This window comes from Phoca vitulina, unplaced genomic scaffold, assembly GCF_004348235.1.
Source record: "Phoca vitulina isolate PV1807 unplaced genomic scaffold, GSC_HSeal_1.0 scaffold12, whole genome shotgun sequence".
Taxonomy (NCBI): Eukaryota; Metazoa; Chordata; class Mammalia; order Carnivora; family Phocidae; genus Phoca; species Phoca vitulina.
Genome location: NW_022589715.1, coordinates 35,380,051 through 35,452,139, shown reverse-complemented (window position 1 = coordinate 35,452,139; position 72,089 = coordinate 35,380,051).

Genomic DNA, 72,089 nt, shown 5'->3' with positions numbered 1-72,089 from the left:
GGAGAGAGCCCTACAGCTATCTTTACAACTACCCAACAAGCTCTTGGAAATTAGCTTTTTCTGTGATTTAATAACACCATTTACAGGAAACAAAACTTAACTTTTTTTAATACCCACTGAGAGAATGAAGGCAGAGGGATAAGGCAGTAGCCAGTGAACAATTCATTATCTTTGTGAAAACAAACATGTAAATAATCCTTTACTTAATTTCATGGATGTGGAGTGGGTAGGGGAGAAAGTAAATCCTTTTCAGATACTATGCTGGTGGCTATAAACACCCTCTCACCCTAGCCTGTGGTCCCACTGACATGCTGGTGCTAAAGTGAAAATATTCTACCAATTCTAATAGACTGAAAATAAAAATAAACAGCTTAATTACATGGTGGGTGTTTGTGAATGGCTTTCTGAATTTTAAAGTGCTCATCATATGTCTCTATTATTTCCACACTCCACAAGACTTCCTCGTTTGAAGTACTCAATGAAGTGAGATGGATGCAACAAATAGCCAGGAAGCATCATGTTTCCAAACCTAGTATTTCTGTTCATTTCATCATTGAGGAGGGCAGTGAAATGGTAAGCATTGTGGCAACCTTGCTGCCCATATTTCTACTTGAATATCATGCCTCGCTCAAAACTTTTATTTCAAATCAGGAGAATAAGAAACACTGGTTGAGAAATATTTGATGAGTCTTCTTTGGTCAAGTGAGATGTGGATTTCTAGATTTGAGGATATGTTGTAAACTTTGAGAAGACTAAACCAAATTTATCAAACTTGGTGGTGTCTCAATCAAAGGAAAGCCTACATAAAAGCATGAAAATACTGTGTCATATTACTAAAGAAAAATCATTTTGAAAACTCCCTTTCCCTAAAAGCCAATTAGTAGACTGGGTGATCCAATCAGGCAACCCCTTTTTTCAACTTTTTTGATGTTGAAACTATGGACAAAGGAGAGAATGAGAAAGAAGAGAGATATACATAAAATTAGAGACATAGAGGAAGAGAAGGAGGAGAAGGTGAAAGAGAAAAGAGGGAGCAAATGATGAAAGGGAAGAAAGGAATAAAAGATGGAAGGAAGAAAGCAATGGAGGAAGGAAAGAAGAAATGAAGTACAAAATTTTTACAACTAAAGAAATATGATTTTCAAAAGCTTTCAGGAGCTTATGGATATATCTGAATAAGCTGATAACTGGAATTTGGAATTCCTCTTTGGAAACTCAATTTATTTCTCATAAAAGAAATGCATTAGATGCAGTTTTTTTGTTTGTTTGTTTTGTTTTTTAAAGATTTTATTTATTTATTTGACAGAGAGACAGCGAGAGCAGGAACACAAGCAGGGGGAGTGGGAGAGGGAGAAGCAGGCTCCCCGCTGAGCAGGGAGCCCGATGTGGGACTCGATCCCAGGACTCTGGGATCATGACCTGAGCCGAAGGCAGACGCTTAACGACTGAGCCACCCAGGCGCCCCAGTTTTTTTTTTTTTTACATTAGATGCAGTTTTATAATGTTTTATAATAACAAAAATGTGTTATCTACCATATTCATCGATCTTACTTGTGAATTACATTTTTTTTCCTAAAAGTCAATCTAGGCTGGTCTTTTGAAGGGAGGTGATATAAATATGTGGGAGATATACAAAATGAAATTTTTGCCATGTGTGCTGAAAAGAAAAACAGTGGGTCTACTGAGTGAGAAGAGCAAGGCTAATGCACAGAGACAGAGACATGTGGGTGAGGGGACAGGCTCTCCTGAATTTCTGACAATTTTCCACTTCCTGTTTCCTGAAGTCTCTTGAGTTCTAAGAGACACTTTTGTAGGTTCTTATTTTATCTCTGGTGCAGAAGGTTTAATTAATCATATTTCTCAGTTCGTGGCACTCTCTTATAGGTTGACGCAAGGCTCCTTCTTGTTTTACGAATGCGCATGTCTATGTATGTCTGTAAGAATGTAGGTGAAATACGTATTCATTTTTATTCTCATACACCATTCCCATTTTTCCTACTCTCGTAACAACCACTCCAATATAATTAACATATATGCTTGAAATTGAATTTAACATTGAAAGTATATATGGTATTTTGTGTGTGTGTATTTTTTTATTCCATGTGTGACATTGTGCTATAGCCTCAATTTTACTTACAATTTTCCTCCATCTCTGTGCTTTAGAGATCCATCCATGTTCCTGTGTATCTGTCCACATAGTTTTTTCTAATTGCTGCATAAAATTCCACAGTGTGAATCTACTACATTTTGCATATCTACCTCCTTGATATATAACTAGTGTTCCATTTTACACTACGATACATAAGTCTAGAGTAAACATCACAGAACATGTCCCAGTATGGAATTTCACTGAATTGTATTGCTGGATCATAGGCATGTGAATTCTCTGTATCTGTCCCATGTATCTCTGGGACATTACAACAGTTTCACCACCATCAAGAATACAAGAGGCCTTTTTATCTCCAACTCCACTAATACTTGGCATTATACAGCTCTAACTTTTGTTAATCTCATGGGTATTAAAAGATATCTCTTTCTTATTTTGACTTTTAATTATCTAATTATTCATGAATTTGAACATTTTATCCTTTAGTTGCTACCATTCACTTTTACCCTTCTGAAAATTGTGTGTTCATATTCATTCCTTTTTTCACAGTTGGGTGATTTCTTTCTTTTTTATCATCAATTTGCCTAAGTCCTTTAAATAGTCAAAATATTTGTTCCATTTTGCAGTGTCTTCCTTATCTTTAAACTATTACTACACTCTGTGGTATATTTTATTGAGCAGATATTTATATTTTGGAGCAACCACATTTAGTTGTTCTATAGAACAACTTTTAAGAAATACACTATTTTCCTTATTTAAATGCTATTTCAGAAGACAGGATAAAAGAGAAATCCAAACAACTCACTCATAGAATTAAAACAACCTTAATTTAAATAATCAAATAAGATCATTACAAAAAATATACTCCACTTGACTTGTACACATAGGTGAGAAATTACAAAATACTAAACACTAATCAATTTAATACTAATAAATTACTAATAGTGGGTTAACTTTGTCTACTAGTGATTAAAAATAAAGCTATTAATGGCGTATTAAAAGAATTCAAGGATAGTTCAATATCATCTATAATTCAATTACACCTATAGAAGGAGAAATATCACAGTATTTTAAATAACAAAATTCAACAGGAAACACGTATTTAAAGGAAAAGATTTAAGTGGATTCACTTTAAGGTTAGGGAAAAAAAAGTATTTCCATTATCTATTGTATAATATAGTACTGTGGGGTCATTAGCAACTCCATGGGCAATAAAAGAACTATGAGGTGTAAGATTAGGAGAAAAGCCAAAACTTCATTATTCTTCCTAGAGTATTAAACAAAATAAGGCAGATTATTAAAACTAAAGAGAAAATTCAACCAGATTGCCCAACAGAAGATAATTTCCCCCAAAACTAATACTGTTCCTTGACTATATAAAAATCAATGAGACAAATTTGAGAAATAATAAGATTCCATGGACAATGGAAAAGAAAAAACAACCTAAACCTATTAATTATCTGGATATTAAATTGGCAAAGAATACATCAGAACTCTTTGGAGAGAATTTTAAAAGTACATTTAATGACATAAAAGAACCAATTTAAGTATAGCCCATCATCATTGGTGAAATGGCCTAACTTTGTAAGTTATTAATTCTGGTCAAATTATTCTATAATTTCAAAACAGTCCTTATCAAAGTATCAGCTGGATTTTTAAAAAGAAACTTGACAAATATTATAAAATTAAATGTAAAAGTGAATAACTTTGAAAAAGAAAAGTCAAAACTGGGGACTTGCCCCCTAGATATTAGGACTTTAAAGCCATTGCAATAAAACTAGTTCTATAGTTCTAAATGGGCAAATATAATTACAGAACAGGCTAGAGGGACAGGTCAGGGTCGGGTGTCCCCAGGCTTCCTTGGCTTCCGAGGAAGGCCCCTAGATGCCTGCAAAATTAGAAGCCTGACCCTCAGGCAGCAGCTTTTAAAGTAGGCAAAGAAGCCTCTTTCAGGAAAGACTGGGAGATGGGCATTTCTCTCTGTCTTCTGTGCTGAGCCCTGGCAGGGATAGCTGGTTAGGAACTGTTTCTTTATTTGGGTTGCTAAGTTTTATATATCATTGTCAAAAGAGACAAAGTTTTCTTTTTCTTTTCTGCAGGCTCCAGAATGGCATCTTTTTATTTGGAGACAATGAGTCAAGTTTCTTGGGAAATGATTTAATTTTAAGGCAGCTAGTTCCATACACAGAGAATTATGGACTGTGGAACTGAAAGGGATTCTTGAGTTGACCACTCTGGATAGTTAACCGAGGTGGGGAAGGAACACTGCTTAGTTTGGAGGGCCTAGACGCAGAGCCTATGTAATCACTCAGTGTTTTTATCTTTTGAGGTATAGTTGTTTGCTCCTATATTGCCTTGAAAATCTCCAGTGGCAAAAAGTTTATGTATTCCAACTTGCAGGTGGCAATTTTATTGTGAAACTCCAGATACACATAATTTTCCTCTATGTTTACTGAAAGCTTCCTTCCTCCTTTCTGTCACTTATTCACTGATTCAAAAATTTTCTGTCAGTAACTGTATATTTACTACCCACTTAAAGCCATTGTTTCATATTCTGCCTTCCAGAACAGCAAAAATGAAGCTCTCCTAATATTGTGTAGAACTTAAAATACTGGCATGATTTTGGATTTCAATTCTTTCAACCATGACTTGGTGTTCAGACTTTCTCCATCTTGGTTTTCTTCCTCTGGATTAAGTGTCCCCATTAAAATATGGCACCCAGAATGGAACAAAATATGCCGGATGTGGCCTGAGCTACAGAGTGTAGGAAAACGATTACTGGTTGTAATTTAGAGAAAGGGCTTCTACTAATGCAACCTACGAATGGGACTTTTTAAAGGCATCTGCCTTAGACTGATGGGTCTTATTAAAGTTGTGGTCAGCTAAATCCTCCAGATCTTTTGCACATGAATTTCTGCCAAACCAAGTTTCTCCATCCTGTACTTACACAATTAATATTTGAACTTTTATACAGGACATTGCATTTATTGCTATTAAATTTCATCTTATTGGAATTTGCTCAGAATTCCAGCCTGTCAGAACATTTTTGAATGTTGATTGTTGTATTTATTATCCTTTCCAACTTTGTGCCTTTCGGATTTCATAAATTTCCTTTCCACATTGTCATAAAAATCAATGGTACACAGGCCTAATGAGGCTGGACCAGAGAGGGAATGAGTGGCTGTCCACTGGCAAATGGAGACTAAAATAAATTATTTGGGGCTGATTGTTGAATTCAGTTAACCCACTTTTACTCAGTTTGAATTTCATCCTGACATTAATTTTAGAGGAAATACTTCTGGATATTTTATTTAAATCAAGTTGTTTCTGCAGATTTATTATGGTTGGCTAACTTTATAGTATTATTGGAGAAAAAAAGAAGTTCATTCATTCATTAGCGCCTACTATGTACCAGGCAACGTTGTATGCTAGAGAAGTACCGTATGCTGTTATAAGGAATTTTAATTTTAATTGTAATGACAAACCATTAGAGAGTTTATTAGGCATAGTAAAATGATCTGAGTTCAGGTTTAAAAGATCACTTTGATACGAGGTATAGAACAGATTATAGAAGGGCAGGAATGTGAGCAGGGAGACCAGTTAAGGAGACTAGCTGAAGAAACACCTATTTCTGCGACAGAAGACCTAGCTTCCACTCTGAGCTCTGCCACTGATGACAAAAGTTGGGGAGAGATGTTTCAGCCAAAAATAGGGGTTCCCTTATCTGTGAAATAAAGGAGTAAGGTGCTTCATGAAATAACCTCTACAACACTTACCAGCTCTAATATCCCGCATATCTGCAGTTTAATCATCACTAGTTGATTTGTTTTCTGTCAACCCCAGAAGGTTTCAGGCTCTATGACAATGTCACCTTTCCTCGGTTTCTGAGATCCCTAAGCCTCCCTCATTTCAAGTTGAGACTTCCTCTGTTGTATGTGATGCTTCAAAAGTTGTGAGGGTTGGATCTTTGGAACAACATCTGCTAATTCTGTATGTGGGCCCATAATGTGGAACTTACTTCAAGTAGCTATTTATGTACCATAAACAATCCCTTACTTGGATGACAATCTTCATCTTACATCATTTAACTGTTTTTTCTCTGAAGACCTTCCTCCTTGTTTGGCAGGCCATAGCAAACTAAGAGCTGAATAGTTCTGCCTTTTTGTTATTGACTGTAAAGTTGGATGTTGTTATATGTGTATGTCATCATAGATGCATTGGCCGCTGCCATAACTATCATTGGAGTTACACATGGCACACACCAAATGGATATATTTCGGCAAGAAGCAGTTAAAGAGACCTTCTTGCTGCATAGGCTTACCATAGACCAGGAGTAGTCTCTCCATCTTCAGGAAGAAGTTCATCTTCTGCTGGGTTGTATCATCATCACCTGCATCAGCAGCAACATATTGTCCCTGAAATACATTAAATGTGTAGTATATGTCTGCTACTGAGCTAAAAGATTTATGTGCATTATCTCATTTTATAGGGCAATTTATTCAGACATCCACTCATTCATTTGATTACTATTTATGGTACACCTCCGATGTACCAGATATTGAGCGAGCACTAGGATGTGGGGGTAATCCAAGCAGCTGATTTCCTGCTTCATATCATGTGTAGCCTAGAGGGAAAAGATAAGCACTAAACAGATGATCATAATGAAATAGATATTATTTTTCGGAAAAATGAAAGGTGTATGGGTGCTCATAAGAGATGGGCCCACTAGATAACTCCACCTTTTGCTATTTTCTGAATATACCAAGCACTCTTCTGCTTGAGGATTATTGATTTCCTGCTTCCATTATCTAAGGCTCTCTTCTAGAAATCCATATGGCTTACTCCCACATTTTATTCATTCAAGTTACAACTTATTATATTGGTGGATCCTTTTCCTGCCATTCTACTTAATGATGCAACTTCTCTCCTCATGATTTTCTATCCCTTTACCCACCTGATCTTTCTTCACAGAATTCATCAACACCTGAAAGAATATGTATGTCTTCCTTCAACCTATTCCTCTAATAAGTAACTTGCATGAGACCTGAGACTTTGTTTTATTCACTGCCACTTCCGGAGTGCAAGAACAATAACTGGCATGGACTAGGTTCTTGCTCAATAAATATCAGTTAAATGGTCAACTCATTGAATGAATAAATGACTGGATGAATGCTATATGAGAGCCGAGGCAAAAGCTTCAAATTCGTCATGGTGTGCCATAGATCAGGGCCTTGTGTTTTGCCTGACACTGAATAAAAGAGAGACAAGCATCTCTGGCTTAGAGAATGATCATTTCACATTTGTTGGAGGATGGTTGTGTTAGTCTAAAATTCCTGCACAGAAAGAAGAAATAATCTTGAGCAATTCTGTAAAAGAGACAACTTAGAGGTACAGTATTTGTTACAGACAAGTGTTGAGTTGATGAATGGATGTGTACATTTATGAGTGAATGAATGCCTGTCTTGGTTTGTTCCCTTATATAAGATTATGTGCAATGTTTCCATTTCCCTGTGTCCTGCAAACCTCTTAATGCCTTCTTGGCCCAGTCTGTTCCTCTTCTCTTTTTCTTAGTCCTCTTTCTACATATATCTGGCCCAGATTCTGTCCTCCAGTGTTAACGGTAGAGGACTATAAAAAGAAGGCAAGATCCAAAGTCAAATAGCAACAAGGGTCACAGAAACCAAAGAAAATGAGCTGAATAAGAAGCAGTATGTGGCCTATGGGAAGCAGCACTGGGGGGGAGGGGAAGGAGCCAAGAGCTGTCTCTTTTCCTAGGCACAAGCTGGCTAGAAAGCAAACCAACTTGGGGAGATACTACCTTTAGAGGTGGAAAGGACAGAAGAAGAAGGGATGCAATTGATGAGGAAAAGCAGGTCCTCAAATGGGAAGGCACACCTGGCTTTAGGAAATCAGGAGACACAGAGTTCAAAAGGGCCCTAGTAAGTAAAGTTTGCAGGGAGACCAACAGACCACCAAGGATTGTTTTTAAATGTCCCAGCAAGGAGGAGGAAGAGAAGGCAAAGGACTGGAGTTGGGCTGGGGAGTGGGGGGTGGATGGGTGGGGGAGGTGGTTTGGGGAATTGAGAGCATCCCAGAAGAAAGAGCAGAGCCTGTGTGAGTTCACAGCCACTCCTCCATTGGAACAGACCCGGTTTTTTCCCTTTGCATAACAAGAATCTCCACTTATCATTCCCTTTTCCACAGGAGGCAAGGTGAGATGCCTTGGCAGCAGTGATGTTCTTAGGCATCACCAAACAACTGGCTAAAAAAAAACTCAAACTCATTTGTGGGCCTCAGGAAATGAAAAAAAAAAAAAAAAAGACCTTTTTTTTTTTTTTTTTTATGAAAATCTCCCTGGAGTTCAGCTATTCCAGTATTTATATGTGGAGAGGGCTTCAACTCGCAGCTTCACTGACCTAAGCCGAAGCAAAGGGATAGTGGGAAATTATACTGAAGGATTGTTTTTAAATGTAAATTTACAAATGGGTCTGTCTGGAGAGTCAGCAGAGTTAAGATGTCTTGGCAGGTAAATATCAACATGAGGCCTTCTAAGTCCATTCCTTGTTTCTTCCTTTAAGAAATAAGAGATAATGTTCAGTGAATCACCAGATGGAGAATTTGTTCAGGCAAAATGGCTTTGCAAGTTCCCTTGTAAATCGCCTCTGGCTTCTCAAAAACAGTAGCAAATGTGCCGAAGACTGAATTAGCTAGAACAGAAGTTTCACTTTTTCACTACAAGAATTATCTGGGCCTGAGCAAAAACCTGGACTCCCAGAGTTGGAAGGGATGTGAAAAGACTGTGAACCAGGCCTCTGGTTTTAGTCAGGAAGGCTTAGAAAGTTTATGAAACAGGGTGAGGTCCCCTTCAGACTTGAGAGAAATCCATTCCCTTCATAACCTTAAATCTATAGGAATTTGCTACCCATAAGATGTGGATACTGAGGGAGCGACAGTGACCTCTACCTGATACATATTGCGAAGCCCTTGTAGAGGTTGCCAAATGGCCTGGGGTTGTTGGAAGAAGACAGCCATTTTAAAGCTGACGGCAAGAGATGAGATTCTTCTAGAAAGCCTGAGGTTGGAACTTTGTCTTGCTTTCCACACCTTTCAAATCTTCCAGAAGATTCAATCAAAGAGCCTTCACCTGAATTAAGCAAAAGACACTGTTTACACTGAGAGATAGAAACCACCATATAGCTTTGAGGCCTGCATCTTGAGCATATTTAGCATTCTGAAGTGTTTTTAAGAAATAAATGCCTTTCTAGAACATTATCTTAGAGGTACCCCCCACCACACCTCCCAGGACTCCATAGGGCTTTCCTCTCATAAGACTCCATAAATGGGGGTTCTGCTAAGTGAGACTGCTGAGGAGAAGACTTCCACCTTCACTCCTCCTGAAGCAGAACGAGGAATTGAGGAAGTCGTGGGTCAGGGTGGGAAAAATAGCAGTTGCTATTTTTGAGCCGCACCTTTCAACAGCTTAGGTTAAAATCGGGGCATTGAGTCAAAATCATAGAGTCACCTACCCAAAATTTACTGGGCTTTACATGTGTTTCTTTCCTTGAAACTAAAGCTTGCACTTGGGGTGGGGTGGGGGGAAGCCTGAGGGGATTATGGACTGTGTGCAATTTAAATTCTTTTGCATTTAGTGACTTTTTCTGGTTAGGGAAGGATTCAGGTATTTGGATAATTTCATAAACCATTGACTTTTTAAAGAGAAATATGAAGAAACATATACCTATTGAGTTAGAAGCTGGGCATAACTGTGAGATAGATATTAGTCCCTTTTACCAAAATGTGGTTTATGAGGCTTTTAATAGAGATTAAATTGGTGGAAACCAGGTTTTACCTTATTATGGATTTGACAGTTTCTACATTTATCTCCCCAACGTAATACTGAACTGTTGGAGCCAAAGCAGAGTCTTTAACTCTGCATAGATCATCTAGTTCCATTTTACAAATAAGAAATGACAAATTTCTGTATACAAATCAAGACAATTTGTAGGTGATTAGCTATTTCTTTCTATACAAACTCCTCCTGCTGTTTCTGTTTCTGTTAATGGCCCTAAGAACCCTGGTGTGTAACTTGGGGTCACTTTGATGTCTATACCCATTCCCATCCTGGGATGTTCTTCACTTGCCAAAATTCTACCCATTCAATTAATATTATTGAGTTATCGTCACTGTTAAAAACTCTTTATAGACAGTGATACATACCATGAAGAAAAACAAAGCAGACTAAGGGGAAGCAGAATGCCAGGTTTGGAGGGATGCAAATTTTAGAACAGTAGTCAGGAAGACCTGTCTGTCTGGGGAGGTGAGACGAATGAAAATTTAAAAAAACAAAGTGGGCAGAAGCCGATGCATTCATGAATAGCAAGGGGTCTGGTGGCTGGAGGGAAGTGAGGGGAAGAGTGGAGGGTGACAAGGTCAGAGAGGCAGGCAGGGGCCACACATGTGGGGCTGGATTTTATTTTAGTGTGAGAGCAGTGGATGGCTGTGACAATGACAGTGATGAGGGTGACAAAGTGCCACTCCTCATGGAGCTTCCCCTCCAGTGGGAAAAGAAAGAAGATGAACGAGTACACCAGATGTGAGCTGGTTCCTGCTTTAAAAGATAGCACTGAACTGACATTTACGAAGTCATGAATTCGTAGGGCTCCAAACTGCTAAGTTTACCCCAGTCTGCAGAGGGACATTATCCACCCTGAACTTTCCTCTACTTGAGGGTAATATGTCAGCTTTTCATCGCTCCACAACATGGATTTAATGCTCAGGATGGTATACATATTTTCTAACCTATCTTTGGGTAGAAAATAAGATTTGATGTCTTCAGGGCCCTCATTAAATCATTATATAAAACAGATTCTAAGAAGACTCCCTTTTCCCAAAAGAAATGCTTTGTGTATGTTTGCTTTTCAATACTGGTTCTTAAGATTGATGAAGTTATGACTTCAGCTACCCAATGGGAAATCTTGATGATAGCCTATCTAAAACATTAGAGGAATGTGTGTGTGCGCATGCGTGCACTCTGTCTGCCATTATCTACGTGAATTCTATGTGAAGGATATTGAAGGAGGTATGAGAAGAAATGAGCTGGGGCTGCTGTTTCTGAACTTCATTTTCTTTCGTCCTCTCTCTCTTGGTTCACTTAATATAATTAAGACAAAGGTGTGGATGAAGTAGCCCCTCTTTCTCTGTCTCACGTGCCATGAACCCCCCAGTGGTGACCATGGAAGTCAGCGGCCTCTTGTTCTCCCACACTGGATCCCTCAGACTGCTTACAGAAGAGAGGATGGCACTAGCCTTCTGGGTAATTTCTAATATCAGTCTGGAACCTTCCACATGCTTTGACCCTGTTTCCTTCTATCCGGATAAAGAGGTGAAAATCGGTGCCTCTCGAAATAAAAGCAGATTTATGTTCCCATTACTCTCCACACCACAGAGAAGGAATTGGGTCAGACCACTTGGCCTGAAGCTGCTACTTCTGTATGAAAGCTTCAAAGGACTACCCTGAGCGCCCATGGCTCCCCACGGGCCTTGTAGCAGCGCTGATGTTTACAGACAGAAAATGGCAGGACCCTCGTACAGAGGCGGGAGGATGGAGCCGGGGAGGACGGGCAATGGGTGGAGACAATTCTGCAAAGGAACCAACCCTTTTACCTATGGCCTTTTTCCCCCTGTACCGGTCCACTGCTTACTTTCCATTCAGTTACACTCCTATTCAGCTGGGAGGAACCAAAGAACCAAGAGGCTTCTTTAAACAAAGGAACCCAGAAGGGTGGGGCCTGGGCAGGTTGTCATAAAGGCCATCGTTCAAAAGAGAAGTGATGAGTAACAAATGCTAGCACCTTGCTTCAGTGTGAAAACGCTTACGTGGCTTTTTAAAAATTTATTTTTGGGGGTTGTTGGAAGGGGAAGTTGAATGAGGAAGAGGAGGAGGAAGGCAAGTCCCCACTTTATCCAAAGCCCGGGGGATTAGAGGTCCCGAGCAATGCCAATTCTGTTCAGTTCACCTGAATGTGGGCTAAATAATAAAATCACATTATACAATGCAGAAGTCAAGCCAGAGCAATGAATACAGAACAAAGGTACTTTGGAATATGCCATCCTAATATTCCTGTCTGCACAATTTAGTGTTCTTAAATGTGTTTTATGTTTAATGAAAGAAACAATGACTTTCAGTGGAGGGAAAAAATAGATCTTTAAAGATAATCAAGGCCTTAACTACCTACCTTAGGTAGCTGAGAAAAAGCTACCATACTCTTTATTTTTTAACACTCCAGATATGTAATTTAATGCAGGTCTAATGACAGTCTCAAACATGGGGCTTTAATCGAAATTGTTCAAGCTTAGTACTGTGACAGGAACTCACAAGCCCCCAACAGTGCTGTCCATTTTCTCAGGTTCTGTAAGAAAAAAGGAAAGAAGAAAAAAACCTCTTGAACTTATGTTGCTATTGATGTGTAATATACAATAAAAAAACAGTTAAATTTCAATTACCCACAGGTAATTATAATTTTATTGTTTGACTGTACTACAGGGATTTTTGTAATTCCCAAGACTAATAATTTTCTATAATTTTACAGGTTGTCAAATAAACTATTAAAGATTATCTTTGAAAAGGCGTCTGCAATTGTAAGGACATATCATACTGTTCATGTACTGTATTAGTAATTAGAGATCCCTGGATAGTGAAATATCTGTGCTGGGAGCTCACCACCAGTAGTGCATTTCCTCATGGCTGCCTCTAATCTCCCACGAAAGCTTTCAAACTTCTCAGGTATTCTCTTCACTGCTGTAGGACGCGTGTTCAAATTTTATTAATATTCCCCCCCGCAATTCCAAGCGGTTTGTCAAGATAAATCTCTACCACCTGGTTGGAAGAAGTTAAAACCAGAAGGATGGGCCCCACCTATTGTTGGTGGAAAAAAATCTCAGGACCAAATGCAAATTAAGAGGCAACGGATTGGAAGGCTGGAAGGATTGGTTGAGGGTGTGTGTGTTTGTGTGTGTGTGTGTGTGTGTGTGTGTGTGTGCTGGGTAGAACAGAAAGGTTTGGGGGCAAAGATAGTTATATAGTTATTTCTACCAATAACTATTAGAATCAATGATATGAAATTAGCCCCCATAGCAAGGTTCTTTCTGAAATTTTATTTTGCAAGGCAATTTCCTTCTGTCATTTCCATGTATATATGGTAGAGTGGAGACCGTGGAGCCTAAGGAGATAAAGTCTGCGCTTTTTGACTGGGCATGAATACTCCTGTCTATGAAATAGACACCAGTGACAGATCAAAGAGCTGCCGAGGTGACTCCTTCACAGAGCCTCTCATTCTTCTCCAAATGCACCAAGCTTGTCTCGCCTTCCTGCTTCAATGCAGCCTGTCTTCCTCCCCTTTCCTGTCAACTCCAACTCACCCTTTAAGACCAGACAAAATGTACATCCTTGATGAAGATGTTATTAACTCTTCTACTTCTATTAAATATTTTCTCTTCCGGCTTCTCAGAGGATTTTTTTTTTTCCTTTTTATTATCTGGGCAAGAGGCACCATTTCAGGGAAACCCAAAGAAACCTGGGACTAAATAAACAGCAGGAGAATGCCTTCAGGTATCTGAGGGAGGTGAAGAGCCAGGAAGGACTTTCAGGTCCAAACCAGAGATAAAGACTACACTCTAGGTGTTGGGGGAAATCGGATACCAGAGCAATGGTAGTGACTTAACAGCAAGGACAAGAGATTGAGAGGTGAAAGGGAAAGCAGACAAGGAGAGGAAAACCAATGCTGCCTGGTCTGATTGGATTATTTGGACAGACACTGTCTGAGAAGTACCATGGGGTCTGTTGGCTTGTGCCAAACACCATCTTACTAGGCCCTACAAGGGCCTACCAGTCTAAGCATTGCATTGTCCTGCAAATCTATGCTTTCAAGCATCTCCACCACTGGCCCACGAATTCCTAATGGGTGGATACCGCTGCATTCAGCTCTGTGCCCCAGCACCTTGCCTAGTAGGTAGTCACCTAATACATGTGGGCTGTCTGGAGCTGGACAAGCACAGACGATCCGAGCTCTTTTCCTGGCCCTAACCCAGTCTGCCTCTATAACCTATACTAGATTGAGGCTCAGATTTCCATACTATGTTATACACCCACTTCCTTTTAAAAGTCTGGAGGGAGAGAAGAAATCGTTCTTTACTAGCACCCTAAAATCTCTCCCACTTGGATACTTACTTCTTGAACTCCGACAGAGGAGAGTCAAATCTTAACTCTGCAACCAGAGATAAGTGCAAATGCAACACAGGGCAGCAACCAGTTAGCTCTTTCTCACCATGGGCTAAATGGCTGGCTGGAGATCTTGCGTGAGAACCCTGTTTGGTGAGAGTAAGAATTTACTGGTGTGACAAAGTGTTTTGTGGGTGTGAGTGAAAAGATGCAGAGGGAGGAAGTAGTCATGGGAGAGAAAAAGGAACCAGGAAGAAGGTCTTAGGAACGCCAAAGACATTATTTTGCCATCTTTACATTTTGCCCAGAGTTTTCCTTGGTAAGGAGAATTGATCGTAGTTTGATTTTTAGGTAAAAAGTAGGACAAACAAAGGTCAAATTAAGAAGTAAGGCAATAATTACATCAAACTTATAAGATAATAAAGCTTTAAGGAATGTAAAGATGATCATAAAAAATTCTCCAAGGCCACACTGGACAACCATATAGTAAGGACCAAGATTGAAATCACTTGCCTTTTAATCCAGTGCTTTTTCTGCACTTTTCTGTTTCCAATCTCGGTGCCAGTGCTCAAAAAGATACCCTGCAACACATAGAAGAGACATTTCACAATCAAATAAGTATGTGAAGATGCACATGAAGTACAGAATAGTAGCAATATTAATGTTTAAATAAAGACGATTTCCTTTACCAGTGCATAATCTCAGCACAGATTTCATTCTCATACAATGTCTTCTCCTTATTGGCCAAAGCAAAGCTAGTATTTGTCCTGATGATATAAGCATTCTGGGAGCTTAACATTCAAAATGTAGAATTACTAAATAAATAGTCCTTATTGCAGCATGTCTTATTTCTCGATAAGTCATATGGTAACAGCATCGTGCCCTCAGCGGAAGTAATGTCAAGGTCAATTATTTCATGCAAGGCCCCTAATTAAGACTACTTTTTTGAGGTCAGGATAATGCATTACTTTACTTTAACAGAGGGGAGATCAAAGTTCTACCTTAAATTCTCCTGATGCAAAGCAATGCTGCTTTAACCTAGGTTACAGTAACAAGAGGGAAAACAGTTTACTTATTTTGGGACCCCTGCCCCCCAGCCCTCCATCCCACAGACAGTGCTCAGACCAATAGAAATGAAGTTTGTCTAGTGATAGGGACAGGCTCAACTTCTCCTTTCATTGCATGTCCTTAATAATTTTCTTTTGTCTTTTTGTTTCTTTTGTTTGTTTGTTTTCAGCTCTAGAAGAACCTTGATTTCTATGGAATAAGCTTGCATTAGCAAAACCAGTTGGTCCAGAAATGTACAAATGAGCCCCTTTGTATACTTCTGAGATCCTGGGTTCCCATAGTCCCGGTGCTGATTTTGCGGTTCCTGTTGGAGCAGAGACTGTGTGAGGGAGATGGACACCCCCAAATGTACTTCATGGGGCCCCCCAAAGTTCAGCTTATACAGTGTTTAAAAATCAAGATAAAATCTCCATCTCTGGATTCTCAAGGAGAGAATCAAAAGATCTAACAGTGTTCAGCCCATATCCTTAAATGGTAATGATTGGCTAGAGCTGAGGAATGGCTGCCTCTTTCAGGCAGGATATGCATCCAAATTTGTCACCGTTCCGACTGCTTGTTGTTGCAAGTGTTACAGGCTGGCCAACACTGCACCTCAGTCAACATATTTTGTTTGGCCAGGAAAACCTCTAAGTTGTTACTAGTATGTATTTTTTAAAGTTGTAATGCTTTCAGGAAGTTTTTAAACTCTGCAGTTCCACAGGCTCAATATTCCCATTGCTCTATACCTGACCAGATTCACATATTTAAATTGCCAGCCTGGCATGGGTAGCAGCCCTGGCCCATGTCCTGCCCCATTTCCCCTCAGCCCACTGGAACTCCCCTGATGCTGACAAAGGCAGTTTCCAGCAGACACACGCTGTCCACCTCAAAAGCCTGCCTCTCTCTCCCTTTCGTTCCTTGCCTGTGGGTTTTGCTGGCACCTCTATGCTGATTCTGCAGCGAGACACAAAGAGGAAGTGCCAGGCATTGGTGCTCCCTTCTGCAGCCCTGTGCCGGTAGGGGGTGAGTGGCAGTGGACGCACACCTCAGTCTCCCCAACACTCGGTGGTGTGCTTCTGGGTGTGTTTCACATGGTTTCTCAGAGGGTCCCCCGTGCAAAGGAGCCCCACTGCCCACAGCAGGAATCAGCTCATTAACTCGTCCTTCATGGCTTTCCTCCCTTCGAGAGACTGGAGGCCACTCTGCTTAACTCAAGCTTCCTGGGATTGCCTCCCAAATCAACTATGTGCACCAAGCTTTGAGCTCAGGTTGCTATCCCAGGACACTACCCTAAGACAATATTGAAATGTATTCTCCAGTGGGGGCATCCTGATAATTACACACTGTGAGAATGGCTGCCCAGGGTTGGGAGCGTTCTAGGATCCGTGTCACGGGAGGAGAGCTTGTAGGAACTGTGCAGAGAAGACTTAAAATAAGTCTGATAACTACAGTCACATTTGGGGAAAATGTCCTCTGAAAAGAGATAAAATGGACAGGTTAGCTCCGGAGGGCAAGATTAAGACTAGGAAATTTGACACAGGCAGATGTAGGTTTAATATGAGGACACATTTTTAATCTTTAGAGCCCACTAAAATGGAATGGACTGCTTTGTACCGAGATTCACATTTCCTTTCAGAGATTCAAAGTAACGAAATTCCCTTACTTTACAAAGACCCTTATAATCCGTGGTACCCACACACATTTAATATCACAAACATGGGACATACAGGGGAATCTTGCAGTTTATCGGATTGAGTGGCTTGTCAGATGTTTCTTTTGAGGTTGGGGAAAGGGAAAAGAAAGAGATAAGCTGGCATTCGGTGATGGGAGAAGTAGTCTCCCCACCATTACGGGGATATAATTTAGCACCCCTATAAAACGTCGGAACGCCTCAAATCAAAATGCATTTTTCTCTTCACACTGAGAATCTCTTAAGTGCACAGGAACGCATGAGATCAGGTGAGTTATCTATTATCGGAAAGATATTTACGATGCCTAAGGTGGAAGGGCACGATTCATATCTGCTCCTCACAGGAACTCAAACACGACAGTAAGCCAGCAGGAAGGAAATAGCTGAAATATTTGGAAGAACAGACCCTCCCTGCCAGAGGTTACTGTGAATTCAAGTGTTTTCCACTTCTGCCCTTCTTCAAAGCGACAAAGCAATGAGGTAGTCAAATTAATGAAGTATTGTAATAGAAATGGAAAGATTAGAGTGTGCTGAAGAGTGGAATACAGTTTTGTTCTTAAGAGGCACAATAGATAGGAGAGAAGCACTTTGATGTAAGAGGCTGGCTGGAGGGGCTATTCAGCTTCAGTGTCACCAAAAAAAAAAAAAAAAATCAGAATGGATTAGCATGATTTTGTTATCATTACAGATAGATAACGGGTGAGAAAATAGACATTAGCAGGTTGTAATTCAATGGAGAGTTTCAGATAAATGTAAGCCAGAAGAGCAGGGCTCTAACCAGTGTACATTTTATCAGAACCTCCTGTGGGTTGAATTTACAGCTCCCATAATGGCCAGCAGTCCTCCCATTTATATTTATGGATTCCAGTCCTCCCCACAAAAGTAAAAAATAAATGGAAATTCATTACCTGAGCACACAAACGGCCTGAGTGAGGGAACCCCCAAAGTGACGGTGTTCAACTTTCAGGGAAGTATCAACCCCAGTTGCTCGCAAGCCAGTGTCCCATGGTGGAACGTACGCGTGTTCACGAGAAGCTTGGTCCTAATTTTGAACATCAAGGTCTTTAAACCTGAGAATGAGAGTGTTGGATCTTTGAGCACAGATACAATAAACTGTAAAGTCCACTCCTCATTCCTCAGCCTCTAGGGCTCCTTATGATGACACAAGCACTAGGACCCTCGGGAGACCTGGTGTCTTCTTACCTGTCTCCCTGGCCTGCCCGGGGGACAGCTCTAGCAGAGGGCAGTGGCCTCAGTCCCTGCATCCCTGTACTTCTGTGGGTGGGCACAAACAGGTGACTTTTTCAATGACATGCCAGTTCCTATTCTCCTGATTGTGCAAGTTGATTTCGCTGGGATTTTCTTTTGATGATACCAATTCCGCCAAAGATAATTAGGGAACAAGGAAGTCTGCTTTTACATTCGTGCCTTGGGATGTACAGATTTAGCATCCTAAGGTAAAGGAACTTCACTGAATGAGAGCATAGAGGAAACTCTATTTTCAGAGAGAAATGACTGCTTCTTAGGTTTTGGAACCACCTTATAGAATTAAACCTTTTTACTATGACCCTTCTGGTGATATGAACATGCCATCGTTTTGTTCAGTGTTCTTGGCACAGACACAGACAGCCAATGAAATGGGCTGGTATTTGTAAGGAGGAACTTATTTTTCAATCAACGAACTCTCCAAGCTGGTGGTGGTGGTGTTGATGGGTGTCGCTCTGTTATTAATGTTGAAATGTTTCACATTTAACATATTTCCTGAAGAAAAAAGATTAAAAAATAATAATAATTCAACAGCCCACCCTGCTTTTTTGGATGCTGCCTTGCATGGAACTTTTTGATTAGAGCCAAATGTGTCTGGTTGTCGAAGACATTCCATGTGGTAAGACTGACAGTTTGTTTTAAAGATTTTAGGATAAGACAAGTGGCAATAAAATGTCACAAAAAATGCAATATTTTAGTGGGGGGAAAGGATCACAACCCATCCGAACATCATCCCTGTCTCTTATCAATATGCTATCAGATTGAAAATTCCTTAAAAACAGTTACTGTGTCTCTTCTGTGTCTGAGCTGTGGTCCCACAACTACATGAAGAACGTAGCAGGCCATTAATACATATTTTTAGGATTTAAACTCTTTTTTAAAAAAAAATTACCCATATGAGATGGAAAATATGCTCCCTTAGCTGCTAGAGATTTTGCTGTAAGTATTTTAATGTAACTTGGAGTTTACAGTAACACTTAACCTTCAGTGGGGAATGTGACTTGTAAAATAGGAAAGAATTCATACAGTACTGGAAGGCAGTTGCTCAATGCTATATAGCTACAGAATTGGGATAACATAAACAAATTCTGCCCAACAGACCAGATATGATGATGTTTGACAAACCTATTGATATTGCAACTCGTCTAAATTCACACAGCTAATACCAATGAGTTCCAGTGAGTATGTGGTCTGAGAGAGGAGATGAAATTAATATGTAGACTGAGAGACTTCAGAGCAAAGTCAATTATCTTTTCGGTGACTAGGGTACTTTGCATACACAAATTAAATATTATAAGTAACCGAGAATTAATTTTATACTGGAATCAAATCTGAATATTGTACTCTTGTACACCTGTTATATTAGTGGGATATTTTTCATAACAAAAAATAATGAAATTGACTATCTCCCTAATTTTAAAGTTTATAAAGAATCAAGTTATATGGGAAGAAGAAAAAGGCAAAAATGTGAGGGAAAGGAAAAAGAAAGTAATTGCAATTTAAAAAAAAACTTGAAGGCTATATACATATATGAGAGAAAAGCACTTTTTCAAAAGAAATTAGTTATTGTTCCCTTTCATGTAATATTTGCTACTTAAAACAGTATCACATTATCTATAAACAAGTTTAAAACATAACAATAAAAGAAATATTTGTAAACTCATTACCTGACTTAAATACTAGAATATTAACAATTCCATTGTTTCTTTAAAAAAAAAAAAGATTTTTATTTATTTATTTGATAGAGAAAGAGAGAGAGAGTGAGAGAGAGCATGAGCAGGGTGAAGGGCAGAGGGAGAAGCAGACTCCCCGCCGAGGAGGGAGCCCAATGCGGGATTAGATCCCAGGACTCCAGGATCATGACCTGAGCCGAAGGCAGACACTCAACTGACTGAGCCACCCAGGTGTCCCAATTCCATTGTTTCTACATTCTTCATCTTATTCCTCAGTCTTCCCACTGTCATGAATTTTATGTTCATTATTCCCTTATTTTTTTTTTAAGTGTTAATCCCTATGCATGTATCCCTAAATACTACATTATTATCTTTTGTTTTTAAGCCTTGTAAAAATGGTATAGTGTTGAATATAATCTTTTATGATTTGATTTTATCAGTAAATATGTTTTTTAAGATTCATCCCCTTGTGGGGTGTAGCTGTTGTGTATTCATTTTTATCGCTGTATAATGTTCCATTGTGTGTATATGTCACAAATGTTTCATGCATTGTATTAGTCTGCTGCCATAACAAAATACTACAGACTGGGTGGCTTAAACAACAGAAATTTATTTTCTCACAGTCCTGAAGGCTGGAAGCCCAAGATCAAGGTGCTAGCAGGGCTGGTTTCTAGTGAGACCTTTCTAGCTTGCAGACAGCTGCCTTCTCACAGTATCCTCACGTGGCCTTTTGTGTGTGGGGGGGGGGGGGGGGTGCGGGGGTGTGTGTGTCTGTTGTGCGCGCACACTCCAGGGATCTCTTCCTTTTCTTATAGGGACACCAGTCCTATGCGATTAGGGCCCCACACTTATGACCTCACTTAACCTTAAGAACTTAAAGGCCCTATCTCCAAAGCTTAAGGCTTCAACATATGGATTTGGGAGGGTGGGCACAATTCAGTCTACAGTGTATATTATCCTGTTGAAGGACACTAGGGTGGTTCCCAGGTTTTTGCTCTTACAATCAATGCTTCCATGAACATTCTTATACATATCTCCTGGAGCTCATGAGTTAGAGTTTCTCTAAAGCATATAAATAGAAGTGGAATTGCTGGCCCATAAGGCATGCAAATGTTCAAATTCACAAACTGGCACCAAATCATTTCCCAACATGGTTGTATCAAGTTTTATTCCCACCAGAAGTGTCTATGTATTCCCAAGGGTCCACACCCTTACCACCAGTGGTTAATATCAAACATCTTCATTTTTACCAATCTAGTGAGCATAAAGGTTATTTTATTGAAGTTTTTAACATTATTGCCTTAATTACAAAAGATTTTTATTTTTTTCATTGATTTCCAATTTGTATCCTATTTTCTATAAAATTTCTATTTCATCCTATTCTTTTTGTTTTATAAGCTTCTATTTTTTTTAAAAAAAATCTATTGGTAGACATTTTATGTGCATTTTAGATACAAGATCTTTACTGACTATATGTGTTGCTGTACTTCCTAAGGTCCTTTATCTCAACCCCACTATTTAAAAAAAAAAAAAAAAGGCTTGGTTTTAGACTTTACAAAATCCTTTGCTATTTGTGTCCTAAACTGTTTTTTTTTTTAAGATTTTATTTATTTATTTGAGAGAGAGAATGAGAGAGAGAGAGACAGAGAGAGAGCATGAGAGGGGGGAGGGTCAGAGGGAGAAGCAGGCTCCTGCTGAGCAGGGAGCCCGATGTGGGACTCGATCCCAGGACTCCAGGATCATGACCTGAGCCGAAGGCAGTCGCTTAACCAACTAAGCCACTCAGGCACCCCTGTGTCCTAAACTGTTTTAAGATGATGCGCATGAATTGTTTTGGATAATAATTCTTTCGACCCGTTTTATTAACACCTACTCCATGCAAAGGCACCGAAAGCAACACTATGTAAATTGGTTATGGTCCTTGCTCTCAAGATGCTGAAAGTCTAGCCCAGAAAAACAACTGAGTAGAGGCATAATACTAGGGCATGTTATTCGGGTTATAATAAAAGGGCCCTGGGATCCCCAAAGTCCTTTAAAATAATTTAAAGCTAAAATTGATTGAATTCTTACTATATGCAAAGATAATCTCACTTACTCCTCTGAAAACCAGATGAGATTAGTGCTCTACTGCTGTATTTTAAAACTGGTGAAACCAAACTAAAGTTTGAAAAGTTCTCCTCGGTTTCCTGAAGGACCCTGGCCAACAAGGGCTATAGTGGAATCTGATCTCAGGCAGCCTGACCTACAGCTCTTCTACAACATTCCCCATTCTTTTCCTCATTGAGGAGGGAGCTAGAGCAGCATGGGACATAAGAGAGGAATTAACCTCGGCTGTGGTGTTGGATGTAGGCCTGAAATGATGGGAAGATTTCAGAAGTCAGAGAGGAGGGCCTTCAGCATGGATAAAGTCATGGAGGTGGTAAGGTGCAGGCTCTATTTTGAAGACAGCAAGTGGAGCCTAGGGACATGTGACTCCCTTTTCAAGAAGGTTGAAAACATGTGCATGAGTGAAAGGAATGGTATTCCCAAGAAACTGCCATGGTCTAGAAAGGCCCTCAAGTCTCTCTTCTCTCAGCACTGTCTCCTGACTCCTGTCATCATGGCTTCCCTGCTGCTGTGGATGGGCTCAGCACTGCCCTGCTTCAAGCACCCTGCACTTGCTTTTCTGCTTTTCATGAATGCTCTTCCCCCTCCCCCAACCCCCACCCCCCAGGACCTGGAGTGCATCCTCGCTACACGTAAATGTTACTCATTTCAGAGGCCTTTCCTAATAATCTTGTCTAAAACTCTAAGTTCTCTCCCTCTCTCTTCTTCACTCTGCTTTATCTTTTCTCATAGCACTTACCACTACCCAAGCTTATGTCATATCACTGTTTCCTTACTTGTCACCCACTGGCCAAGAACTTTGGATGGTTTTTATCTTTGCAATAACCCCAATACCTAGACTGTGCTTGCTACACAATGTGTGGTCAACAAATATTTGTCAAATAAATGAAATAAAGGAATGAATGATGGATGAATGATTGAATGAATCAATGATGGGCATGAGGGACCCATCAGAGCTTTTGCAGGTGGTGACATGAACCTATATTTCCACAAACAGTCCACGGCAGAAACAGTAAAGGACAAATGGGAGAGACAAAATAAAACAAAATAAAACAAGACAGGAGAAGAACTGAAGTTTTACAAGAGCAGCACAGAGCCCTGTAGTTCAGACCTTCACTTCCAGTATCAGATTATCAGAGTTCAAAACCCAGCACTGAAACCTCCTCATTGAATAACTTCGGGCAAGTCACTGAGACTTTCTGCCTTATTCTGTCTGTAAAATGGGGATGCTATTATCACTTGACTCTTGAAGACTGTTGGAAGGCTTAAGTGAGCTAATGCATTGATTAAGTGATTCATAAGACATAATGGTCATTAGCAGTACTAAGCACTTGAGCTAGCGCAGCGTCAGTGGGATTGGAAGGAGGAAATGAGTTAAGAGACATTGAATAGGTAGGACGAGAAGGCTTTGGGATAATACAAAAAGGAAATGCCTGGAAAAGCCTCATATTTCTGTTCTGTCTGATTAGAGAATGGCAATGACTTTAGGTGAGGTCCAGCATCCAGATAAGGGGTTCGATTTTGAGTAAGTCTGAAGGTAGGGAAGAGGAAGTAGCAGGAATGGCAAACTTTGTTTCGCAATGTTTGAGGGCTACCCAGGAATTGTTCATGGAGATGTCTAAAAAGATTAAAAATATACATGGATGGGGAATGACACACTTTAAAGGTTATTTGTTTATTCTTCGAGCAGATCTACAACAGAACTTTCTTAAATAGTTCCCTTCCCTTTGTATTTAAAAGTATGGTTTACTTAACCTGACTTAACTTCTGCTATCTCTCTAAGCCTTATTACTCTAACAAGTACTTTGCAAATTCTCCTGCATTCCATGAGTAAGCCCGCAGATTAGTCGATCAAAATAATGACCCAGTTCCCACTCCTAATCCCACCCTCATGTCTGTCCCCAGTTGTTCCCTGCATTGAGGAACTAAGAAGAGATTCTCAAGCTCCATGTGGACCCCGAAGACTTGATTCAAATGTACTGTGGGGCTGAATAAAATGGTTGCTAAGGGACTCCCCCCCAAAGGGTGATGACCAACCGTCCAATTTGCAAACCAGAAAGCTCTTGTTTACCATGCTCCATTTTAACCACACACATTCCTAGTCAGAGGAAACAGCATGCTCAGAGCCAGTCACAGAGCAAAAAGGGGGTAGTTAGAAATCTATAATAAATGTATGTAAGTGAGACAGAAGATTAGAAAATGGCCACCTGCCAGGAGCCACATAAATTTTGGAGGAAATGCATTTTCTACTGGGATGCTTTATCATAGGGATTGCAAATATTTATTAAAAGTATTAAAATAGTCAGAATGTTAAATGTTTCCTCCAGTGGTGAAATTTCACATTGCCACATTAGAAGATGGGATATTCTGATAGAGTGTTTATTAAAATTACTTCATTTTATTAGTCTGTCATCCACAATAAATGGGCAGGTACCTTTAAAACAAGATCTATTGAAGATAAAAGAGATTTGGGGGAGGGGCTTTGACTACACAAGTACATAAATCTTGCAACCTTTCCCAAATGATACCAATGAGATTTTGTTCTTGTTTTGATATGAAGTTTGTTGGATTCTGTCATCACACGAAAACCAAAAGTAGTATTGGCGACTAACTGCCACACTCTCTCATGCAAGTGACACCTGATAACTATGTGGATGGCCAGCCCTTCGTGGGTTCTCAGATGCAACTAACAAGCACACCTGAGCGAAGATGATAAACTGGACTCCAAATGAAAGGAAGATGGAAGGAGGTGGTCGCTTTACTGCAGCAGGATAATAGAGATGACAGCTAGAGCACATCATTACTGAGTGGCACTAAGTTGAAGAGTGACAGGATGAGCTGGACAGATTACTTTCCTAAGAGGCTTGTGGTTCGTGCGAGGCACTGACCTAATAAAGATCTTATGCCATCACCCAGCAAAGATAGAAAGAGCCTTTTCCCATCTTAAAGTACTCTTTTGTGTGAGTCAGAACAGCTTCCTGAATCCATCCCATGAAAAATGCTGACGGTACTGAAGGGAACATAGTCCCGCTAAAACATGAGGAGGGGTGAGGTGAAGGGAGAGAGGCAGGACCTGTCGGGAAGCCAAGCACTTCTTGGACAGAATAATTAAGAGGTCATTAGCCTTCAGTAGGTGGGAGAAGTGGGCATCTTTCTTATTAGAATGCAAGCATTCTGTTTAAAGTATTAGTTCATTTGTTCAGTGGATATTTGGGAGGCATCTCTGAAAAGCTAACAATAAATCTGGGTGCTGGGAATCAGAGGTGGACAACAGAGACTTGAGTCCTGCCTCAGAGATCTGACATTCCAGTGGGGAGGAGATGAATGTTTACAAATGAATATACAGTATTTGATGAGGTAATGATGGCTCTGAAGAAAAAACAGAACAGGGTCACAGGGTGAAAAGTGACAAACAAGGTCGGGGAAGGTTTGTTGGTTGAGGCGACGTTTGAGCGGGTGCCTGAATGCAGTTGGGGAATCTGTCCAGATCCTGTGGGATTTGAGGGAAGAGCATTCCTGGCAGAGGGAACAGCAAAGGCAAAGGCCCCTTGGTGTGAGCTGAATGTTGGGGTGTTGCTGTTTTCTCCAGCCTCCAGCCAGCCTTCCAGAAAGAAACATTAAAGATCTGTGAGAATGTCAGACCTGCTTGGTCACTGCTAATTTAGGTATCTCTTTTGGTTTAGTTTCTGACATGGTTTCAGGTTCCTTGATCTCCTCAGAAGAGGGATAAAAATATCTGATGGCAAAAACACTCTCCAGCTACTTGCAAGGGCTACTGGGTCTGATTAACTCATGCAACGTGGGAGCACCCAATGGTTCAGGGGACTGAAATTCCAAATTTTGCTGAAATCTCAAGATGATAGCGCAATGATCTTAATGAGGTATTAAATTGTAAGAGAACTTACACGTTGGCTCTCCAGAAAGCCATTCATTCATTCTTATCCTCTTTAACCCTCCCTCCTTCATTCCTCCTTCAAGTATTATCTATCTACAAGTGTAATGCAGTTAGTACCAGGTGCTCTGGAGGACACCAAGCAGTGGGCTGTAGACTAGTGGGATGCATGTGGACAGAGTGTTTAGACTGCCCTGGCTTGGAATCTGTGCTCCAATTTCCACAGGCTCTGGATGGCCTAGAGATTCCTAACCATATCACAGTGCTGTGACAGAACCTGCCTCACTGGGCTTTTGCGGGGGTTAAATGAGATTATTTTAATGGCTTAATATAATGCCTAATACAAAATAAATGATTTTATAAATGTTAGTGCAGAGTCATCAGAACTTCTTCAGTGCTCCTGAACTTTTATCTGTTCCTATAATATTGGATCCATTATTCTGAATTGGTACTGAATTTTAAAATCATTTCTTGTTTCTACAATGTATTAAAATGCTTTATATGTATGAGAAGGGGCACCTGGGTGGCTCAGTTGGATAAGCGTCCAACTCTTGATTTTGGCTCAGGTCATGATCTCAGGGTCGTGAGATGGAGCCCCACGTCAGGTTTGGCACTCTGCAGCGAAGTCTGCTTGAGATTCTCTCTGTCTCCCTTGCCCCCCTACCCCTTGCTCTAAATAAATAAATAAATAAAATCTTTTAAAAAAGCACTTTAGGTATGAGAAGAGAATTAAGAATGAATTAGTCCATATGTTGCAGATATCAAAACGTGGCACTTCCTTCTCAATATTTTATTTGTTCATTTATTTCACAAATAGGTATTCAGTGTCTGCTTTGTGCTAGAGCTGAGGATCTAGTAGTAAACAGTAAAGGAAGTCAGGACTTGAAGATAGTAAGAGGATGACTTGGGATGAAAGGGATATAGATAAAATCAGTATTAGAAAGCTAATATTTCGCACTGCAGGAGACAGACATTCTGCATTTGAGAGAACAGTGAGGTAACTAGCTCAACGAGACTTGGGACCATTGAAAAGAAGAACTCATCACTTCCTTCCTCTTCCTGCCTGAATTGCAAGGAATTCTAGGAGAAGCTGCAGCCCTCACCAAAATGTCATTAAGTCACAGTACCAGCCCTAGATGATCTGTCACTGCACCTCTTGTTCTATGAGACTGACAAACCCCCTTTTATCTGGTTAAGGCAGTGCAGCTGAGTTTCTATGTAACCCTCATTAAGACCAGGATCTGCTATTTTCCAGATATTATTCTAAGGACTAAGAGTTGTGCAGTTGTATTTCTGTGTGGGCCAATCTGTTGTCTAAATTTATTTTCATTTTCTAACTATAAAATATAGGAAATAATGCTCTCTGATAGTCCAATAAAGTAAGGGCTTTGACCTGGGTTAAGATTACCATAATACTGAAAAAGCTGTGTTAAATGTTCCCTATGACCAAAGCAATGATAGCCTCTACCTGAATACATGTATAGGTTCTGTTGTTCCATGGATCCCTTTGGACTATGTGCTTTTAGCACAGCATAAAGGGATGAAGAGGAGAACAACCTTATCCAGGAACGCCTCAAAAGGAGGATTTTATCATGTGATTCTTAGTTGAGAAAAACTGAGGAACTACAGAAAGTTTCGGCTGAGAAAGAAGTGAATAAAGGCAAACATGTTCATCAAGTTAGTTCACTGCAAACCTTTTACAAAGTCAGGAATAGAAGTAGTGTATGTGTGTGTGTGTGTGTGTGTGTGTGTGTGCGCGTGTGCATGTGTGTGTTTTGAAGAGCTACTGAGGCCCATGCAGAAAGAGAATCCTTAGGCTTTTCCCCACACCTAGTCCAGAGGGACAGAAGGGAGGCAGGAAAAGAAGGGAAGCCCCCCCCCAAAAAAAAGGTGAGGAAGGGAAGGATAAAAGAAAGGAGGGGGTGGGAGAAAGAAATTAGGAGGGGAGGGCTCGAACAGAGCAAAGGGACAGTGGGAAAGCAAGGAACACATACTGGATGCCTGCTGTGGGAGACAAACGCTTTCCTAGCCCTCTCTCATCATATCCTCACCTCGGCTCTAAAGAAGTAGATGCTTTTATCTCTTTGCTGAGGCTAAGGAAGCAGGTTTAAGGAAGGGAATCAACTTGCTCATGGTCCCATGGTTGCTAAGTGGCCCACATAGGATCCAAAGCCCAGGAATTCTATAGAACTCTGTACTTTATGCAATTTCTGTAAGGGCACGATCCAAGAATCTCTGAAAAGGGGTTAGTTTATTAAATGAATATTTATTGAGAACCTACAAAATGCCCTGGAGATATACCAGCAGGAGAGCTTAAATCTAGAAAGGGGAGATAATTTAATAGCTATGATGATGTTAATAGCTGTGGAGAAAATTTAAGCAGGGTACAGGATATAGGATATAAGACGTGCACAGGTTTGGGGTGAGGGTTACTCTTGATATAGAGAGATTGTGAAGAGCTCAATGACAAGGTGGAACTTGAACAGAAATCTAATATAAATAAAGGAAGTGAGTTATGAGGCCACCCTGGGAAGAACATTCCAGGGATATACCACAAGAGCAAAAGCCCCCTGGCTTTTAGCAGCTTGAGGCAACAGGGTAGCAGGAAAGTAAAAACCTACCTATAACAGTAAGTTATACTCAGGTGTAGTCAGTTCAATTACAGCTCGTCAGTGGTGGAAGCATTACCTAGGAAATACCATAAAATGCATAAAGTGTATAAAATGCTTCAAGAACAACTGAGTTGGAAGGAGACCAGATCAGAGATGGTATTATAAAAGGTGTTTGCATGAGTCTTAAAAAAATATCTGTCAGTGAACCAGGTTCTGTTGTCTCCAGAAAACTACAGAGAAGAAATAGCAAACAGAGCGATCCACTAAAATGTGAGGCAGGAAAAAAGCTCTCTGGTATTGGGTCAGGTCATATTTTGTGTTTTTGTTCCATTTCCTGCTTGAAGGGTTTCCATATTGTGGGGAATCTGTGTGTGGCCATAATGGGGGCTTCCATCTGTGATCCTGGAATAGACAGGTCCCAGAGCATAAGCCTGGTCATTCACTGTCTTGGGAGGAAACTCAATTCAGACCTTAGGCAGAAGGACATCCATATAGCACAACAGACAATCTCCTCAAGACCAGCTGCTCCTTGCTTTTTGGGCATGGAATAGGACCCAAATTACAGAATCTGGGACCAGCTCTGTCCTGGGTGCCACATACTGTTTTCCTTCCTGGCAAGAACAGTCAGTGTAGCCTTTTCCGGAAGACGCGTGCCAGTGTGACACAATAGAAGAAGAAGCCCATCAAATATGAACCAGGGATTCTGGTGACTATAGAAAGGCCCTTGTCAAAATGAACTCTGGTGAATTAGAATCAGATTCCAGGAGGTATACCTTCTTATTTTCATGCATTTCCTGTTTTCCGCCCACACAGCTTTCTCCCTGACACATGACTCTCCCAGAGACCGCTTCCTGGAAGTGAGTTCCTTGAGACAACCAAGGACATCTGATTCCTCTCTGCATCCCCACTGCTAAGGAGAAGGTTGGGCAGGTGCACCTCACAGGTCCTCAGTATGTTTATGGAAGAGAACTGAAACATGTCTCGAAGGGGTCAAATCAGCCCGAGTTTGTCTGGCTTGGTTAAAAGATGAATGGTAGGCCTTTCAAAGGGCCCCAAGTGTTCTCCTGTTTTTTGGAATTAAAAAAAAAAAATGAAGAAAACATTATGGGCATTTTGGGGAGAATTCAAAGGACATGCTTCTAGGAAGAGAACTTTAGAATCTAAGGGGAGAGTCAAACCAAAAGCATATGAGGATGCAAATGGCATTGCCCACTCTGAATAAGGGAAGAACGTGCCAGGCAGGTCACTTCCCATTGCCAAGTGAGTAAGTGCCACAGAAGGTCAGCAAAGGGAGAGATTTTTGTCTTCTTGGATGGTCAGAAAAAGATCCAAGGGTTTGAGATGGGGAGAAGTACGTGACCTAACTCTTGAAGGAAGGAATGAGTAAGATTTCCCTAGTTGAAGAAAAGAGTAGAACAGAATTGGCTTAAGCCAAAGTACAGAGGAGAGGCATTCATCTGCAGGAACCACACTGGAAAACCAGGCAATGGTGAGAGCGGAGGGGCGTGCACAGAGGATTAGTGGGAGAGAAGGGGGAAAACAGAGGTGGGAACTGTATTGTCCCGGAACTCCAAGGGCAATCGGAAACAGTTTTCTTAAACAAACTCTGACGAGGCCATAGGTCTTTGTCTTGACATTGAAAGAAATAAAAAAAGAAATGCATGCATGACATGATTTCACTTGCAGCCTGATTTAGCAATGTCTTTTCTGGTTTGCCTCTGCTGTTGCGTTCCCCAATTTCCTCACTGCACAAAGAAAATAAATAAATAAGTGTACTATAGTCTTATTTATCCTTCTTTGGACATTTCTTTACCAGGCAGATGGTCAATTAAGAGCACTAAACAATGACACTGTTTTCTCTGTAAACATTTTTTTCTAATAGCCTAACAAATGTAAGCCTGTGCTGCACACTGCTGAATAGCATCTTGACTTTCTAATTACAAAGAACTGTGTCTTGATAGTTACAATTACAGCTGTAACAATGATGCAGGGCCCTGAACAATACGGTTGGAGGCAAAGTGCTTATCCGAATATTCACAAATAAAGGCTTAAATTTATGCCAGAGATGTAGATGGAGGTTAAACAATTGGGAGGGAAAAAAAAAAGGTTGAAAACACTAGTTTAATGCTACAGATGTGAATTTGAATCCAATTACTCTAAAAAAAAAAAAAAAAAAAACTTGAAAAGGTGCTGTTTTCTTCTGTTTTAGTAATCAATAGGTTAAGGGGTGGTTCAACTTAGCATGCTAATACCTCTAATTTTGATATTTGGCTACACTCTAGCATTTTCAAAGCATACTATCTTTTTAACTAAGTGGGTTTTTGTAAGGTGCAAACGAGTATCTCGATGTCTAAAGGTAACCACTCTTCAATCAGTTAACCTGAAAGTGAAATAATACAACCCCCGCCCCCTCCAAAAGTAGTGTTCCTTTGAGACCTTTTGTAGGCCAAAATGGTGTAAAGCAAAGAAGCTATTATCATGAATTTATACGGAAAGATTTTTCGAGCATTCCCAGACCCAAAAACTGACCTCTCTCAGGCTTTTCTGATACCTTAAGACACATCATCCTGCTAACGATGCACAAAATGAATCAAGCTAGAACACAGATGCTCACAGGCACAGTTCAGAGCTGCAGTGGCTCGGTGCTCAGACGCTGCGTGTGGGTTGGGGAGGGGCAGGGCCCCCCTCACGGCTCAGGGGGTGCTGCTGCCTCTACAATATCTTCGCTGCAAAACAAACACTGAACGCTATTTTCACTTTTTTCGCCTTTTTTTGTAAAAGTGAGAAACCCTCTTTGAATTTCTTTCAGTTAGTGAACAAATACAAATGTAGGCCTTTTGTAAAAGCTAAGAGTCATAACTCAAACTTTCAAAAAGCAGGGGATACCTCTATATGATTTTTAAGCAACTAGTGTGCGTGCGTGTGTGCGTGTGTGTGTGTGTATCTATATATCCAGTACTATTTTTTTTTTTTTTAAAGATTTTATTTATTTATTTGACAGAGAGAGACACAGCGAGAGAGGGAACACAAACAGGGGGAGTGGGAGAGGGAGAAGCAGGCCTCCTGCAGAGCAGGGAGTCCGATGCGCGGCTCGATTCCAGGACCCTGAGCTCATGACCTGAGCTGAAGGCAGACCCTTAACGACTGAGCCACCCAGGCGCCCCTATCCAGTACTATTTTAAGAAGTCACTATAATAAAGTGATGAAGCTCCTTAAGGCTTTGAAGTCAGATGGCTAGGCATCAAAAACCTTGTTCTGGGTGGCGCCTGGGTGGCTCAGTCGTTAAGCGTCTGCCTTCGGCTCAGGTCATGATCCCGGAGTCCTGGGATCGAGCCCCGCATCGGGCTCCCTGCTCTGCGGGAAGCCTGCTTCTCCCTCTCCCACTCCCCCTGCTTGTGTTCTCTCTCTCGCTGTGTATCTCTCTCTGTCAAATAAATAAAAAAAATCTTTAAAAAAAAAAAAAAAAAAAAAAAAAAACCTTGTTCTGCCTCAGTCTCTTCATCTGGAAAATGGGAATAATAATGGCACTACCTACATAACTATTATCATTGGATTGTAGTGAGATTTAAATGAGTAGATATAAAGCAAGCAATATAGCAACTGCTATAGTATTTTAAAAAGGGCAGGAAGTGTGGTTATAGTGGAAAGCAGGCTTCAGAAAAGCAAAGGCAAAATATCTAGTAAGAGGGCATCTACCTCAAGGACACCAGGGTCATTCAGTATCTCCGGGTGTGACCACAGTCTCTCCATAGCTCTTGGCCAAAGGGCATGATTATTTCATTTAATGGCATGATTCGACCAACCCAGAATTGCCCTTTGCCATTAACAGCATTTTAAATTTTCATTTGGGAATTTCCTTTCCAGCTCAAGGCTGAGAATTAACATTGGGATTTAGCGTGCTAATTAAGTCTTCTTCTCCTTCTTCAAACTATCCACAATCTACTATGACACCAAGTGCCCCGAAAAATATGAGGACAGCCATGTTCCCAGCCCTGGATGGAGTAAAACCTGTGCTTGTCGATTAGCTTCGTTATTAAGTTAAAATAATATTCACAATAACTTCTACTTAATTCTGTACTGTACACATGCCACGGCTAAGCCTGTTACATGGAAAAACTTACTTTGTTCTCCCAAAAAGTTTATAAGAGAAGCAATATTCCATTTTCTTCGTGTTACAGATGAGTCAATCGGACCAGACAGATTAGGTAACTTAATCAACGTCAAATCATAAAATAAGTGGCCGCGGAGTTTGAAATCTCATAAGCAAACTAATCATGTGAAAACCTATAAAGGCCCAAAAGCAAACAGACAAAGACAAAGGCCCATGACATATGTTAAAATGCTGAACGCTCCGTTCCAGGTTCGGTTACGCTCAGTCACATTATGAGGAAGCTTGCCCCCCCTGCTAATCATGTCCAGTTCACCTGCACACAGCTGTCACTGTGATCTGCAGAAGGGCCCATCTAATTACATTATGGTTTCTGTTAGAGACCTCGCTGGCTTCCCCATTTGCATAGGATAAAGGCCAAGTCCCTTAGCTTGGCACACCGATCCCTGTGACCTAATCCTCATCTCACCTCTGAACATGCCTCCCTCATGGGCGACTTTCAAGCTGAGAATTGCAGTTCCATGAATAGGCCCTGCTGCTTCACACTTTCTTGCCTTTGTCCCTGCTTTCCTGCTGCCCAGAACTGAGGCCACACATCGTTTTCTTCATAGACCTGCCTTGAGCCCACCAGGTGGCACAGTCCACACCACCAATTGTGTCCCCCATCTTCAGTGCATCTGAGCCCTGGCATCGCACAATTTATTTCCTTGGTTTTCCCCCTTGATTAGACTTTTAAACTCCTATAGAACAGAGAATCTATCTTAATGACGGTTTAATCTCTAGCATCTAAGTCCTTGCAAATAGGTACTCAGTGACTGCTGAGTGAGTGTAAACGTGGAGAAAGAAAAATCTTTCTAAGTATCCAGGAAAACAGAAAACCCCACCCAACCTCACTGACTTCGATAGTCAGTCTGAAAAATGTTAACGGAGCCAGCGCACTTTCCCTGCTTTTCTAGAATGAGCATTTAAACCTTTTCTCTGTCCCTGCTTTTCTTCCAGTGAATTAGAGATCTAAAGATGGGCCCCCGGGGCATCTATAGTTTAGAATCTGATGGGATAAGGAGTGTAGGGCAACCATTATCTTTGAGATATTTCCCTTTCAGAGAAATTGTATTGAGTCAGAAGACTTTTGAGTTGTCTTGCCATCCCTTGGATCAGCAGGGCATACATCTATGTCTTCAGGTATTAATTGTAAACTCCGTGAGAGCAAGATCTGTGCCGAATCCATTGGGGTCTAAATCCACCATGTGCACCATGCCTAACAGCTATCAGTCAAATGCATGGGGTATGTTATGCAACCCATTCTTGAGAAGAGAGAGAATGGGTGGGTGTGATACTTCAGATTCTCTTTATTCAAAGAATACTCTTTTGACTCCTCACTTTTCACATTCGGAACAAAAATAGGCCTCATGGGAAGAAAAACTTAGCTCTGGGGTTTTCATCCTGAAAACTGAGGGTAGGTGGTTGTATTTTCCAAGATGGAAAATAGGAGAAAAGAGGTTTGGGTTCAGTTCAGTTTGTCCATGTTCATTTTGAGACATCTAGACTTTCAAAGGGAGATACTGAGTGGACAGATGAACATATGACTCTGGGGCTTTGGGGAGATGTCAAACTTAAAGATGTAAATCAGTGTCAATAACATGGCATTTGCAGCCATGGGCCTGGATGTGATGACTCGGGGACAGCATGAAGACAGAGAAGACCAGAGAGAATGAGAGCAGGGCACTCCAAAATTTCGAGGTCAAGAAGAAGAGAAAGATCCAGAAGAGGAATCTAAGAAGTATCATTCGGTAAGGTAGGAGAGAGTGGTATTCAGGAAGCCAAGGGTAGAAAGTCTCAAGGAGGGATCCACTGTGTTAAACGCTATCAAACTGTCAAGTGAGATAAGGCCCAAGAATTAAACGCTGGATTGAGTAACATGGAAAAATCCTGAAATTTAGATTACTGTGGTTTACTTCTTACAGATTACATAGTGCTTGATTGTTGTTGTTGTTGTTCCATTTGATTAGTCATGCTATGCTTTTGTGCATTTCCTTGGGCACCGGCCTTCCAGACTGAGCAGTGAGGAGACTTCCCCATGTTTCTGGTGGGGAGTTAAATCTCAAGGAATTGAAGCATGGGTCATACATCATTAAGGAAAGGTCAATTCCCAGGCAGGAATTGGTATTTTCTTTCCTCCCATTTCCATATTGCAAAGATGCCTCAGGCTTCCTGGAGTTTCTATTAAGAATTCCAAATCTCCCAGCAATGATTTTTAAATACTAGTTTTCCCTAGGACAGTTCTCTTTAGCTTGGCTCACCCCCACAATACAGTCAGGGCCCTTCAATCATTGTGAAAGTCTTTTATCACTCTGACTCCACTCCCTCCTGTACACCATCTCTAGATTAACCTCTCCAGAACAGTGCATTCATAACGATAATAGCTATAATTAATCTGCCCTATATTATCTTCTTCAATCTTGCGCACACAGTAGGCACTCAACAAATATTTGTTGTGTGGCTTGAAATTAGATAATTTTTCTAAGTGCATTCTTAAATTTCTTCCTTCCTTTTGATTAGCAAGATTCATTTTGTTTTTGTTCTCCTCTGCCTAGCTATTTTTAAATATAATGAGAGAACAGTATCTCCAGATAGTGTGTGAAAGCATTTTAATACTTTAATAATTCCATATAATTCCAAATGATCTTTTCCCTCCCATACTTTACAGTAAATAATAAGTACATAGATGAAAAATACGTGTTTTGTATCCAAGGGAAGAGCTATTAAGTATTACCAAAAGATGGAGAACATTTTTATCTTAAGTCAGCCACATAAATACCCATTAATTTTTTAAATGATTTTATTTGGTTGATGGAGTATTACATCTCCAAATTACATAGTTTAGATTTCCCATTACACGCTCCTTATGGATCATATGCATATTCACAAAGTTATACAGAAGATTCTATGATGGGAAGGAGCCAATTTTCATTTTCTCTGTTCTTGTTTGAAGAACCAAAACTGTTAAAGGGATAAAGCACTCAGAAGTGCCTGTTCCAGGTTAATTGTCTCAAATTGCTCATTTAAAGCACCATTATAGTACAGCAAAGTCAGTTAATCTACTCTGAAGCTTCCTTTTTTATGACCGTAGCTACATTTGGTGAAATGGCACCTTTGGCAAATGCCCAAATTGGATAAAATTGCCATTTTTCTTGGAACCTAGAAAGAATAACACATGTTTTGAAATCACTTTATATCATGTAGCTCTAAATGGTAAACTGCATGTTAGTCTTGCTCTGGAATTCACTCTCTTTGGCATTTTCTGATTTGACCCAAAATTTCCTTTGCTTTACTGAAGTGAGTAAACGATGTGCTTTTGTGCACAATGCATAGGTAAGAGTTGGGGGAAGGGTGCAGAGGGAACTGGAGAGAGGAATCGTGGCAATATTTTTAAAATTCACAACTGTATAAGAAAATGACGTGTCCCTGTGCTGACACTTGTGCACAACTTTCAGCTGATGGTACCTTTATTACTGGAAACACTGTAGTTTGAGAGCCTCTTCAATGTCGACATAACTAGCAGGTGCCGCGATCATAATAGTAAAAACATTCACTTATTAATCAGCGCACATAATTCCTCTCTAATGCTGTCAATTTAAGATGGCAACCTGATATATATATATATATATATATATATATATATATATATATATATCAGTATATAAATATATATATATATATATTTTTTTTGAGTGGGGAGGAGGGTCAACAATTTAATGAATCTCGTCTGCATTTTAATTCCAACCTAATAATCTGCCTCTGGCTCTTTTCTCTCCCTCACTCTGAGAACATTTCTCCAGATCCTGCTATTAAGCACAATGGGATATTTACCTTCCTACCTCAGTTACGCATTAGGATGGGGAAAGAGACAGATAACCAGACCCTCCAACCCAAGCAGAACTAATGTTAACCTGTCACCAACCCTCCCTGGCATCCTCCTCAAATTCCCTTCTCTCTGTTTGTTCATATAGAATCTCCTCCCTCCCTGATTCTGACACTGTAGTGCTTTGCAGGTTTCTTTTATTAAACACCGTTGGGACCCAGACTCAGAAATGTGCAGTATGTTGACATAGTTAAAATACATAAATACAACCCATTGCCAGAAATATTAAAAAATTCATCTAAATGTGCTCCTGTCAGAGATGATTTGTTTTCATCCAAACAGGGAAGACTGATGGCTTCAGGACGGACTGGGTAGAGAGACTCCATCTACTCATTCACTCTTTCATTCATTCATGCCTTCATTCATTTCCTGATAAAAAAGCAACCCACCACCCCTTGCTCGCCATGTCAAATGTAAACAGAATAGACTTTGTTATTAGGAGAGATGTGACTCCAAGTGTCTGAGCTGCAGAGTGACAGCCGGCTCCTCTCTGAATTTCAGGCAGCCTCTGTCACTTGCCTTGACAATGAAGGAAGTTAATATATTCATGACATTACCACACATGCATTCGCAATTCACAGCATATTGTATTGTTTACCCCTGTTCTTTTGTACTACTGCATGTAGTAATTTGCCTTCTAGCAACAGAAAAATTCCTCAACTTAAAATTTTACCCTCATTTTATTTACACTTAATAGAAAAACCACTGCTTCCTGGCCTATCCGTGGTTGGCAAGACCACCTTTCCGCAGCATTGCAAACAGATAAATGTCAGATTTTACATTTTGATCAGATGTGTCTACAGTCATTTCCTATACGTATTCCTCATCTTCTGCCTCCCACGCCCTCCTTCGGCAGTCCGTGCCACCCTTCCCGGGTATTCTCAGCGCATTTCGCACTGGGTGGCCAGTTCTTCCAGGGGAGAGCGAGAGAAGTGTGGCATGGATCAGGTAGCGCACCCTAACAACAGGGGCAATGCCGGTGAAAATGAGGAGCATCGGGAAGTTCCACTCTTTTACCACCTTTGTTCAATACGCCCACGGTGCTCATGGCTGTTATACACAGTAACACCTCCTTCGGTTTATTCACCACTCCCACTGGACTGGATACATTCCCCGACATGTACGGATCCCCATCATTTGTTTAAAACCCGTCTGTGGGGCATTGACTGCTCAGCCTCCTCGGTCTAACTTATTTATTCTGAAGGGGTGCAAACTTGTAATAATGTCGAATGCTTAGACAGATGGTTTTGCTATGACGAGTCCGGGGTAGAGTTGTTATTCTCAGACATCGCACTATTGTTCTTCAGAATTTTGCTGTTGAGGACCAGAACTGAAACACACTTTGATGGCTTAGGGCAACTTTGTGGAGATGGCTGGAGGAGGCAAGCGGTCTGGGTGAGCAAGACACAATGGCTGTTTCATTTTCCTCACCGTGATGAGCTGTCTGCATTCCAATGCATGTCACAAAATTCCCGGGCTGAGAGAGGCTGTGAGGGGTCACTCAGTCCAATGCCCTGCCTTTGAGTAGAATCATTTTAAAAAATACCTTATGTTAAGAGGCTTCAAGACAACCTATGCCCCTCAGTCCAACTGAACGTTGAAACACTTTCTTAGACTAGACATAATCTTGTCTGCAATTTAAAAGCATCTCCTGTTCTGCTAGAGAGAAAGCATTTGGTTGTTCTTTATATTCAAACCCTTTTCACACTTAAGAATTATAATTGAGTTGTATTCTCTCAAATTCTGCTGCTCTTATAGTAGGCTATATAATTCAGTGTTTACTTGTGTAACCTCCTGGTTCCTTTGTAGCAGTTATTTATTGTTTCATCTGTGGATGTTTATCCAATTAACTTGTAAGCTCATACTGGGCAGGAACTGTCTTTTACAAACTCTTATAAATGATAAAATAGAGGCTCTAGAGTAGTGAGTCTCAGCCCTGGCTGCCTATTTGGATCACCTGCAAAGATATTTTAAAATACTGATGCCTGGGTTATACCCCCAGAGGCTCTGTGTTAAATGGTCTAGGACATGAGAGGGATGTGGTAATTTATTAAAAGCCACCTAGGTGATTCTTATGTGCAACCACGGTTGAGAGTATGATCTTGGGCAGATTGCTTAGCATCACCAAGTCTGGATTTCTTCATGCAAGAAATGGGGATAAAATAGCAGCCATTCTTTTCTTGAAGGATTAAAAAGTTCATGTATATAAAAGCCTTAAGCACAGTGCCTGGACCAGAGCATATTATCAATAAATGCTAGTTAGCATTACTATTGTTCAGGTTATTATTATTTGGCCCAAAGTACCTAACATATTATTAGAAAACTAACAATCATGTAATAAATGCATATTAACTAATAGCTTCAGGTTATTTTGCCAATTAATCCAATCTACAAGAAAAAAGCTAAATAATTAAGGTCAATATTCAAGTAATTTAAGCCAAAACGTAGTTTCACCTTACACATCAAAATTTTTGAAGAATATGTGTTTTGGCATTTGATCTAGGTAATCATACTTATTCCCAATTTCCTTGTACATAGAGAATTACTGGATTGACTGTAAATTGGAAGATGTATAGTGGACAAATAAAAGGGTCATAATATCTGAAGAATAAAGTCAAAATATAAAGAATTACCAAATGCTTATGATGTTGCCAATCAAGGATATCACAGCATTATAAGGTGGTAAGATCATCAGGATAATAATAACATTTCATACGCAATATCATATTTCATTATAATAGACAAACCTTACAAGTTAGCTGACAAATCTAGCTATGCTATCTCCTCATTTTACAGACGAGTAAGCTAAGTCTAAGAAAGGTAAAATGATTTGGCTACAAAAAGCTATAATGCAAAATATGATAAATTAAGACAGAATCAAACCAAGAAACTTAGAAACAGAGAAAGAAGAAATTACTTGTGATGTAGATGATCAATGAAAGCTTCACAGAGCTGGTGACATATAATCTATGAGTGGAAAGAAGGATATAATTTAAGCAGGCAGAAAAAAAAGCATAGACCATTTAAGACAAAGGGAACCAACAGAATAAGCAAAACAATGGACCTGGTTGACCGGAGCGTAATGTACATTAAAAGGGCAATAGATGATAAGATTGGAATAGAAGTTTGGGGTCAAACACTGAAAGGTCTTGAGTGATAAATGTAGCATGGATCTCAGACAAGCCAGGCTAGGCTAACACTACGGTAAACATTTCTTTAGATTGGCCATAATAAAACTGAAAATCATACTTTCAAGGAATGAGGCTGATAAAAAAGTAACTTAAATTAGCATCAAAAGAAGAGAGAGAATTCAATATTAATTTAAGGAAGACAAACAACAAAATCTATACTCTAAAAACATAACAAGAGCTATTTTCAGCATTCAATCAAAGCTCACTAAACATGTGAAGAAGCGGGAGATATGATCCATAGTCAGGAGGACAATCAATTAATATAAACAGACCCAACAATTACAAAAATGATGGAATTATCAAATAAGAATTTTAAAACAGTTTTCTGAATATACTTGAATATTTGAAGGAAAATATGAACAGACTGCAAAAAAAAATGGAAGATATAAAAAGGACCAAATAAAAGTTCTAGAGCTGTAATCTATATTTGAGATTAAAAATTCACTAGATTAGTTTAAGAGCACATTTATCATTGAAGAAGAAAAGATCAGTGAACTAGATGACACAACAATAGAAGGAAAAGTAGTTGAAGGAAACACAAAGTGTTATTAGTGATGTGGGTCATTTTAAAGTGGTCTTATGTTAAGTGGTAGTAGAGTCCCAAAAGGAGGATCAGAAAAATATTGAAGAAATAGTGACAGAAAATTGTCCAAAATTGATGTTAACAAAATAAACTCAAAGATGTAAGAAGCTCAATAAACACCAAGAAAGATAAACACAAATAAAACCATACACAGTCACATTGTAATCATATAGTTACAAGCCAATGAAAAATGAAAATCTTAAAAACAACTGGAATAAAAATACACTTTAAATACATTTCAACAAAGATAAAAATGAGGGATACATTTTCATTAGAAGCAATGAGAGACAGAAACAACAGATCAACATTTTAAGCGGAAAAAAAGAGAAAAACTGTCAATTTAAACTCTATATCTAATAAAAATATCCTTAAAAATGAAGGTTAAATAAAGAATTTTCAGTTAAAAGAAGGGAGAAAATTCATCACCATTAAACTTGTAGCACAAGTATGTTAAAGGAAGTTCTTCAGGCAGAAGAAAAAAATAATGCCAGATGGAAATTCAATCCATACAAAGGAATAAGGAAGATTGGAAATTAAAATATTAAAGTAATTTTGAAAGTTTTTTTTCTCTCATTTATTATTTGTTTAAAACATAATTTACTGGTTAATGCCAAAACAATAGAGGATTTTGACAATTATAAATGTATAGAGATAAACTTTATGACAAAAAGGCCAAACAGTACAGGGAGAATAGAAAAATATTGTAATTTTAAAAATTGTACTTAAATGAATATATTATTTGAATATAGACTATGGTAAGTTAAAAAGGTATAGTGTACACCCTGTAACACCCACTAATTTAAAACAAATGAAACAAGGGATATACTTAAGTTGTCACTAGCTAGACTCCAAGACCTCGACCTTTATTGTCCACCTGCCTTAAGCTCTTCTTTCTAGTTTATCTCTTAATTCAGGCAAATGGAAAGCAAAACCACCCCTAAAGCAATAGCGACTGCCCTGACAAGACCTCCAGCTTTCCAAGACCACTCAGACCAGTTTGAGCTTAACCCCTGACTCACGCCTGTGTACATGGGCCATGGAGTGACCTCCAAAATGACTGATGACTACCTTTACCTCATTATAATACTAAAATCTCTGCCCAAGGAGGAGTGCAAGCCTCATTTACATAATATACAATGTATGTATAGGCATGTCTCCTTGACACACATGTGCAACCTTATGCCTGCCTCTACACACCATGACAAGGCTTCCCTATCTAAATATTCATCCTAACCTTAAATAAAAGGAATTCATTTACCCTTGCTCAGGGAGTCATGGCTTTGGAAGCCATTTTATGTGATCTCCTTATTTGCTGCAAATAAAGGTTTCTTTGTGAGGCAACTCAACCCAGTGCAGTTTCTGACTCATAAGAATTGAATTCACATTGGTTTGGTTACAAAGTGACATCACCAGTATGATGATATAAGTTGTTCCTGACTTACTCTCCTCATAAGAAAAACACCTAACATCTATTTAAGAAGAATGACATCACTGAGAGAACCCTAGAACTCGGGAGTGAAGTTCAAGCACAGCCCTGCACCAAAGAGATCAAGACAGACTGCACTGGAAGGGTAATAGAAGTGACTACAAATGGCTGCACTGCCCCTCCCCAGGCCAGCACAGAGTGAGTGGTCTTCCCTGAGCCTCTGGTTCCTCCAGTGGGAAAAAAGAATCCAGGGAGGACAACCAGCACCCATGCTAGCACGTAGGTCACTTTGTCAAAGCCCCTTCTCTGATCTCACACCATGGGGAGCATCAGGGAATCAGTGGGGCTCAACAACTGGGAATATGACTGTGTCAGAGAAGGGGGAAGGGGCTTGCAATAACCAACACACTGATCTTTGCAGACCACGTTCATATCTGATGTGCCCAACCAGCGGTTTTGCTCATTCACAGAACCAAGTTAGTGTTTGACCAGGGAACTTGGTGGGGTGCAGATCTGCCTGATTTAGATCCTCAAGCAAAAAGTTTTGCTGGCCCTAGAGCCCAGTTTGCCTACACCCAGGGAAGGAGCTGAATCACAGCCCCATCCACTGTAAAGAGTATCTTCTGGTCCCATCTGACCAAAAGGGCTGACCCAGTGGTGTTCTAGAGGACAGATGGGTGGGCAGAGCTGATCCCTTCACAGCAAAGTCAGTCCCAGGCTCCAGATGTGGAACACAGGCAGAAGTATCAATTCATAGCCAAGGCTGAGGGTAGCTCCTGGCCCTTCCCAACCTGAGAGCCTGTATGAGAAACTGAGAGTAGCCTGGAGCAGCCTCACCCTGTCCAACCCAGGCAAGGGAGCTGAGACAGACCCACTCACTGTGGAAAGTGTCTTCCAGCCCTATCTTACCAGAGAGCTAGAGATAATTCCTGGAAGCTCTGCAGCCCAGGGACATTCAAGCCAAGAGGTGGGAAGAGTGGATAGTTTACAGAGCAAAGCCAATGGCCCTGGGTCTTTTGGGATGCAGGTCAGCTTGAGTTAAGACAACAAAGAGCCTTAAAAGTTTTGGAGCTGCTTCACCCAGGCAGGGAATCTAATTCGTAGTCCTGCTCATCACTGAATATAGCCTTAAGCTTGCCTGAGCTAGAAACCTAACCAGAGCACTTGGGAAGCTGCATAGCCCTTTCAGCAGGGGCACTTGGCCAGATGGCAGTATGTGGCTTCCCCCATTTGCAGAGCAAAATTGGTAGCCTCACCTGACCAGGGAATTTAGTACACATGGGACTGATTTGGGCCACCAAACAATGAGCTATATAGGCCCTGGGTCCCATCCTGTTGCCCTGCCAGGGCAGGAAAGCTAAATCATGGTCCTACCTACTACTGAATATAGTACCCACCTGGTAAGTCTGACCAGAGAATCCTGGCAAACACAGAGCTCATCCTATAGCTCACTTGGGTAGGAAACCAAATCAGCAGTCCTATCCAACTTTTCTTGGCCAGTGGCACAACCCCCAACCCCACCCTCAGAACTCAAATAGTTGCCTATCCTCAAAATAGACTATAAGAGCAGGACTCATTTGTCCAAGGACATTACCAGAAGAACTACCCAGAAGCACAAATACAGCTGACTGGTAAAAAACGATCTCTGCCAAAGCAAATATATAAAGTCTGGAAGAGGAGCTTGATTACTCAAAATGTGAAGATATCAAAGTAAGGAATCAAGGATCATAAAACATCAGGTAATTATAAAACCACCAGATGAAACTAATAAAGTCCAACAACTGACTCTAAAGAAATGGAGATTGGTGAACTGTCAGACAAAAAATTCAGAGTAATGTTCTTAAGGAAGTTTAATAAACTAAGAAAACACAGACATACAATAAAACAAAAGGAAATTAGGAAAGCAATGCATGAACAAAATGAAAAGTTTGACAAGAAAATAGTACCATCAGAAAAAAACCAAACAAACAGAAAGCCTACAGTTGAAAAATACAATAACTGAATTGAAAAGTAGAGTTTTAAAAGTAGAGTTGACCACACAGAAGAAGGAATCAGCAACCTGGAGGATATACCACTGGAAATTAACCAGTCAGAGAAATAAAACAAAAAAAAAAAGAATGGGAAGACTGAAAAAAGCCTATGGGAATTACGGAGCACAATGACATGAAGAAAAACAGTATTTGCATTATGGGAATTCCAAAAGGAGAAGAGAAAGAGAAAGGGACAGAAAATATATTTAAAACAACAATGGCAGAGAACTCCCAAACCTAAGGAGAGAAATGGATATCCAGATCCATGAGGCCTAAGGGACCCCAAAAAGGTCAAACCTGAATCCAGGGCTACACTGAGACACACTATAATTAAATTGTCAAAAGTCAAAAACAAAGAAAGAATTTTAAGAGCAGCAGGAGGAAAAGATAAGTTACATATAAGAGAATTTCCATAAGCCTATTAGAGGATTTCTCAACAGAAACTTTTTAGGCCAGGACAGAATGGGTTGACATATTCAAAATATTGAAAGACGATAATGATCAACCATGAATTCTATACCCAGCAAAGCTGTTCTTTATAAAAGAGTATGGATAAAGGCTTTCTTAAACAAGCAAACACTGAAGAAGTTCATTACCACCAGACCTGTCTTACAAAAAATGCTAAAGGGAGTTCTTTGAGTGTAAGTAAAAGAATGCTAATTAGTATCATAAAAACATGAGAAAGTAGGGTAAATCTCACTGGTAATGGTAAATATATAGTCATAGTTAGATTCTGCAATATGGTAGTAACAGTGGTGTGTAATTCACTTAAAACTCTAGTTTAAAAGTTAAAAAAAAAGAATGTAGTAAAAATAACCATAATTACATATATATAACCATATAAACATAACTAATAATCTGTTAATAGTTGCACAATATTAAAAGCATGTAAGCTATAACAGCAATAACCTAAAATGTGAGGGGGAGGAGAAGTAAAAATGTTAAGTTTATGGGTTCCATTGAAGTTAAGTTGTTATTAGTTTAAAATAGGGTGTTTTAAGTTTAATATATTTTATGTAAGCCTTACAGTAACCACAAGGGAAAATCCTGTAGTAATTACACAAAAGAACACAAAAAAGAAGTCAAAGCATGCTATACCAAAGTTGTCAAAACACATTAAAAAAAAAAAAAAAAAAAACCAGGAATATAAACAAAGAATAATGGATCTATAAAACAACCAGAAAACAAATAATAAAATGGCAATAGTAAGTCCTTACCTATTAATCATTTCTTTAAATGTAAACAGATTAAATTCTCCCAATATAAGACATAAGATGGCTGAATGGATAAAAAAGCAAGGTCCAACAATATGCTGCTTACAAGATACTCACTTTAACCTTAAAGACACACACAGACTGAGAGTGAAGGGATGGGGAAAACAAACAAACAAACAAAAAACAACATTTCAAGCAAATGGTAACAAACAAACAGAAAAATAGACTTTATTATAAAGTAATCAGTACATTAATAAGATACAACAATTGTAAATATTTATGCACCCAACATTGGAGCACCTAAATATATAAAACAAAAAGTAACAGCTATAGTAATATAATAATAGCTAGGGACTTTAATATCCCACTCTCAATAATGAATAGATCACCCAGACAGAAAATCAATAGGGAAAGAGCTGATTTGAACACTATAGACCAAATGAGTCTAACAGACATATACAAAGCATTCTATCCAACAAGAGCAGAATACACAGTCTTCTCAAGCTCACATAAAACACTTTATAGGGCAGATTATATATTAGGCCACAAAACAAGTTTTAGGAAATTCAAGAAATTTGAAATCATACCAAGTATCTTCTCTGACCACTGGAGCATGAAACTAGAAATCAATAACAAGAGGAAAGCTGGAAAATTCACAAATACTGGAAATTAAACAAGACTGTCCTGAGCAACCAATGGATCAAAGAAGAAATTAAAAGGGAAATAAAAAAATTTTTTGAGACAAAAATGGAAATACAACATACCAAAACATGCAGAATGCAGCCAAAGCAGCAGTTCTAAGAGGAATGTTCATAGCAATAAACACCTATATTAAAAAGCAAGAAAGATCCCAAATAAACAGCATAACTCTATGCTCTAAGGAACTAGAAAATGAAGCACAAACTGAGCTCAAAAACAGTAGAAGAAAATAATAAAGTTTAGAACAGAAGCAGATGAAATCCAATCAAGAAATGGGCAGAAGACATGAACAGACATTTCTCCAAAGAAGACATTTACAAATGACCAACAGACATATGAAAAAATGCTCAACATCATCCAGAATCAGGGAAATACAAATCAAAACTTCAACGAGATACCACCTCACCCCAGTCAGAATGGCTAAAATTAACAAGTGAGAAAATGACAGATTTTGGTGAGGATGTGGAGAAAAGGGAACCGTCTTACACGTTGGTGGGAATGCAAGCTGGTGCAGCCACTCTGGAAAACAGTATGGAGGTTCCTCAAAAAGTTGAAAATAGGGCTACCCTATGACCCAGGAACTGCACCTCTAGGTATTTTCTCCAAAGATACAAATGTAGTGATCCAAAGATACAAATGTAGTGACCTGCACCCCAATGTTTATAGTAGCAATGTCCACAATAGCCAAAATATGGAAAGAGCCCAGATGCCCATCGACAAATGAATGGATAAAGAAGATGTGGTATACACACACACACACACACACACACACACACACACACACACAATGGAATACTACTCAGCCATAAAAAATGAAATCTTGCCATTTGCAATTACGTGGATGGAACTAGAAGGTATTATGCTAAGTGAAATAAGTCAATCAGAGAAAGACAATTATTATATGATTTCACTCATTTGTGGAATTTAAGAAACAAAACAGAGGAGCATAGGGGAAGGGAGGGAAAAATAAAACAAGATGAAATTGAAGGGAAACAAACCATAAGAGACTCTTAATCACAGAAAACAAACTGAAGGTTGCTGGAGGGGAGGGTGTTGGAGGAACGGGGTAACTGGGTGATGGACATTAAGGAGGGCACATGATGTAATGAGCACTGGGTATTATATAAGACTGATGAATCACTGAACTCTACCCCTGAAACTAATAATACACTATATGTTAATTATTGAATTTTTTTTTAAAAAATAAATAAATGAAATAGAGGACAAAAAACAATAGAAAAGATTAATCAAATTAAGAGTCAATTCTTTGAAAAGATAAACAAAATTGACAAGCCCTTAGCTAAACTAACCAAGGAAAAAAGAAAGGACCCAAATCAACAAAATTACAAATGTAAAAGGAGACAATACAACTGTAACACAAAAACTTAAAAAATCCTAAGAGGCTATTATGAACAACTATATCCCAACAAACTGAACAACCTAGAAGAAATGGAAAAATTCTTGGAAACATACAATCTACCAAGACAGTATAAGGAAGAAATAGAAAATCTGAATCAGGCAATTATTAGCAAGAAGATTGAATAAGTAATCAAAAATCTCCCAACAGAGACAAGACCAGGACCAGATGGCCTCACTGGTGAATTTTACTAAAGATTTAAAGAAAGATTACATCAGTCATTCTCAAACTTTTCCCAAAAATCAGAAGAGAGAATACTCCCAAACTCATTTCATGAAGCCAACATTATCTTGATACCAAAACCAGGAAAAGACACTACTGAAAAAGAAAACTTCAGCTCAATATCCCTGATGAAAATAGATGCAAAAATTCTCAATAAAATACTAGCAAATCAAATTCAGCAGCATATTAAAAGAATCATTCACCATGATCAAGTGGGATTTATCCTTGGATGCAAGCATGACTCAACATATGCAAATCAATGTGATACATCACATCAATAAAATGAAAGAAAATAATCATATAATTATTTTAACAGATGCAAAAAAAAAAAGCATTTGATAAAATTCAACATCAATTCATCATAAAAACTCTTAACAATGGGTGCCTGGGTGACTCAGTTGGTTAAGCGTCTGCCTTCAGCTCAGGTCATGATCCCGGGGTCCTGGGATTGAGCCCTGTGTAGGGCTCTCCGCTCAGCAGGGACCCTGCTTCTCCCTCTCCCTCTGCCTACCACTTTGGCTGCTTGTGCTCGCTCTCTTTCTCTCTCTCTGTCAAATAAATAAATAAAATCTTAAAAAAAAGAAAATTCTTAAATTAGGTATAGAAGAAACATATTGCTGCCACATGATAAAGGCCATATATGACAAGCCCACAGCTAACATCATACTCAGTGTTTGTGTAAGTTTGAAAGCTTTTCGTCTAAGACCAGGAACAAGAAAAAGGTATGCACTCTCACCAGTCCTATTCGACACAGTCCTAGAAGTCCTAGCTAGAGCAGTGAGGCAAGAAAAAGATATAAAAAGTATCACAACTGGAAAGGAAGAAGTAAAATCGTCTCTATTTGCAGATGACATGCCTTTATGTATAGAAAATCCTAAAGACTCAACCAGAATACTGTTATATCTCATCAATGAAATCAGTAAAATTGCAAGATACAAAAGTAACATACAAAAAATCAGTAGCATTCCTATACACCAACAATGAATTTTCTTAGAAATAAAGAAAGAAATTGATCCTATTTATAATAGCATCAAAAACAATAAAGTAGGAATAAATTTAACTTAGGAGATTAAAGAGCTCTACTTTGAAAACTAAAGGACACTGATGAAAGAAATCAAATAAGATACAAATAAATGGGAAGATGTCCCATGTTCATGGATTGGACAAATTAATATCGCTAAAATCTCAGTACTACCAAAAACCATCTATAGATTCAATGCAATCCCTATCAAAATTCCAATGTCATTTTTTTACAGAAGTAGAGCAAGCAATCCTAAAATTTATATGGAACCACAAAAGATCCCAAATAGCCAAAGAATCCTGAGAAAGAAGAACAAAGAAGGAGGCATCACAATTCCTGATTTCAAGCTATACTGTATAAAGCTACCAAAGCTACCATCAAAACAGTATGGTATTGGCATAAAAACAGACAAATAGAGCAATGAAACAAAATCAAGAGTCCAGAAATATATCCAAGCATATATGGTCAACTAGTATTTGACAAGAAAGGAAAGAATACTAAATGGAGAAAAGACAGTTTCTTCAATAACTGGATATTTATATGTAAAAGAATAAAACTGGACCTATATCTTACACCACTCACAAAAATTAACTCCAGATGGATTAAAGACTTAAATGTAAGACCTAAAGCCATGAAAATCCTAGAGTAAAACATAAGAATAAAACTCCTTAACATGGGTCTTGGCAATGATTTTTGGTTATGAAACCTAAAGCACAAGCAACAAACTAAAAAATAAACAAATGGGACTACATCAAACAGAAACAGCTTCTGCATAGCAAAAGAAACCATCAACAAAATGAAAAGACCACCTACAGAGTAGAAAAAAAATTTTGCAAACTGTGTATCTCCTAAGGAATTAATATCCAAAACCTATAAAGAACTCATTTAATTCAATAGCAAAAAAATACACAAACAGCCCAATTAAAAATGGGCAAAGGATCTGAATAGGTATTTATCCAAAGAAGATATATGAAAGGCCAACAGGTACATGAAAAGATGCTCAACATCACTAGCATTAGGGCAATGCAAATTAGAAGCACAATAAGATAACATCTCATGCCTGTTAGAATGGTCATCATCAGAAAGACAAGAGATAAGAAATGCTAGTAGGGATGCGGAGAAAAGCAAACCCTTGTGCAGTGCTGGGATTGTAATTTAGTTCAGCCACTATGAAAAACAGTATGGAGGGTCCTCAAAAAAATTTTTAAAATATATAACTACCAGCAGTTCAACTTCTGGGAATATATCCAAAGGAAATAAAAACACTAAGTCAAAAAGATATCAGCACCCCCATATTCATAACAGCACTATTTACAATAGCCAAGACATGAAAACAACCTAAAGTGTCCATCAACACATGAACATATCAAGAAGTTGTGGTATATATATATGGACTATTGTTCAGCCATAAACAATGAGGAAATCCTACCATTTGCAACAACATGGATGGACCTTGAAGGTATTTTTCTAAGTGAAATAAATCAGACAGAGAAAGACAAATACTGTATTATCTCACTTATATGTGGAATCTAAAAACAAAACAAAAGCAAACAAACAAAACTCATAAAGAGATCAGACTTGTAGTTACCAGAGGCAGGGGATGGGGGCAGGGGGAATTGGAGGAAGGTGTCAAAAGGTACAAGCTTAACATTTATAAGGTAAATAAGTACTAGGGATACAATGTACAACATGATGACTATAGATAATACTGCTGTATAACACATAGGAACGTTTATGAGAGTAAATCCTAAGAATTCTCATCACAGGGAAAAATTGTTCCTTTGTTTCTCTCTCTCTTTTCTTTTCTTTTCTTTTTCTTTTTTAGTACCTATATGAGAAGATGGATGTTAGCTGAACCTGTTGAGGTAATCATTTCACAATATATGTAAATCAAACAATCATGCTATACATCTTAAGTTTATACAGTGATGTAGGTCTATTATTTCTCAATAAAATTGGAAAACAAAGACAAAAAGAGAATAAAAAAGAGATAAAATGTTTACATATGACAAAAGAAGGCAGAAAAAGAGAACAAAGTAACAGAAAACAGATGGGACAAAGTGAACAAACAGAGCAAAATGGTAGATTCAAACCCAACTATATCAACAATTACATTAAATATTAATGTCTCGACACTATAATTAAAATGCAAAGATTGGCAGATTAGATAGCTGAAGCTAAATCAAACTACATGCTATGTACAAGAAATAGACATTCACTATAAAAACAGAAATAGGATAAAATTTAAAAGATGGAAAAAGGGGGGTGTCTGGGTGGTTCAGTTGCTTGGGCCTCTACCTTTGGCTTGGGTCATGATCTCAGGGTCCTGGGGTTGAGCCCCGCTTTGGGCTCCCTGCTCAGCTGGGGAGTCTGCTTCTCCCTCTGCCCCTCCCCCTGCTCCTGCTTTTGATCTCTCTCTCTCTCTCTCTCTCTCCTCTCTCTCAAATGAGTAAATAAAATCTTAAAAAAAAAAAATAAAAGGTGGAAAAACGTATACCATGCAATTTACTCCTCTAAAGAAAGCTAAAGTATCTGTATTAATACCAGAGAAAATTGACTTTGGTCAAAGCAGAGTCAAGATATGAAGAGGTATGTTTCTTAAAATAAGTGGCCAACTCACTTAGAAGACGTAAGAAACCTAAGTAATTAAGAACATATAAGAATCCTACATGTGTACACAATTATAACAGAGTTTCAAAATACATAAAACAAAAAAGTCACAGAACTACAACAAGAGATAGGCAAATACACAATAATCAGAAATTTCAAAATCCTTCTCTCAGCTTAACAGAAGCAGACAGTAAATCTATCAACCAATATGAACTAACTGACATTTATGTAGCATGACACACAGCAACAGCAAAATACACACTCTTTTCAAACATACATGGATTGTTCACTCAAATATACCATATATTGTGCCATAAAAGAAGAGTCAATAAATGTCACAGGGTACATACTATGTTAGCTGGCTATAAGAGAATTAAAATAGGATTCAATTAAAAAAAAAATCCCTGCAAAATCACACTTATTGGGATAAAACCATACTTTTAAATAACACAGCTCAAGAAGAAATCAGAGTGGAAATTAGAAAATATTGTGAACTGAGTAAAATACAACGTATCAAAATGTATCAACTGCAGCTAAAATAGTATTAAATTAAAATGCTTGTATTAGAAAATGGGAAAGAGGGGCGCCTGGGTGGCTCAGTCATTGAGTGTCTGCCTTCGGCTCAGGTCATAATCCCAGGGTCCTGGGATTGAGCCCCTCATCGGGCTCCCAGCTCAGCAGGAAGCCTGCTTCTCCCTCTCTCACTCCCCCTGCTTGTGTTCCCTCTCTCGCTGTGTCTCTCTCTGTCAAATAAATAAATAAAAATCTTAAAAAAAAAAAAAAAGAAAACGGGAAAGATAAAAAATTTAGGCTACCACAGTAATAAACAAAATATTCCACATTTAAAAAAAAAGAGCAAATCAAACCCAAATTAAGTAGAAGGAAGGAAATAATAAAGTTTAGAGTAAAAATCAAAGAAATGGAAAATAGACAAACATTTCTTTGAAAAAAGTTGATGGTATTTTGATAGGGATTGCATTAAGTGTGTAGATTGCTCTAGGTAGCATTGACATCTTCACAATATTTGTTCTTCCAATCCATGAGCATGGAACGTTTTTCCATTTCTTTGTGTCTTCTTCAATTTCTTTCATGAGTATTTTATAGTTTTCTGAGTACAGATTTTTTGCCTCTTTGGTTAGATTTATTCCTAGGTATCTTATGGTTTTGGGTGCAATTGTAAATGGGATCGACTCCTTAATTTCTCTTTCTTCTGTCTTGTTGTTGGTGTATAGGAATGCCACTGATTTCTGTGCATTGATTTTATATCCTGCCACTTTACTGAATTTCTGTATGAGTTCTAGCAGTTTTTGGGTGGAGTCTTTTGGGTTTTCCACATAAAGTATCATATCATCTGCAAAGAGTGAGAGTTTGACTTCTACAATTCCAGACTTCAAGCTCTGTTACAAAGCTGTAATCATCAAGACAGTATGGTACTGGCACAAAAACAGACACATAGATCAATGGAACAGAATAGAGAACCCAGAAATGGACCCTCAACTCTATGGTCAACTAATCTTCGACAAAACGAGAAAGAATGTCCAATGGAAAAAAGACAGTCTCTTCAACAAATGGTGTTGGGAAAATTGGACAGCCACATACAGAAGAATGAAACTGGACCATTTCCTTACACCACACACAAAAATAGACTCCAAATGGTTGAAAGACCTAAATGTGAGACAGGAGTCCATCAAAATCCTAAAGGAGAACACAGGGAGCAACCTCTTCGACCTCAGCCACAGCAACTTCTTCCTAGAAACATCGCCAAAGGCAAGGGAAGCAAGGGCAAAAATGAACTATTGGGACTTCATCAAGATAAAAAGCTTTTGCACAGCCAAAGAAACAGTCATCAAAACCAAAAGACAACCGACAGAATGGGAGAAAATATTTGCAAATGACATATCAGATAAAGGGCTAGTATACAAAACCTATAAAGAACTTTTCAAACTCAACACCCAAAGAACAAATAATCCAATCAAGAAATGGGCAGAAGACATGAACAGACATTTCTCCAAAGAAGACATCCAAATGGCCAACAGACACATGAAAAAGTGCTCAACATCGCTCAGCATCAGGGAAATCCAAATCAAAACCTCAATGAGATACCACCTCACACCAGTCAGAATGGCTAAAATTAACAAGTCAGGAAATGACAGATGTTGGCAGGGATGCGGAGAAAGGGGAACCCTCCTACACTTTTGGTGGGAATGCAAGCGGGTGCAGCCACTCTGGAAAACAGTATGGAGGTTCCTCAAAAAGTTGAAAATAGAGCTACCGTACGACCCAGCAATTGCACTACTGGGTATTTACCCCAAAGATACAAATGTAGTGATCCAAAGGGGTACATGCTCCGCAATGTTTATAGCAGCAATGTCCACAATAGCCAAACTATGGAAAGAGCCAAGATGTCCATGGACAGATGAATGGATAAAGAAGATGTGGTATATATATATATGATGGAATATTATGCAGCGATCAAAAGGAATGAAATCTTGCCATTTGCAACGATGTGGATGGAACTGGAGGGTATTATGCTGAGCGAAATAAGTCAACCAGAGAAAGACATGTATCATATGATCTCACTGATATGAGGAATTCTTAATCTCAGGAAACAAACTGAGGGTTGCTGGAGTGGTGGGGGTGGGAGGGATGGGGTGGCTGGGTGATAGACATTGGGGAGGGTATGTGCTATGGTGAGAGCTGTGAATTGTGTAAGACTGTTGAATCACAGACCTGTACCTCTGAAACTAATAATACATTATATGTTTAAAAAAAGAAGAAGATAGTAGGAAGGGAAAAATGAAGGGGGGGAAATCGGAGGGGAAGACGAACCATGAGAGACTATGGACTCTGAGAAACAAACTGAGGGTTCTAGAGGGGAGGGGGTGGGGGGATGGGTTAGCCTGGTGATGGGTATTTAAGAGGGCACGTATAGAATGGAGCACTTGGTGTTATATGCAAACAATGAATCATGGAACACTACATCAAAAACTAATGATGTAATGTATGGTGATTAACATAACATAATAAAAGAAAAGAAAAGAAAAGAAAAAAAAAGAAAAAAAAGAAAAGAAAATAGGCAAACAGAAAATTAATAAAAATGCTGGTTTACTAGAAAGATAAATGCTTTGATACATTTGATAAATGCTTAGCTAGAGTTATCAAGTAAAAAGGAGAGAAGACATATTTGCTAGCATCAATAATGAAAGACTAGACAATACTAGAGATCCCATATTAATAAGACATCATGAGAAATTACAAAAGACTTTAGGCCATAAATTTAGCAAATTAAATGAAAATAACATATAAATCAAAACAAATTACCAAAACTAACACAGGAAGACATAGAAAAGCTGAAAAGTCATATATATTTGTAGTTACAACCTTCTTTCTAAGAAAATTCCAGGCTCATTTAGCTTCACTGGTAATTTCTATGAAATAACTTAAGGAACAAATAATACCAACATTCCAGGAACTCTTTCAGAAAATAGAGTAGGAGGGCAAACTTTCTAAACCATTTTATGAGGTTAGCATCACTCTGATAATAATACTGGACAAAAATATGATTAGAAAAACAAAACCATAGACCAGTATCTCTGATGAACACAAATACAAAAATACCTAACACAATCCTAGTAAATAAAATCCAGATGTATTTCAAAGAAGATTTATCTCAAGGTTGCAAAATTAGTTTAACATTTGAATATCAATTGTATATTTCACTATAGTAGTAAAATAAAGGGGATAAAATATATGCTTATCCTAATAGATGCAGGAGAACATTCAATAATTTTTAACACTCATTCATGATAAAAACTCTCAGCAAAGTTAGAACATTCTTACCCTGACAAAGAGTACATATAAAAGAATTAGAGCAATCACCTTATTTACTCATGAAAGACTGAATATTTCCCCTAGATATTTGGGTAAGGCAAGTTTTTCTGATCACCACTTCTACTGTTTACTACTAAAAGTCTTAATTAATGAAATGAGCCAACAAAAGAAAATAAAAGGCACAAAAATTGAATATAAAGAAATAAAACTGTATTCACAAATGATATCATTATGCACATAGAACATCTTAGGGAATCTACAGATAAGTCTCTAGAAGTAATAATTGAATTTAGCAATGTCACAACATAGGATACCAGTATACCAAAATTAATTGCACTTTTAGATACTAGAAACAAACAGTTTGAAAGTGAAATATTAAAATGTCCTTTATTGTGGCTTTAAAGTAATAAAATTATTAGCAAAAACTTTAATAAAATATGTGCAATATCTGCGTACTAAAGATTTAGAAAGCATTACTGAGAGAAATAAAGACATCCAAATACATGAAGAAATTTGGAACATTCATGAACTGGAAGGAAGACAATTCTTTTAAGATACCAATTCTCTCTAAATTGGTCTACAAATTCTATACAATCCCAGTCAGAATCCAGGAAAATTCTACCAGGCTATTTGTTAAAAACTGACAAGCTAATTCTAAAATTTATGTGAAAAATTTATGTGGAAATGCAAAGAACATAGAATCACCAAAACAATATGGAAGAAAAAAACATATGAAGAACCCATACTACTTGGTTAAAGACTTATTTGAATTAAATGTTGTTCTTAATTGTAATTAATCTCAGCCTTTGCCTTACACCATACACAGAAATTAACTCTAGATGGATGGGACCTAAAATTAAAGCTTAATCTTTTTAGAAGGGTTCATGGAGAAAATCTTTGCAATCCTGGGGTTGATAAAGACTTCTTAGGACATAAAAACACACACACACAACCATAAAAGGATAAAAAATCAATTGGACTTCATAAAAATTTAAACTCTGTTATTTGAGAAGCACCCTTAATAAAATGAACAAGCAAACAACAGACTGGAAAATAATATTTGCAATGTATGTATCTGTCAAATTATTTTGTATCAACAATGTATAAGGTAATCTTTCAACTCAATTATAAGAAGTCAAACAACTCAATGTAAAAACAGGCAAAAAAAATTTGATCAGATACTTCACAAAAGATGTGCAAATGACCAATAAGCACATGAAAAATGGTCATCATTAGTCACCAAGGAAATGTAAATTAAAACTATAATTAGTTATTTCTATACACCTGTTACAATGGCTAAAATAAAAAACGTTGACAATACCATTGTTGATGAGGATATGGAATACTGGAATGGGAATTCTCACTTTGCTAGTGGTAGTGTAAAATGGTATAATCACTTTGGAAAGCAGTTTGATAGTTTCTTATAAAATTAATCATACTTACTCTAAGATCAAACAATTCTGTTTTGTTTAAGAGAAATAAAACATATTTCTATAAAAAGACTTACAGTTAAATTATCACAGCAACTTTCTTCATGATACTTCAAAACTGGAAACAGTCTAAATGTTAATCCACCGATGAATGTATAGACCATTGTAGTATATCCATACAAGGGAGTACTATGCAGCAATAAAAAGAGACTACTGGTATACTCAACACTGTTACGCTGCATGCAAGAAGCAAGAAATAAAGGCTTATGTGCTATAGAATTCCTTTTATGTGAAATTCTAAGGCAGGAAAAAAATCATATACAGTAACTGAAAGCAGACTAGTGGTTTCCTGGGAACTGGGTATGCTGGTGGGGTGAGGACAGTCATTGACTGCAAATAGGGTTAAGGGATCTTACTGAGGTGACAAGAGTGTCCTATATCTTGATTGTGAGGGAGGTTACACAAATATACACATATAGCAAAATTTACCAAATTGCTCACTAAAAGTGGGTGCATTTTATTATATATAAACTATGTATCAGTTGACTACATCCTGCTAAATTTAAAGACTGGTAAACATTTAGCAATCAGGGTTAGGGAGATACTTTTGCCTAGAAGAAGCAAACTTTTTAGGAAGCTTTAAGAAAAGAAGCTACTATAAAGATACACTGGGACTGGAATTTGAATCAGAACTTATCTGATAATCTCTTTACAACAGGCAGCTCTTAGCAAAGAAACAAAATTTAAAATGAGGGAAGTATGGGGAAAGCAGGAAGGCAATCAAACTCAAGCTCACTGAGTAGCTTTACTGTGTTCCCTGCTAAGGGCATTTCATATATAATCTTGCATGCTTATCAAAACAATATATGATAAGCATTACTAAATCTTTTAAATAACATTCTCAAGTAACAAAACTAGAAGTAGAAGTGTTGAGATGTGAACTTAAACCTGTTGTCTCCAAAGATACAGCTTTTTTCACTTAAGTAAGAAAAAGTAATCGATGAGGTAATGTTTATTAAAAATGCAAGGATGGATTGTTTTGTCTGTAAAAAGGATGACAGATTTGTCTTTAAAAGAGAATGAGAATTTCTACCTCTGAGAGAGATGTCAGAAATTGTATATGAAGAAAGTACTTAACATTTTGAAATGGAAGGAATTTGATACTTATATTTCATAGTTAACTTGACCTGATTTCCAGTTTCTGAACTGATAGACTTCAGGAAGCCTCTTAAAAATTCCCCAATAACTAAATAAATTAGTGTGGCAGGATGATACCCTCACATCAGTAGCTTTTTAAAATAACTGGTATAAGATTATGTTTCTTATGAGAATCATCATTTTGGTTGGCTGTCTCCAGTGGTATTATGCAAGAGACTGGATTGTTCTACATTTTTATAAATCCTTCAAATCCAGTTTTATAAAGGTATAGCAGTATGATTTTCCCCTTTGAAAATGATATAAAATTATGGGGAAAGTGATGGGTAAGAGAACTTAAAAATTAAAAATTCTGGGGCGCCTGGGTGGCTCAGTTGGTTAAGCGACTGCCTTCGGCTCAGGTCATGGTCCTGGAGTCCCTGGATCGAGTCCCACATCAGGCTCCCTGCTCAGCAGGGAGTCTGCTTCTCCCTCTGACCCTCCTCCCTCTCATGCTCTCGTCTCTCGTTCTCTCTCTCTCAAATAAATAAATAAAATCTTTAAAAAAAAAAAAATTAAAAATTCTGAAGAGAGAAAAAATGGGAGATTCAAACAAAAATGCAACCTAGTACTGAATATGAAGTCTTATATTTAAGCTGGAAACCTCAAAGGCACAATAAGGGATAAAGTGACCTGGCTTCTATGAAGTCCATTTGAAAGAGACTGTATAGAACCGTGTGAAATAGAAGCATAACATGGACCAATGTATATGAAACTAACAAAATCTTCAAAATGTGTTAAAGTTTCCAGAATGTTCTAGTCTAATCAGATTGAGTGTAGAGTGCTGTGCTCAATCTAAATAATCACATTTTTTAAATTATGTTTTTTAAGTAGGCTCCACGCCCAGCATGGAGGCCAACATGGGGCTTGAACTCACAACCCTGAGATCAAGACCTGAGCTAAGATCAGCAGTCAGATGCTTAACTGGCTGAACAACCTAGGCACTCCTTAATAGCCACATTTTAAATTGGACTTGGACAAACTATAGTTCATTTAGAGAAGGTAGTCAGAATAATAAGGTATTCAGAAAACACATCCTAAGAAGAACATGTGAAGAAGTTGAAATGAAAGGGTTTTGTGACAATGGTCTGATGGATGAAAACTGATTTTGCATTTTTCAACGGGAACAATCAGTACATGAAGAGGGATGTCTTTCCTACCATTCAAACTATTGGAGAAGATGACAAATGATAATCTTTTAAGAAGAGTATATAGTTGGGGTTCTAAGGTTCTTAACCTTCATTGCTATCAGATACCTTGCACATTACATATCAAAAGGATTTGGCCACAGTTTGGTTGAGAAGGATGAGGAGGAAAGAATTCAATGGTAGTTTCATAGATTCTTGAGTAAGGAATAAGAGGACAGAAAGGCAAGAAGAGCAAATGTTTGGGGAGAGTCTAATAAACTCTGTTTTATAGTAGATTTTAAATTTATACTGAAATGCCAATGTTATAACCAGGTATAAATATTTGATATTATTTGCAAATTGGGGCTGTGTTTCATGGAAAAAATGTAAAGTAGTTATAGTTCTGAACTTATTTGCCTGGAAATAGTTGCTGAAGATGAGGGTGTGAATGACATCTCAAGGGAAAGGAGTATAGAAAGAGGAAAGGATAAGGACAGAATCTTGAGAATTATTACTTTTCAGGCTTAGAAAACAGTAGAGACAGAGGGAAAAAAAGAAAACATTAAGAGGAGAAAAATAGGATGTTTATAGAAGCCAAGAAACAAGAGAATAACAAGAAGTCAGGAGCCACTGAACATATCTAAAATACTGCAAGGAGGGTTAAAGAAGACTCAGAAAATTCCATTTAATTTGACCATCAGGATTTGGACATGGGAGATAATTTTCTGTAAATTAATGGATACAAATGTTAGTAAATAGAAGTAGCGAGTGTACTTTTTTTTTTCAATGAATTTAGTGGCAAAGGGAATAATAGTGAGATAGCAGGTTGATTGTCAAACAAGATAAAAGCAATTTTGCTTAGAAAATTAGATGCTTTTGTGTATGTTTATGTGAGCAAAAACAATTAAAGAAAAAGACCAACAATGCCAAAGAAGGAAGATGTATCTCCTGCAGATCCTGGAAAAACCAAGCAGTAAAAAGCCCTGAAGTGCTTGGTGACCTTGGGGTCATTGCTAACTTAAGGCTCAGTTTCCTGATACTGTGCCTGAGATATCTACTTTTAAATGTCACTGAGAGGCCTACCCGTGAAGTGCATAACAAGTCTAGCTCAGTGCTTGATACACAGTCGTTATTATTTTTAAAAACCTAGTATTTCTTTTGGAAAGGAGATGGAAACAGGAGGGCAGAGAAGGAAAGATGAAGATACCAGAGAAAGTTTCAGAGAGTGAAGCATGGTGACAGATGGAGAGGAGGAAAGATTATGGAGGTTGTACCAGATGGCCTCTGCTTTTTCAGTAAAGTAGGAAGGAAGGTCATCTGTTCAGAGTGAGGACAGCATGGTTGAGAACAAGGCATGAAAAAATGTAGGAAAATGTTAGAATACTTTTTTTTTCTCCCGAGAGAAAAGGGATATACAGTTCAGAGAGGCACAAGATACTGAGATCCTGAGGAAGAAGATGCCTAGAAATGAGATTGGAAAACAAGAGTTTAGCAAATCCAATGGCAGCTTTCTCATAAGCTTATCTGGTAAAGCTTGGCAGCTTGGGAATGAATGAGTAGCCTATAAATGGTAAGGTAATTCATTTGGGGGGATTTGGCCTGATCTAGGGGTGATTCTGGTATGTTATAACAAATCACCTAGAAGTCATGGAGTCTTGGTGCCTGGGGAAAGCTTGTGAAGCTGGAGTTAGGATGAAAAACTGGATACTTGAGAGGTCATTGAGGATACAAGGGCCATGATAAAGATAAAAAAAAAAAAACAGGTGGGGGAGATGGGAATGAAGATGGTTGTAGTAGGTGAGAGGAGCTCTTATATACGGGTTATTAAAACTGGGTCAGTCTTAAGAGAAGATGAGTTGTAAAGTGGTGTTAAGTAGAAGGGTGACTGAAGTGCATTAATATCAAGACCATAAGAAATGAAGAGGTTAGATAAGTTTTGTAAAGGGTATGATTTTGGACATCAATGAAGATTCTCAAATTCCTGGGCTGATAAAAGATTTAAGGAAGAAAAATGTAATATGATAACAGCAGTAGAGCTTTGGTGAAGAAAGGAAGAATAGTAGTTAGGTGACAGTTCCAAGGCTGTGAAGAGGCCTTTAAAAGGTGCCATATAATTTCAGAACAAAACATTTACCTGGGACTCAACAGATCTGAGTTTGAAGCATGGCTCTACCACCAAGGAGCTATTAGGTTTCCCAGCTGAAGGGTAAGGGATTTGGACTCGATTACTTCCAGTTAGATCTAATAACCATGACCTCTAAGACTGACAGTTTACCAGAAGCATACACTCAAGTTAAAGAGATAAGCTACCTGCTCATGCCAAAAGAATAAAAAATAGCAGAGAGGTAACCATACCGAGACAGTATTTGTTAAGTGGGTGGCAAGGTAATTCTTACTACAGATGTATCTCAGGACAAGAGCTCCATGTTAGGGTCACCATCTTTCATTGTAGAGAAATGAGGAAGCCCCATGCTCTTGGCTTCTGAACGAGAATGAAGATTACCTAATCACTGCCACTGAGGCATAGCTTCCCAACCAGCTATGGTGTTTAACTGGATGTCCTGCCCAGTGAAGCTCCAGGCTAGCACCAACCCTCCCCCCCACCCCCCCACCCCCCAGCCCAAGGAAGACTCAATGTAGAGAGAGGAGCACAGCCATGGCCTTCAGCAAGCCTCCCACTTCCACACCTGGCAGTTTCAAGGGATTTTCAACAAAGCTCTCAGGAATCTGCCTCTGCCTTCCACCCACCACACCCCACACCTAGTCTCTGCCTTAAACAGCCACATCCACTTACTTGCTATATCTCTCACGTGTCATTTTTTTTCCTACTCCAATCATGTGACTATAGTAGTTCAGGTAATTCATACTTTAAATTTTTTTTAGCTTTATTGAGGTATAATTTATATGTAAAAAATTGAAGGCATTTGATGTTTATATCTTTTTTTTTAAAGATTTTATTTATTTGACAGAGAGAGAATAGTGAGAGAGGGAACACAAGCAGGGGGAGTGGGAGAGGGAGAAGCAGGCTCCCCACTGAGCAGGGGGCCTGATGCGGGGCTGGATCCCAGGACCCTGGGATCATGACCTGAGCCGAAGGCAGACCCTTAACGACTGAGCCACCCAGGCGCCCCTGATGTTTATATCTTGATAAATTTGGAATCATTACTGTCTGAAGCTGAGCCCAAGGAAACAGAAGTCCTGCTGAGTGCAGCCTCTATTAGTAGAACTCTTATGACCTATAGAGGGACCATACCTGGAACAGACCCATTTAATTTCTGCAGCCCTGGTATGAACAGGGCTGGCTTCACCTCTGGGCATTGTGTTAGGGTCCACTGTGGCATTAGGGGTCCACAAAAATGTTTTAATTTTTATTTCTTCTAGAATAAGAAAAAATGAATATAATAACATGAATATAATATAAGGAATCCAGCCTGGATTATATTTGCTTTTACATCAAACTGTCATAAAATATGACTTTAATTTTTTTTTTTTCCTGGAGGAAGGGGACCATGGAGTCAAAAGTGCCTAGACACCATGAAAATCATAATTTGGTCCTGGCGGTAATCATTAATAGCTCTTTTTTTTTCCCTCTCAAATTCTCTTAGCTTCAGTGATAAAGTTATCAGATGACCCTACCAACGAGAGAGCCGAAGAGAGATGTAAGGGAGATGCTGAGAGATGGAAACTCTCAAACCTAAAGTAAAATATAAATGAAGGCCTGTTTCAGACCAGTAGCCATGGTAAACACATGGTTATTTTTTAATGTTCTCTGTGAGCCTGTCCACCTCTGAAGTCTCCCTTCCATTCTTAGAATCATTCTAAGAGAAGCCAATTCACCAGCTGGGACACCAAAAAGGATACATGAAAGAAGGAGCATGGAGACTGTGACTCCACACAACGCTGTGGAAAAATCCTACCCCAGCGCCCCCCTCCCCTATCATCTTTTTTTCCCCACACCCCTCCCTGCCTTCTCACTTTCTCTGTCTCCCAGGCTGCCAAGTTTTGTTAGAGTTAGTTTTGAAAACATGCCGATTGGCTCTGCCACAAATTCGTGTTCTCTAACCCATCATGGTGGCTCAGCAACCCTTCTTTTCATCTCTTGTTAACTCTGTTTACTCCTCCTCCCATGGCTTGGCATAGAGGAGAATGAGAAACAGGTCAGTCTTTCACTCACTCAGCAAGTCTTGGTTGAGGACATACCACGACACCCAGGACAACTCCTGGTCCTGTCACAGATCTGACCTCAAGGCGCTCACGATGTAGGATGAAAAACAATGTGATTCACCAATTTTTTTTTTTTAATATGCCTACTATGTGGCAAGCAAGATGCCAAAGTACTTGTTTTATTTTTTTATTTTTTTTTAAGATTTTATTTATTTATTTGACAGAGAGAGACACAGCGAGAGAGGGAACACAAGCAGGGGGAGTGGGAGAGGGAGAAGCAGGCCTCCCACTGAGCTGGGAGCCCGATGCGGGGCTCGATCCCAGGACCCTAGGACCACGACCTGAGCCGAAGGCAGACGCTTAACCGACTGAGCCACTCAGGCGCCCCCAAAGTACTAGTTTTAAAAAGATGTAATTGACACGGGCTCTGCTTCCCCTGAAAAGTTCACTTCTCAAATGTATGTAAATGGATCAATATCAAGCCAAATGTTGCCTCTCTTTAATTGGGGGTCGGGCGCTGATTATGCTAAGTTCACCTGAAGGCAGATTACAACTGAAAATTTGACCCAACTTCCACAACAGGCATCTCTTTGCTCTTAATTTGGACCTCCTCCCATCCTCAGGCATTTCTACATTAAAACCAAAGTGAATACAAGCTTATTTTTAAGTCATTAAAACCCTTGGCCCAAAGAGCTCGCTACAGCATGTTGTTCCTTAGTTAGGAGCTGTCAGAATCACTTAAAAACAAAGCTGAGCAAAGTGTTAAATAAATGTACAAGAAGGCAGAAGGGGCAGTTCAAATATCACCAGGTAATCCAAATCCACTGTGGATCTGGGGAGAGTGCATCTGCAGACTCTGAGAGACCGCAATGCTGATTAGCTTTTTAATCTTACCCCAGTAAGGATGGAAATTTTTCCTGTTACTGAGAGACACAAGGAAACCATTATTTCTTTGTAAAGACAAATATCCATTTCAGTAAGTAATTTAAAGCACACACTGTAGAGAACATGTGTGGATATTTGGCAGAGAGCTGGAAGTACTAATAAAATAACTTCTCTTTAGCTGGTCTTTTCTAGACTAAAGGACAGAATTAATGGTGTCTTCTTTCTGGTATTTACCATATTATAGATGCTTACAGTTGATCAACTGTTAGAAATAAAGAAGTCTTATGCGCATAAAATAAGGGAAGGAGGACAAGAGAAGTATATCACTATTTTCTTTTTTACTTAGAATGTCATCAGTGTTTAACTAACGCTCTTGATGTCAGCCTGGCTAATGACTCTGTCTTTCATTATTTAGATATGTGTATACCTGCAGAGCCCCGGGATTGTCTCAATCATATATATTTGGCTTTGATATTGTTCGTCCCTTCAGGATTTGGTGATATATCCTAGGAAAAAAATGCATATATTTTTAAATAAATGTTATTTCATGACATGTTTGTGAGGCTAAAAAGGAGATGGGGGGTTGATGATATTATAGGGCACTAAATATAATCTCACTCTAGAAACCACACATCTTGTCACCTGTCCCTCATCGTGGCATCATGCTGGGCAATGGGAAGATACATTTAGTATTCGTACATATAGTCAGAGCAGGGGGCTGGCTGTTACAGAGAAATAATCCCTACCTGTCTCTGTCATTACCCTCATGGAGTTTACTACGGCTCTGGGGTAGTAGATTATGAAAAAGGCCAAATACAATATTTAATTGGTGGAACCAGGAGCAAAGAGTAGAAAAATTAGTGTTGTATCTCATGACATAAATGAAGTGCCTAACACTCTGCCTGGTTCCTAGGAGGTGCTCAATAAATACTTGTTAAATGAATGAATAAATATTTTCTATACCCCAGATGATGTCTCTGAGCTATCATATACTTGGGTCTCCAATGGCAAGTAGGAGACTTCAAGATTGTCCGTCATTTTTTCTCCTGGAGAACTGGATATTTTATATACACAATTTAACAAATGACTATCAGAATAATCAGTCTGCTAATCCTGTGTCCAGGGAGGTTTCCAAGACAGAGGATTCTACTGTCAGTAGAGGGGGGAACCCAGACTTTTTAATGGATCTTCATATGTCACTGTTCTGCAGAGCCCCTGTCTCTCTTCAAATATTTGGTGTCCTTCAGGAACTCTTCATATTAGCTTTCTAATTACCAAAAATTATGTCACAGAATTTCCTTTTCTCTCATTTATGCCAATTGCAGTGCATCATCTTCTGGATCAAGTTAAATAGTTCTTCTTCTTCCTTTGCTTTTCTACCTTTGAAATTTTTGTGAACTGTAATTATTTCCCATCTTGGCAATGGCTTCAATGAATTATCCATTTTCTTTAATCCACCCAGATAACTGGATTCTTCTACGGGCTTAATCATCTTGCTGCTCTTGCCTGGAGTTCCTCTCATTGCTGTTCATTTGTTCTGAAAAGAGATGCCTCAAACTGAACCCTGCACTCTGGTGAGATTTTTAAGGAGCAGATGTTCTCTTGGTATCCCTATGATGCAATTTTATTGTTATGTAGCTTTTTATGGCTTTATCGACAATTTGTATTTTCTCCAAAACTATACCTAAAGCTTTGCAAAACTTTACTTTCACTTATGGGTCTTCATTTTACTTGCATTTTATGAAGAGGGAGAGAGAGAGGGAGACTTGCATGCGTGTGTGTATAAGATAAAAGACAGAAGAACTGCCAAAGGTGTTTACATTTTCTAACTAAAGAAATTTCTTTTGATCCAATCCCTTAGAGATTACAACTATCCAACTTTACAATTTTAAAAGCGCCTATTCACTCGATAGTTTATAAAATATTATTTTATATATACCTAGTTAGATACATAGATATAGATTTGTAATATTTAATCCTGTGAGACAGAATTATTCCCATTTGACAGATGATGAAAGCAACTGTCTGAAGAATGCAATAACTGGCCTTATGAAGCAAGGGGCCGATCTGGGACCCAGCCCTGGATCTCCTGACTCCCAGGCCAGAGCCATCTCTGCTCCAAAACAGCTGCTAGAGAAACCAATTCCAGTTTCAGATACTGCATATATAATAAAACACTACAGTAAACTTTACACTCAGCTTCCAATACTTTTTGCATATTGTGTTTTATCAGATTGCCTTGCCACTGTCAAAGGAAGGGAAAAGAGAAACTAGGAAAGTGAAGTGTAGCTCATGTTTTTCTTTGCAGAGATGTCTGCGAAAGACTAGTGTCGGGAGTCGAGGGCAAGGCCATCATTCTGAGCTTTCTCTGGTATAGTGAGAGGGACTAAACATCACCAGGTTCTACTGGTAATAAAACAGAACACACGACATGGAGCATACAGTGCTGATCTACTGGGCTGAGAGTCCTCAAATTATGAACAGGTTGTTTTCCAAATGTTCCCTTGAAGGAAGTTGTTTAGATTAATGAATGCATATTCTCATGCCAAAAAAAAAGGCTTATAAATAAGGTTAAGAGTTTAGGTCTTAGCCACAAAATCCTGGCTGTAAGTGCCTGGAGTATAGTACCAGGTGTTCTGAGGTCTCTATAGTTAAAAAAAAAAAAAAGAATGTGTTTTGGGATGTCTAGGACACAAATCCAAACCACAGCCCCCAACCACTGCAGTGAATCAGGATCTCTCCAGGTGGCATGCTGTATGGCCTGGGGAAGGGGCTCGAGACAGGTGGTGAGGGGGAGGACAAGCAGGGGGCATTTGCAGAGAGCAGGAACAGGGCAGCTGACAGTAGAAGCTATTGTGCTAGCCAGAGACTCCAGCTAGGTCAGCGCTGGGGAAAGGGTCCTCTTTCTCTTTACTCTTGCCAGCCTGAGACACCACCTCTCCTTTCTGCTATCAGCCACTTACTGCTTCAAGATTCCCTTTCACCAGAAACAGTTTGGGTCAGAAGAGAGGTCTGGGGCTCCCACCTCATGCTCTGTTCTTGAAGCCAGCACATAGTGATACAAAAGATTGGCTGAGTTTGTACATTTTCAGGTCCCTTTGTATAAAGATCATACCAGAGGAAACAGATTCTTTGCCATGCTCTGGTCCCCTACTGCTCTATCAGTATCATTCTGTAATTTAACAAATACTTTATTTCATAGGTAAATTCACAAAAGGTAATTGGCCAACATATCAGTTGCTTAGGTTGTGCCTATTCAGAGAACTTATATCTGGTATCATCTAGTATAAATTACCCAGATTGATATACTTAATGCAGTTTATTGATATCTGAATGTCTAGTGCAAAACATCAAGATTTTTCCCATGTAGTTGCAAAAATGATAGGCGCTGGAGTAGGACTGCCTGGTTTATAAGCTTTTGCCCTTTATTTAGTTATTTATACAAGAGTAAAAATAGATTCCTACTCCAAAGGGTTGTTGAGAGGATTAAGGGCTTGGTCCTTACAATGAGCTTATCCTAGTAATTACCAGAGAGTAAGTACTCAGTGTTTCCTCTTGTTATTATCATCACTGTCCTTGTCTTGTTATGCTTCAGAGTTCTGTAGGTTCCATATTTTCTATGGGATTTTAGCAGAAGCCTTGGGAAGGGCTCTCTGTTTCAATAGGGTTCTCTGAGATTGGAGGACGTGAGGAAAGGGGCTGACACCTGTGAAGTTACAATGATCTCCCAAACTCTTCCAGTGGAAGATGGGAGAGTGGGAAGTTTTCTCACCACTACAGAGACTGGTCTGCCCAAGCCCAACCCCAGGATGCATGAAAAGTGGAGACGGCCATAAGGCCAGTGGGTAGAGAAGGAGGCAGCAGAGTGTGATAGTGGTGAACGTGTATTCTGAGGGGCCGACTCTCTGGGTTTGAACCCCATCTCCATCCCTTAATACCTGTATGACTTTGAGCAAGTTACATAAACTCTGTGTCTCAGAGATAATGAAAGTATCTATTTACAAGGTTGTTGTGAGGATTATAAGAGTTAATGTATATAAATGACATAGACTAATACCTGACATAGTTAAGTACTATAGAAGGAAGTGAAAAAAGGGGTGATAACCCAGATACAGTTAATAATAACAAGTACCCCCTCCAGTGGCTCTTCTTGAATCCCATATGTGTTCAAGATGTGTTTATATATCAAGTGTGTTTACTGACCTGAGTTTATTTTTAAATAATGATTCAACTATCTTCTCATCTTCTTTGGTTTTACACGTTTGCATTTTTTTTACCATGGTTTCTCCATGTCATCCTAACTGTATTATCAACTTTAGAAAAAAAAAATTCAGCCCTTCCGTGCATGAATAGACTCTTAGTCTGCATCTGGAATGTATCCAGATTTTTCCCCTTTAGCGTCTAGAATGATAGGTAAGAAGCAGTCAGATCCATGTCTGTCTCTGCAAGAGGCATGATCCAGCCATTCTTCCTGTAAAATTCCTGCTCTGAAGTAATGCTGAACTCTTTTTTGATCAATCTCTTTATGGAAGGCTATGCAATTCCTCCAAAAAATGGCCTGAAATGATGAGAGACAGAAGACAGAACAACAGAGCATTGCCAGACTAAATTAGCTATCTGCCCCTATAATTGTTACTTAGTCCCTCTGAACTTTAGTTTCCTTCTCTGTAAAATGGACACAATACCACGTACCATTTCGTGCATCACTTATAGAGTAATTGAGATCATGAATTATTATTGTAATGCTCTGTTTTATTACAATAGTTGTGTCTTCTTTCTTGGTTTCATCAAAATATGCTTTCACCCATGGGGTATGTGATGTAGGTGAGTACTGTCTTTTGTGTGTGGTGAGGCAGAAAAAGGTTGAGAATAGTTGATCTGAAGGACTAGATGGATTGCATGCCCCTCAGGAATTCCTCAATAGGTAGTGTTTTCCTCACCTAAACTTCTGGTATGTCCAGAGAGACAGAGAGCTTACAGTCGGGCTCCCTGAGAAGTGTACAGCATGCTGCTCTTCTGTGCTTTGGGTATGTGCAGAAATGTACGGCCAAGCAGCCAACCCAGCTGAAACAAGATTTGACATTCTCTTATGAACATTAAGGAGACTGACAAGGACACTTGGTTGAATTGAAGGCCATCTTTCCTTCCCACGGAAGCAGTTCAGAGTCTCTGTAGTAAAGGCCAGGCTTTTCCTGAAGTGGTTTGGGGTCACCTCTGTCACACAGACAAAAGCCCAATAAAGACCCCAGTGTCCTAGATCATAGTGCATGACTACACTAATCTTAGTCTAGAAAATTTTCAAAGCAGATGTTACCAGTCATAATAAAATAAGTAAATAAAGATCACAAAAGGGAAAGCAACCACAGAATATAAAAACTTATCATGTGCCCTCCAATGATCTTCTCTTGGCATTGAATGTGTTAATTTGCTGTGTCTACTCATCCATGAGGGTCTGCGACAGCATTATGAAAAGTCAATGAGATCTACAATAATGAGTTTTCTGTTTTTAATTTTGTTTTCACATTGATTATAATTTTTAAAATATGAAAGGACAGAACATTTTCTGAATCATCCACTAAACCACCTTAGAACCACGTATTGCCCTATGATTTCAGTGCTCAGGTTTATATGTGAGTGCATAGTCTTATTGGTACCGAATGATAACATATAGTCAGAACATTTCTGGCTGGCTTTAGGTGATCATGCCCTAATGTTAATGAGACAGCGATCATCATGTGTCTGCTATTGTACTCCTGTTGGATTCTTTTACTAATTATAAAGACAAAACTTCTTTTACAGTGATCAGCTACAATTGAAAGATATTTTCACAGGCTAGGGTTTTAGCTTCATAATTTATTTAATAAATCTAGAATGTTTTGACATCATGCAAATGATAATGTGGTGGAATAATGTTCTACATTAATTGTCACAAGCTAATGAGAAAAGAACAGAGGCAGACTTAATACATAAATGGGATTTTTGCACCAAATGAACAGTAAATGACATCACAGCACCTGGTACAAACTTCCAAAGCTTTTATAGTTGTTCAGATAGAGAATTCTGGTTGAATAATTAAATTGTCACCAGGCAATAGTGGTATAACCATACTTATACCACTTAAAGAACTTAAAGAAATCCATGTAGAGCAGTAAGTACCTTCCATGTTGCTTATAGATGTTCTGTGCAGACCCATCTTTTTACATCACAACTTGCAATAGTTCATGAGGACTAAGCAATAATAAACAATGAAGAATCTGTCATTTGACAGCTGTGAGGTGATATCTCATTGTAATTTTGATTTGCATTTCCCTGATGATGAGTGATGTTGAGCATCTTTTCATGTGCTTGTTGGCCATCTGTATGTCTTCTTTGGAAAAACATCTATTCACGTCATCTGCCCGTTTTTTAACTGGATTATTTGTCTTTTGGGTGTTGAGTTTTATAAGTTCTTTATATATTTTGGATACTAACTCTTTATCAGATAAGCTGGAGACTATGATAAGTGAAATAAGTCAGTCAGAGAAAGAAAAATACCATATGATTTCACTCATATGTGGAATTTAAGAAACAAAACAGATGAACATAGGGGGAAAAAGAGAGGCAAAGCAGAAAACAGAGTCTTTTTTTTTAAGATTTTATTTATTTATTTGACACAGAGAGACACAGCAAGAGAGGGAACACAAGCAGGGGGAGCAGGAGAGGGAGAAGCAGGCTTCCCGCCAAGCAGGGAGCCCGATGCGGGGCTCGATCCCAGGACCCTGGGATCATGACCTGAGCTGAAGGCAGACGCTTAATGACTGAGCCACCCAGGCGCCCCGCAGAAAACAGATTCTTAAATACAGAGCACAAACTGGGTGTTGCTAGAGGGCAGGTAGGTGGGGGATGCGCTAAATGGGTGCTGGGTAATAAGGAGGGCACTCGTTGTGATGAGCACCCGGTGTTGTATGGAAGTGCTGAATCACTAAATTCTACACCTGAAACAAATATTACACTGTATGTTAACTAACTGGATTTATTTATTTACTTATTTATTTAGATTTTATTTATTCATTTTGAGAGAGAGAGAGAGAGAGCATGCATGCAAGAGGGGAGGGGCAGACAGGGAGGGAGAGGGAGAGAGAATCTGAAGCAGACTCCTCACCCAGCCCAGAGCCCCTCATGGGGCTGGATCCCACAACCCTGAGATCATGACCTGAGGGGAAACCAAGAGTCAGACGCTCCACCAACTGAGCCACCCAGGTGCCCCTAACTAACTGGAATTTAAATAAAAAGTTGAAAAAAGAAAAAAAAGAATTTGCCATTAAATTATATTATATAATTTTTTTGTATTAATTTTTTGGGGGACTGCTAAATGTACATTAAAACAATGGATTGTGGTCAAAATTAGATATTCTTTAACAAGAAAAAGTGACAACAGTGATGCATGTGATTTAAGGAATGGTCCATCAGGTTCAACATTACAAATATACAAATCAACAGAAAATGAATCAAATGCCTATTTTTTTTTTTTTTTTTACAATTACACCTACATAGATCATTTGGTTCAGCAAAACATCATAACATCATTTGCCACACTAAATCATTTTGAATAGTTTTGGCTACGTATTTTTATTAGTATTTACTTAAAGATAAACTGAGGCATATTAAAATGTTTAAGGATTTATTTGAGCATTTATCCACTCCAGTTGGGCAGCATCAAACCAGAAATGGTTAGAAGTGCTCCACTGACAGGAGTTAGGGGAAGGACTTTAATGGGGAAAGTGAGAAAGCAAAAAAAAAAAGGAAATTATCTTATCGATAACTACAGCTTAAAGCCTGGTTGGCTGTTCCGGATTGGTTGTATTTAGCATTTTGAATTCATCACCTTAAAGCATTTACAGGCTTAGATTTTGTTTTGCTTACATAGACCTCCATGGCATTAGAGTAACTTCAATCTAATGGCCTCCTTGTTTAATCAATTTATCATATACAATGTAAAGCTTTGTTTAGATTTTTTATAATATATGAATTATAAGAATGTTTGCACATACTTAAGTAAAACATAATAAAAAAACAATTTAAGACAACAGTGAAAACTTATAATTTTTCCCTCCAAAGTTTTCTTTATTCAAGTGCTAAGATTTTTTTAATGGATAAAGATTTTAGTAGTAAAATTTAACATTGATTGAATACCTATTATACATACATAATTAGTATTACTCTTCTCACTTTAAAAATAGAAAAATATATTCTAAGAGAAAAAATGACTCATCTAAAGTCAAAATTATTATGTAGTGGAACATGGATTTGGAGTGAGAGATGCATGGTTGCGATTTCTATTCTTTTCTCAAAACAACAAAATGTCTCATGGTTTGAGCCAGGAAAATACAGAGGGACAGTTAAAAAAAATGAGTTGGGTTTTGCAA